This window comes from Oryx dammah, unplaced genomic scaffold (assembly GCF_014754425.2).
Source record: "Oryx dammah isolate SB20612 unplaced genomic scaffold, SCBI_Odam_1.1 HiC_scaffold_3, whole genome shotgun sequence".
Classification (NCBI taxonomy): Eukaryota; Metazoa; Chordata; class Mammalia; order Artiodactyla; family Bovidae; genus Oryx; species Oryx dammah.
The window spans coordinates 4,550,918-4,622,766 of NW_024070187.1; the positions used below are offsets into that span (position 1 = coordinate 4,550,918).

General features: G+C 41.7%; 1 protein-coding gene across 1 annotated transcript; it reads left to right on the forward strand.

Annotated features, from left to right (window-relative positions):
- The first annotated feature begins 16,962 nt into the window (after positions 1-16,962).
- NDNF (neuron derived neurotrophic factor) lies at positions 16,963-58,450 on the forward strand. Its single transcript, XM_040237376.1, has 4 exons — positions 16,963-17,301; positions 47,050-47,238; positions 54,600-54,724; positions 56,396-58,450. The coding sequence occupies exons 1-4, from the start codon at positions 17,288-17,290 to the stop codon at positions 57,787-57,789; spliced, it is 1,722 nt and encodes a 573-aa protein (XP_040093310.1). The 5' UTR covers positions 16,963-17,287; the 3' UTR covers positions 57,790-58,450.
- Positions 58,451-71,849: the final 13,399 nt, after the last annotated feature.

Sequence of the window (71,849 nt, forward strand, 5' to 3'; positions counted from 1 at the left end):
CCAACAGACAGATTTTCTATTAATATAATTTATGTTACAAACACCAGCCAATCCTTACAACATTCGCACATTCCATCTGCCTTGTTTTGCTTTCTTCCCATTCATGACTCCTAGCCTACTCCATATTTCAGCTCCTAGTAATTGCTCAGTGTTTATTTCACCCTTGCTCTCTCATGAATGAAGACATGTCTAACTCACCTGAAGATTAAGTTTGCTTGTTCCCTTAAACCCTTATGGCATTGGCTCAGGCCTCTTTTATGATACTTAGATTCATCACTTTTGTACTTTGCACAGTCCTGGTCTCCTCTCTGCCCCGTCATCCACTCCTCTTCACATCCCACAATGCACACTTCTGTTTCTGAGATACCACCTTTCTCATTTACCTATGTGTCCATCGGACAAACTAGCCCAGTGCCTTTAAAAACTGAATGGGCTTTGGGAAAGATAAACTAAAAATAATTCCTTGCCTTATAATTTTTTAAATTAATGTGTTGGTTAGGTAACTTCTATGAATCTCAATTTCCCCATCTGCAAAATGGGGAGAATACCTATTTATAATCTTTTGGTTAAGATTGCATATAATACTTATATTATTAAGAGAGAAGGAAATGGCAACCCACTCCAGTATTCTTGCCTGGAGAATCCCATGGACAGAGGAGCCTGGTGGGCTGCCGTCTATGGGGTTGCACGGCTCGGATACAACTGAAGCGACTTAGCAGCAATAGCAGCATATAATACAATATGGGTCCTCAGCCCTGGACTAGTCGAGGAATATGTGAATTAATTCATATGGCATGGAACTTTGGTTCCATGAAGGTTGCTGAGGCTTCAATGAAAGTCTTTCCACCAGGTGTACAAACCTTACAGATATTGATACCTAGGCCAGCACTTGGCCTGTAAACTCTGTCTTGTTAAGGCCCACTGTCTTTCTACCTAATCTGTTTTGTAGTCCTGAGCACACATAAGGCAAGAATACTGGAGTGGGTAGCCATTCCCTTTTCCACAAGATCGCCCCAACTCAGGGATCAAATCTGGGTCTCCGGCATTACAGGCTAAGTCTTTATCATCTGAGCCACCCGCGAAGTCCACGTAAAAGGCAGTGCACCATAATGGAAAAAACTACTTGGAGCAAGAATACCTTGTTTTTAGCCTAAGCTTTAACTGTTTGTAAGATACTGAGAAAATCAGAAATGTATACCCTCAGGTTTTCAGGCATAAAATGAGAAGAACCCTGACATTTTGCCTCACAGGCTTTCAGTGAGAAGTATAGAGAATTTCAGAAGTGAGAGCTATTTGGAAACTGTAAAGGGAAATACAAATATGAATTAAACATTTAACTGGCTTCTTAAAACTTTTGGATAGTTATTATATAAACTTTGTACACCGTTTTAAAAATACAAATGGGTAGACAGTGAAAGGCAAGTCTTTCTTCTCCTCAGCCATGCAGCTCGCCACAGTGGGAACACAGGTGTTATCATTTTTGTTTATCTTTCCAATGTAGTCACATGCAATATATTATGAACTTTCTATTAAACTCTCTAACAGCCCCCGTACTTTCTTCCAGCTTAAGGTTCCACTTTACACTTTTAAAGCTGGCAGCGCCCAGAGCTGACACTTACGGTTGACCAACTTGCACTGCTGACTGTATTCACTATTAAGAGGTGCTTAGTCACCGAGAAAATGAGTCTAAGCCTGAAAAAGCCGTTGTTCTCAGCACACAGTCCCCTACAGGGAACAGAGGGAGCAGTGAAGTCCAAAGTTGCTCCATCTTCTGCTCAGAACCACAGTAACTAAAGGGTCGCTCTTTTCACACATCCCATCTGAAGCCCCAAGCCATTGAGAATCAATTGCTTTTCTTTTTTCTCCTACATGCCCTTGCTCAACTTGGATACATATGAAATGACTTATTTAGATTTCCCCTATATTTGCTTGAAATAGTTGTTTGTATACTTGAAACAATCTCAAGCTTTGACTGACTTCCATCCGCAAGATTACTGTGCAGATTAACTAAAAGTGTCATTGTTATCAAACTCTCCCATATTTTTAGGTGAAAAATCTGCTTATCTTATGTATGTGGCTTTAATACTGGAAAACTACTTTAATATTCAGTTCAGTTCAGTTCAGTCGCTCAGTCATGTCTGACTCTTTGCGATCCCATGAATCGCAGCACGCCAGGCCTCCCTGTCCATCACCAACTCCCGGAGTTCACTCAGACTCACATCCATCGAGTCAGTGATGCCATCCAGCCATCTCATCCTCTGTCATCCCCTTCTCCTCCTGCCCCCAATCTCTCCCAGCATCAGAGTCTTTTCCAATGAGTCAACTCTTCGCATGAGGTGGCCAAAGTACTGGAGTTTCAGCTTCAGCATCATTCCCTCCAAAAAAATCCCAGGACTGATCTTTAGAATGGACTGGTTGGATCTCCTTGCAGTCCAAGGCACTCTCAAGAGTCTTCTCCAACACCACAGTTCAAAAGCATCAATTCTTCAGTGCTCAGCCTTCTTCATAGTCCAACTCTCACATCCATACATGATCACAGGAAAAACCATAGCCTTGACTAGATGGACCTTTGTTGGCAAAGTAATGTCTCTGCTTTTCAATATGCTATCTAGGATGGTCATAACTTTTCTTCCAAGGAGTAAGCATCTTTCAATTTCATGGCTGCAGTCACCATCTGCAGTGATTTTGGAGCCCCCCAAAAATAAAGCCTGACACTGTTTCCACTGTTTCCCCATCTATTTCCCATGAAGTGATGGGACCAGATACCATGATCTTAGTTTTCTGAATGTTGAGCTTTAAGCCAATTTTTTCACTCTCCACTTTCACTTTCATCAAGAGGCTTTTTAGTTCCTCTTCACTTTCTGCCATAAGGGTGGTGTCATCTGCATATCTGAGGTTATTGATATTTCTCCCAGCAATCTTGATTCCAGCTTGTGCTTCTTCCAGCCCAGTGTTTCTCATGATGTACTCTGCATATAAGTTAAAGAAGCAGGGTGACAGTATACAGCCTTGACGTACTCCTTTTCCTGGAACCAGTTTGTTGTTCCATGTCCAGTTCTAACTGTTGCTTCCTGACCTGCATATAGGTTTCTCAAGAGGCGGGTCAAGTGGTCTGGTATTCCCATCTCTCTCAGAACTTTCCACAGTTTATTGTGATCTACACAGTCAAAGGCTTCTTTAATATTAAACTACTTCTAATGAGGGTTGTAAACCCTGAAACTTAAACATTGTGTTGTTTAAAGTCTTCTGGTAGGTATATCCTGAAATTTGAAGATCACACTTAAAATTATCAAGATTAAAATTTTAACTGATCGCTTGTGTTACTTTTCGGTCCCTTATTCAGTCAGGGTCCAATCAGAAGACAGAAACTGTCTACTCTTTAAATCAAGAGGACTTGCTATAACCATGAATCAGAGAACTGAAAGGGCAAGCCAGGAGCAAAAAGGGAACCTGGAGGTCTCCCAGAGGCAGCAACTGAGAAGGCAGAGGTTCCTGTTGAGCACAGAGGTGGCACTGTGAAAACCTGTGAGCCTGGGGTCAGAAGCATAAAGGACCCAGCTCAGCCCCCTGTGCAGGAGACGCACACTCGCGCTGCCGTGTTAGACCTTTGACCTGTGACCTGGACCTGTGAGGTCAGGACGCCGGTGTCGGTATCCCTGACCGGCTGTGTTGAGGCTGACTTTATAGGCTGGGAAACCGCGAAGGGGCATCAATTGCTGCTACTGCAAAATACCACCATGGGCAAGTGGTGAAGACGCGCTCCTGAAGCGGAAGCTGCAGCGGGAGTGAAACAGGGAGCGCTCAGGAAGGAGGTGCTCCTTCTCCCTCCTCCAGCCTTGCACTCTCGCCATCATCCGTGCAGAGCCAAGCCCGAAGCTGGTAGCAAACCCAACCTCGACACCACGAAGTGGGGAAGAGGGCGAGGTGGGCAATGGGACGGAGTGAAAAGAGCTTAGTATCAGTCATGCTGGGCTGGGCTGGGTTGCTCTGTCGTGTCCGACTCTTCGCGACCCCATGGACTGTAGCCCCATCAGGCTCCTCTGTCCATGAGATTCTCCAGGCAAGAGTACCGAAGTGGGCTGCCACGCTCTCCTCCAGAGGATCTTCCCGACCCAGGGGTTGGACCTGCGTCTCTTAGGGCTCCTGCATTGGCAGGCGTGTTCCTTTATCTATTCAAAGGGGAACCTCATACAAGTTAAGACTTCAAAAAGAGAATCATTCCCAAACCCTAGGAATGAGGTGACAAATGAAAAGTCCCTCATCATTTTAGGAAGACCTGTGAATTTTCTACGGCTTCTCAAACATTGGTTAGTAGAATTTATAAATTATTCTCTTCTATGTTTTTGAGATGACAAAAATCTATTAAACGGGTCTGATAAAACACCATAATATTACTCTTAGTTAAGTATTAATTAGGTGGAATGTAAATCCTCTCTCCATCTCCACTCTGAAGCAGACTATTCCTCTGCCCTAAATGAATATCTGTCTCTTGAGATACCCAAATTAGGTGTTTCACCCATTGAGGGATACCATACAAAAATAAGTCATTTTGTGTTTACTTTTGCTTAAATAAATTAAGTTGGCCTTTAATTTCGTTCTTCCCATTCATATTTTAAACTGATTCTCTAGTTCACTTGAACAAAGATAGTGTAAGAAACCAATAAGAGACCTGGAGGTGTGTGTGTGTTTCTGCGTATGTTGTATGATCTACAAGAATTGGCATCCCAAAATAAAAGTGAGAGTTGAATAAAACTGTGGCTATATTCTTCTCCTACCTGACTTAATTTGGTAAAACTTAGCCCCAAATATTGTAAAGCTTCAAAAGAACACAAAAATAACATTCCAAATTAATATCACTCTTTTGAATTATGTTGATGATTCTCTGTGGAGTTTTTAAGCCTGTGATTATGTGAGTTGAGGTAGATTAAAAAATGACCACAAATTCTTTACAGATTCTTCCATCAAGAAGTGGAGTCTACTTATTTGCCTCTTGACTCTGGGCTAGCCTGTGAGTGGCTTTGATCAAAAGAATGAGGCAGAAGTAGCACGGTGTGACCTCCATGACAGATCTCAAGTGGCTATTCTCTCTTCTCTGCCCCCTTTCTTTCAGGCCTTGGGGGCTCACTGCCCATTGCTCTCCTATATTTCCTGTCTTGTTAGGGTCGTTTAAGGAGATCCAGCCAGTTCATCCTAAAGGAAATCAGTCCTGAATATTCATTGGAAGGACTGATGCTGACGCTGAAGCTCCATTATTCTGGCCACCTGATGTGAAGAGCTGACTCATTTGAAAAGACCCTGATGCTGGGAAACATTGAAGGTGGGAGGAGGAGAAGGGGACGACAACAGAGGATGAGATGGTTGGATGGCATCACTGACTAGATGGATGTGAGTTTGAACAAGCTCTGGGAGTTGGTGATGGACAGGGAAGCCTGGCGTGCTGCAGTCCATGGGGTCGCAAAGAGTTGGACATGACTGAGTCACTGAACTGACCTGAATTAGGGTCTTTCAGGAGCTTCCCACTGCTGTAGATCAGACAAGAGTCCCTCTTTCCCCCTAGACTAGGACTACCTCACTTTTCAAGCACGCAAAGCAGGAATGGCATGAGATATTATTTTAAGTGGTTCCATCAGTTCAGTCGCTCAGTCGTGTCTGACGCTTTGCGACCCCATGAATCGCAGCACGCCAGGCCTCCCTGTCCATCACCATCTCCCAGAGTTCACTCAGACTCACGTCCATCGAGTCAGTGATGCCATCCAGCCATCTCATCCTCGGTCGTCCCCTTCTCCTCCTGCCCCCAATCCCTCCCAGCATCAGAGTCTTTTCCAATGAGTCAACTCTTGGCATGACATGGCCAAAGTACTGGAGCTTCAGCTTTAGCATCATTCCTTCCAAAGAACACCCAGGGTTGATCTCCTTCAGAATGGACTGGTTGGATCTCCTTGCAGTCCAAGGGACTCTCAAGAGTCTTCTCCAACACTACAGTTCAAAAGCATCAATTCTTCGGCACTCAATTATTTTATTTATTTTAATGTGTGTGAGAAAAAAAAATAGCATGTGAAACAGATATTACTGTTTAGGTTGTTAATGTTCTTTTTAAATAATCTATTTTGTAAAAACAAACAAACAAACAAACAAACACACAAAGGACTACAGTTTAAACAAATCCAGTAAGTAATAGTAAAGACTGTGTTGAAATATGGCAAACTTTTGAGAAATTCTGGTTAAGGCATATTGGCTCAAATTCCACTTGGTGTTAATACACAATCCAATTTACTTTCTCTCCTTTTACCAAAACAACTCCTTTAATTTCAGAGTCTTCCTGACTTCAGGTTTCCATCCTCCTTCCTTTCACTCAAATTGTCCATGAACATCAAGCAACTCTTGGAAGCTTTTTTCACTGGTAGTGAGATGGAAATTCTTGAAAGGTGTTTCCCAGTCTGCCTCCCAGTAAATGTTGTTATACCTTGTTATTTTCTCATTACATGAATATGACTTTGTGATGTTACCTCTGCACTGGGGGCTAATCATACACCATCCCGTATCTTTTGGGCTTCTCAACTCCTCTGACACACTTGCTGCTCTTTATTTCCTGCCTCATTCTTGTCTCAAATCCTCTGTCTGCATGCCCACTACTGACTATCCTTAACCCTAGTGATCTTACTACCTGTCTTTATTTTCCCATCGACCTTTAATTTCTTAACTACTATCTCTTCTTCTCTTCACTCTTTTCTCTCCTGTTTATCCCTATCTCCCATTGCCTTTACTCCTCATTTTTTTCCTTCCCTGACATGTGTTTCGCTAGACTTGCCTTGAAACACAGAGGAAGAAAAAGTGGGGAGTTTGGAAATATATAAAGATGAAGAGAATCAGACTTTTTAGCATGTCTAAAGTTTTGTTTGTTTGTTTTGCACTTGGATCCTGATTGATTTGTATCACCTATTCCCTTAAGAACACTGTCACTCAAAATACGTTACAAAAATTTGGTCTAGAATTGATCAGATGTAAGATTATCTTTAGTTCTTGAATGAGACTTTGTGTTCAACACAAATTACATATTCCTTATAGGTGGGTGTGAAATTCCCCATATAGATAAGGTCTTCAAAAAGTTCTTTCAAAATCAGAATGATTTTTCTATGTTTTGACAGATGTATGAATGAATTTTTTGGAGATTAGTGTTTCAGATGACCACTGAGTTTCCAACCAGTTTGAACTTTCGTGATGCTTGTCTCTTCAAATTGCAGAAAAATGTCCAACCCCTAAGTTTTCATTCCCTCCCTCTGAGAATTCCCTTAGATTTTGACTGAGAAGTTTAAGGTTTGAGGATTGGAAGTGATATGATACCAGTATGACTATCATATTAATAGAAACTTATGGGCTTGGAAATATAGATGGCTACTGATAAAATGCTTGGAAAGCAAAAGAGAAAAATTCAAGGTTGTAAAGTGGTAATATTTTATGCTGAGAATATGTCATATAAGGATTAATCTGAAGAAATGAAGTTGATTTAGACTAGATAATCTAAATTTACATGAGTGAAAATCAAATTTTTCTTTTATAACACCTAAAGTATTCAAAGTCATATCAGAATCTATCAGAATAAAAGTTGTTTTCCCAAAGTAATTTCAGTGGTTCATTTACAATTTATTATCTAGAAAAATGGCTTTACTCCTTTTAAATGACTCGAAATACCACAATTTTTTCCTTCAGTTGAACATATGAGAGCTGAGCAGTCATGCTCAGGACATGAGCACCAATGCCGTTTATCATTACCTTGCACATATAGATTTTGAATTTTGGGGGTAATGATTCATACTTGATTTAGCTTTATAATAGAATCTGATTTGGCACAATGCAGTAAATATTAATACATGTGTTTCCTAGATGTGGTATTTGAAAGTAGAAAGGTGACAAAATTTTCATTTGTTAAGTGGTCTAATCCAATAAAGAATTTAATATGTTTGAGTCTGTTAATGCACAGCAAGAAACCTAACAGAATTTTGACATAGTGCTATTCTATTCAAGAGAAGTTTTATTTTTTCAAAGGCAAGTTTTTTAATAAGCCACACTACTTTGTTTTTTAGTTGCCAAGTCATGTCAAGAAATAGTTAAAATGGGTGTTGATGTGGCTGGACTTGGTTTATTCTTAAATTCTTCAGTTCATTCTCCACATTTGTGAGGGAAATACCTTGAATCCATCCCAAAAGGGGTGTCATAACCAAAAGTACTGCCTGGGTTCTCGTTTTTTCTTGGCAAGAAATAGGACAAGCTCTGACAGTCTCAGCAGCCTCCTCTCTGAAACGGGCATCACGTTGAAACCTACTAAGGATGGCTCTCGGGGACTAGTAAGCAGTGACAATAACAGGCACACGGAGACCATCCCGTTAACAATGGGAATGCAACTGTCAAAAGGTTAAGGCAGGACGTCCTTTATTTTTAAGCAATAGAATTCTAGGGTTAACAAGTTCCTTGTAACGGAAGCTGGTTGAATCGAAGGTACATATTGTCATACGTGTGCCTTCTATGAGCTGCACAGGTGAAGGCTCTGAAAAATCATGTTAGCCTTCCTAGCCACGCTGTTTTTCAGGGGCAAGCCATTGTCAAGGACCATTAGGAAGGACCCATACTGTATCAACTGGATGGAGTGTAAATGGTTTTCAAGGAAGAGACTCAGGCAGCTAAATCAGGTTGGACCATGCTACTTCCCTCTGGTTTAATCTTCCAGACTTGAGACTGGAGAAGTCTGTGGCTAGAACTGATGAATTGGTACACTTTGTGAAAACAGAACTTGTGGTTAAATTTGCTCTTATAGAGTGTCAAGGAGCCACCAATTCAAATTCTGTGGTAAAATCTAATGGCAACCAACTCCAGCATTCTTGCCTCGAAAATCCCGCAGATGGAGGAGCCTAGTAGGCTACAGTCCACGGGGTCGCAAAGAGTCAGACACCACTGAGCGACTTCACTTCACTTCACTTCATTAACATAACAGAAACAAAAAGAGAAATGAATATGTGAAAATAGTTGTTTGAAAGGTTCCAAGTAATGTACCTGGACAGCCGGAGGAGCCGGTGAAAGAGCAGAGGCTTCAGGGTCAGACAGAGCGAGCTTCAGGTCACTTGTGTCCCTGAACTTCAGTGTCCTCATGTGTGAACTGTGGAAAATCATGTTTTTCGGTCTTTGTTTTAAGGAACAAACTAGGTTAAATTTATAAAGGGAAGAGTAGCATATATAGCACATTTTATAAACCTGAAATTGTTCATTTTGTTCATCCTAATAACCAGGTTCTGGATGATTCTACTCATTTCTTTTTTTTTTTTTTTTTCCACTTATAAATGGTTTTCTGACTAGGCCAGGGCAAATGTTTTGTGCATTTTAAGGCAAGATGAATGCAGGGACTAAGAAAGGGCAATTATATAGTGCCTATTTATGTATCCAGCACTTGATATATTCAAAACAGTGTAATTCTGACAATAACATTCCTCCCAGGAAAATTTTATGATTCCCATTTTACAGATGATAAAACAGAGCTTGAGAGAGATTAAATAACTTTTCAAGTCACACAGTCTCCAAGTTGTTAAGGGGCAATGTAGGGAACTGTGCACAAAACCTCTGATTCAGAAGCCTGTCTTCTTTCCACTCTGTCTGATGCCACTCGGCTTCACAACAGTTAAAACGTAACCTCTGCCACGGAGAGGGTGGGGCAGGGAAAGGATTGAAACTGAGCCAACTAACAGAAGAATGCCTGGCATTGGTTCAGTAGAGTGCCCAGGTATCATACTGCTTTATCCAAACTTCGAGATTTCTGTGATTGTGTCCACCAGTTCATTGGTTCCAGTCGTCAGTGTAGAAATGTCTACTACAGCACTCTACAGAGTTTAGTATATAAATTTGTTGCTGTTCAGTTGCTAAGTCATGTCTGATTCTTTTGCAGCCCCATGGACTGTAGCCTGCCAGGCTCCTCTGTCCATGGGATTTCCCAGGCAAGCATACTGGAGTGGCTAGCCATTTCCTTCTCCAGGGGATCTTCCCGACCCAGGGATCAAACTCACATCTCCTGCACTGGCAGGCAGATTCTTTACCATTTTACATTTGTGTTAAGTAGAAATATGTTGGACAAATAAATGCACGTGAGGTGGTGGCCAATCATTAGATAAGCCTTTGATGATCTTTCAATCTATTTTCATGATTAGGCCTGTTCCATAAGGCAGTGGTTCTCAGGAATCACTTAAAATCACTGAGGATCTTAGAATTATTGAGGATCCCGAGCAGTTTTTATGTGGGTTATTTCTGTCAGTATTCAATATATGAGGAATCAAAATGGAAAATTTTAAATATTTATTAGTTTCTTTTAAAACAACTATAAATAGCTTCTACATTAACGTAAATAACATTTTTCTGAAAATAGCTATACTTTCCAAAGAAAATAATTCAGTGAGAAAAATGGCATTATTTTACATTTTTGCAAGCCTCTTTACTGTTTGACTTAGTAGAAGAGAGCTGAATTCTCCTATCACTTCTATATTTAACCTGTTTCAATATAATGTTTGAATTAAATCTGGTTTCACACAGATATGTAGTTGGAAAATGAGGTAACAGCTTAATAACTTTTTCAAATAATTCTGTATATTTTTCCTTCAGTAATACACCAAAACTCAACAAGGGGTAGTCTCTTAAGCTTTATAACTGCAATATGAAATATGAAATCATACAAGCATATTATTCATATTATCATATTCAAATTCACTAGTCTATCTTGTGTTTTGAATAGATCTTTAACTCATGCCTGATTTTAGAACATCATGAATTATTGATCATTGGAAAATACTGGTTCACCGCATTACGTAGATCTTCCAAATGACAACACATTTCATGGTATAATATCAAAAAATCACATTAACTAGAAAGACCACAATCCTATGATCAAAATAGTTTATGTATTAGAAAGCTGTCAGGTTCATGGCGGCAGATACAAGTTTTCTAAATTCTATATTGTTTTACTTGAAAGCTCAAATTTTTCACTTAAAACTCACACTGCCAGTTGTTTACCCTGAAGTGACAAGCTCACATAATTAAAAAAAAAAAGTCTGCCAAATATCCAAGTGTGAATAACCATAGTTTGTCTGTGAGTTGTTCTCTCAAGAAAAAACATGTTTCATGGGGAAAAAAAATTTTTTTTAATTAAAAGAAAAACTGCTAATTTAGCTCACAACTCAATTACACGGGAGCTTTAATTCAGAACAAATCCTGTACTTTGGTACGTGGCAGGAAACGTTCATGTGGGCCTCCCACTTCGCTACTGTTTCGTCACTAAGTCATGTCCAGCTCTTTGAGACTCTATGGACTGCAACTTCTCTGCCCTCCACTGTTTCCTAGACTTTGCTCAACCTCATGTCCATTGAGTCCTTGATGATACCCAACCATCTCATCCTGGGTCACCTCCTTCTCCTTTTGCCTTTAATCTTTCCTACGATTAGGGTTTTTCCCAATGATTCGGCTATTTGTATCAGGAGGCCAAAGTATTGGAACTTCAGCATCAGTCCTTCCGATGAATATTCAGGTTTGACTTCCTTTAGGATTGATTTCCTTGATCTCCTTGCAATCCAAGGAACTCTCAAGAATCTTCTCCAGCACCACAATTCAAAAGCATCAATTCTTCGGCACTCAGCCTTCTTTCTGGTCCAACTACTGGAAAAACCGTAACTTTGACTATCTGTAACTTTGCTGACTTTGTCAGCAAAGCGATGCCTCTGCTTTTTAATATGCTGTCTAGGTGTGTCATAGCTTTCCTTCCAAGAAGCAAGCATCTTTTAATTTCATGGCTGCAGTCACAATCTGCAGTGATTTTGGAGCCCAAGAAAAGAAAATCTGCCACTACTTCCACTTTTTCCCCTTCTGTTTGCCATGAAGTGGATGCCATGATCTTAGTTTTTTGAATGCTGAGTTTTAAGCCAGCTTTTCCACTCCCTTCTTTCACCCTCATCAAGAACCTCTTTAGTTCCTCTTAACTTTCTGCCATTAGAGTGGTTGGTATCATCTGCATATCTGAGGTTACTGATATTTCTCCCTGACAATCTTGATTCCAGCTTGTGAGTCATCTAGGTTGGCATTTGGCATGATGTACTCTGCATACAAGTTAAAGAAGCAGGGTGACAATATACAGCCTTGACGAACTCCTTTCCCAATTTGGAACCAGTCTGTTGTTCCATGTCTGGTTCTAACTGTTGCTTCTTGACCTGCATACAGATTTCTCAGGAGGCAGGTCAGGTGGTCTGGTATTCCCATCTCTTCAAGAATTTTCCAGAATTTTCTGTTGTGATCCACACAGTCAAAGGTTTTAGCATAGTCAATGAAGCAGAAGTAGATGTTTTTCTGGAATTCCCTTGCTTTTTCTATGATCCAAGGGATGTTGGCAATTTGATCTCCTGTTCCTCTGCCTTTTCTAAATCCAGCTTGCACATCAGGACACTGTCAACTCAAGTACTATTGAAGCTTAGCTTGAAGGATTTGAGCATTACCTTGCTAGACTGTGAAATGAGCTCACAGTAGTTTGAACATTCTTTGGCATTTCCCTTCTTGGGATTGGAATGAAAACTGACTTTTTCCAGTCCTGTGGCTACTGCTGAATTTTCCAAATTTGCTCACATATTGAGTGCAGCACTTTAACAGCATTATCTCTTAGGATTTTAAATAGCTCAGCTGGAATTCAGTCACCTCCACTAGCTTTGCTATATAGAATATTAAAAAGACAGGGTCAAGGGTTAAATTTAATAAAACGAATAATTTTCACTGCTTTATCGAAGACATTCTTAAGTGATACTGACATTTGGGACGATGAATTTGACAGTAGCTCCTAGGACATCTTAGTGTCACTGCCTTGATTCGTGCTAAGGTGCTAGCAGCTTTACTTACCATTGCTTTGGTACTATTAATGGAAATGGCAACACAGCAAAAAAAAACAAGAAAAAGGCAAATTACCATCTTAGAGTTAATATGATAATAGCTTTGGCCTTACATACCTAAGGGTCTGTAAGGGTCTCATGCCCCTACCTGGAGTCTATGGACCATACTTTGAGAACTGCTGCCTTAAGACATAGGCTTCGACAAGGACATCTCTTAAATAAGTCTTTAATTACACTTTTAAGTTCATAAAGTTTTGGACTTTTAATTTTTTTTTCCAACGACTGGATATTTATGAATTTCATAGTGTAAAAGTAAGTTGAAATCTAATCAAATATCTTTGAAATACCTGAAAACAGTCTACTACCTAATCCTCACAAAACATTTGTAAGTCAGCTATAATTTGTTCCATTTTTATATTTAAAAAAATAAACACTGAAGCTCAGTGAGATTAACCTTGTCCCACAGCAAATAATTACTAGGGTTTAGAATTAAATACTAGTCTGTCTGACTAAATAATGCATGTTCTAACTATCACACCCAAATGTCTCAAAACACACTGACGATATGTACATTTATAAACATAAACAAATACAATGCCATTGGATTTGCCAATAGCATATATTTAAGACAGCTATATTGATATATGCAAATCCTGATGTTCAAAATCAGAGATATTTGGGGAAACTTTCATAAAAAATATGTTTCACCAAGCTCTTACAGAACTTTCCCTAGAGACTCTGTCATTAACTGGCTGACTCAATGACAAGTCACTTCAATGTCTATGGACTCGGCTCCTTCGCAATGGCAGCTTTAAGCAGCATCTCAATGCCCTGTTTATCTGCCCTCCACCAGCACTGTGAGATCCACAGGACAGGTACTCTTGCCACCACCATACTGAGGCAGGCGCTGATCCTCAGAGAAACCGCAGACTTTCCCTCTCCACCTGCTTCTCCCTCAGCTTTGTGAAATTAAGAACAGGTGTCTCACACAAGGAAAACAAACAAAAGTACAACTTGGAAAATACTTTTCTCACCACCCATTTCTCGCCTTCCCTCCAGGGCCAAAGTACTCCAGCAGTGAGCTTCACCCTCTGTCCTCATAACTGCACCTTCTCTCCCCGCTGTTATCTGGGTCCGTGGCACACATACAACAGAAACGATTCCTTACATCCAGATCTCAGGCTTGCTGACGGGATCACAGTCCCCTTGCGGCCTGGTTGCGTTGGTCCCCCTGCCACCTTTCTCCCTCATCAAACATCCTTTGCTTCCTCAGCTTCATCAGCACTGCCCCTCCTTGGCCTCCTCTTCCCTCTGGGGTTTGCCATCCAGTTCTTCCAAAGGCCGCTCTCACCCCATCCAGCCCTAGAACATCAGTGTTCTTCCAGCTCCTTCCTCAGTCTTCCCTGCCTGACCGCGTTCCCCTGCTCTCTGGCTTCAAGAGACACCTGAACGCCGCTGACTCCTGATGGATGCATCCAGCTTGGACCCTCTGTGCTAGGAATGTTGTTTCTGGCTGCTTATATGGTGCTGCATCCAGACGTCCCCCAGGCCTCCGGAGCTCAACAAGTCTAAGACAACTCATCCCATCTCTCCTCAAACTGCTCCTTCTACACACTGTGTCTCTTGGCAAATACCTGCCCGTGTGACCCCGCCAGAAATCCGGGAGGCAGTCTAGACTCCTCCTCCTTTCCATGACGCTCCCGTGCAATCAATCACTAGGTCCTGCTATACTTCCCTAAACATCCCCTGAGCTGTCCTAACTTTCCCACTGGTGCTTCAACTGCCTTAGTTAAGGCCTAAGTTTTTCTCTGGAAATAGACCTCGTCACTGTTATCTACTTGTCTTCCACAGTGTTGCCAGTGGTAACTTTTCAAAACTGGGATTTGATGACATTTGAAAACCTTAAAATCCATCCTTGCTTAAAACCCTTAGTGGTTTCCCCAACCATGTATCACCTACGGAAAGTTCTGGCTCTTTGGGCCTTAAGAGTGTGGTGTGGCCTGGCCTTGCTTGCTTCAGCCACATCTAACTTTTTCCACTTTCCAGGACAAGCCATGTACTTGGACACTTTTCTGACTTTTTCACTTGCTTCTCTCAGTTTGTGGGCACTCTTTCCTCCCCCATCCTTGTTTGCCTGGGATTCTCTTCCTCATCCTTCAGAACTCTACACTAAAATCTCTACTAAGAGAAACTTTTAAAAGGGAGTCAGCTGCTTCTTTTCCCACGTTCCTACGGAAACAGGCACAAACAGACCTTATGGAACTAATCACATTTTCACTGATGCTTCTGTCCCTCCACCTGGCTGTGAACTTCTTAAAGGCCAGCATTCTGTCCTATCTTGAAATATCAGCACCAAGACATATATGGCACAGTAGGCACTTAGTCGTGGCTTCCCTTGTGACTCAGTGGTAAAGAATCTAGCTGTCAATGCAGGAGATGAAACAGACCAGGGTTTGATAACTGTGTCAGGAAGATCCCCTGGAGAAGGAAACAACACACTCCTGTATTCTTGCCTGGAGAATTCCATGGACAGAGGAGCCTGGCCGGCCCCAGTCCATGGGGTTGCAATAGTCAGACTTGACTTAGCAGTTAAACCATCACCAACAGGCACTTAATAAAGGTGTGTTACTGAGTTCTCCAGTGACCTGTTTGGGACCATATCTCATAAGTGCAGAAGTCATTCTTGCAGATCTTCTGAGCAGAGATCCACTTCCTCCATTGTCTCATCTGCTAAAAATATATGTACAATGATCTCAGCGTCCCTTTTAGCGTTTAAAAATTCTAAGGCTTTTATAAAGTGATTTTGTGAAGTAAATCCGTTTAACAAATCCACCTACTGCACTGTTCTCATCCTGGAGACACAAAACTTAAGGAGTTGCATTGGACTGCCCTCTCTGGTGACCAGGTATTTAAGAACAATATGATCTGGGTAAGGCTGATTTTCATCTTATCTTTGTTTTTCTGTGGCAATGAGAAGCGGGCAAGTATTTTTCATGGTTTCATTACTGACGCTATATCTTAACAAACTGTATGTTCTGAGAACTTAAAATCCAAGGGTCTAAAAACCAGGTTTGCTGAAAACTAGGCTCGCAGTTGCGCAAGTGAGATCACTAAATCACCCAGGTTTTTTGCACACCACCCCGCTCGCTTCCCCTATGTTTTCCTGTGCCCAGGCCAGGTTGCTAATTAGGTAACTTCTTATCATAATTGCCTAGTCAGCCTTAATGGCTTCACACACTGCTCTGTCTCTCACTGGTCCCGTAGGGCCGCTTTTCAATTGTTAAAACAGCTGCTGAGTTTCCAACCGGAGGAGGCTCGGAGTGCGCCGAGGGGGAAGCGCTCCCGGGCTGAAGACTGTGGTAGGCAGGCGGCCGCGGGGAAAGTGGGACATGCATGCACAGTTTGCACACTATGCTCTCCGCCTCCAGCCTCGATTTTAGCTCGTCTCCCCACCCCGCCCCCAAATCAACACGAGTTCCCCCTTATGTGCACCCGGGTCTCCCTGACAGTGGGATGCCCTTGGACGCTTCTCTCTGGGTTTCGCAGCTCTGACCGGGTCTCTGCAGGCCTCCTTCTGCTTCTCTGCTGCCGGCTGGGAGGTCAGGAGGGAAGTACGTCTCCCGCGATGCCGCCCGCGAGGGTCTCTGTTTGAGTAGCGCTCGGTCGCCGGGTGTGTGTGTGTGTGTGTGTGCGCGCGTGTGTGTGTGTGTGTGTGTGCGAGCGCGCGCGCGCGCGATGGCGCGCAGCGGGAGGGAGGGAGGAACTGAGCGGGAGACGGTGGGCAGAGGCGGGAGGGGGCGGGCGGGCAGCGGCGGGGCGGGCGGGGAGCGGCTCCGAGCTTCAGCAGTGACACTCGGCAGAGATCAGCACTCCCGGCTCAGCGGCGCGAGAGAGCGGAGCGAGCCCAGCCGCGCCCCCGCCGCCGCCGCCGCCGGGTGCGCCCGACCCTCCCCGCGCCGCGCTCCAGCCTGGCGCCGGCGTCCCGAGCGGCCGTCCGCCGAGCCCGCAGCCGCTCCCAGCTCCGCCGCAGCCTCCTCCGGCCGCCCGGCCCCCCGCACCACCCCCGGCCTTTTAAAAGGACCTCCCGCCGCTCGCGCGCTCTGCCCCGGGGTTTCCCCCGGCCCCGCGCTTCGCCCCGCTCTACTTCTCAGCAACTTCGGCGGCCGCACGCCGCCGGTTGTCGCCCGCCTTTGAAGTTTGCAGCGCCGGCCGCAAAGTTAGGACACTTCGGGCGATTTCATTTTTTCCCCGTCTTTTATCTGCCTCCTCCTCCAAGTCCTTGTGGTTCCTGAGTACCAGTGTTCAGCATCTTGGCCGGAGCAGCCGGGGACGTGGACTTGTTCGCACACCACACCTCGGGGAGGGATCTTTCCTCTTCCCCTCAGAAAAACATGCATTTTGTAAGGTAAGTAGCGAGGAGGGAAAAAAAAAAAAAAAGCCGACGTCCCGCCGCCTCGCCCCGCCACCCGAGACCTGGCGCAAGGAGCGCCCACCCCGGCGGGCTGGTCGGGGAGAGGGCGAGGCGCGTCTGCCGGGGCCCGCCGGGCGCTCGGTCCCCGCTGGGCGAGGGCGCCGGCTGCCGAGGAGCTGAGGGCAGCAGGGCGTGGAGCAGGTCGCCGCGGGTGCCCCAGGCGGGCTTCGCGCTGGGCGGCCCCGGAGGTGCAGGGAGAGCGTACTCAGGCCCGGGACGCGGGGCCGAGTGCCCGGGGTGCGGCGGCGGCGTCCTGGGAGCCGCGGAGCCTTTACCCCCCGACTTGGCCCGCCCGCCCCGGGTTCGTGCCCTCCGCCCGCGGCGGCAGGAAGCCTGCGGGACCCGGGGTCTCGCAAGGCGAGTCTCAGCGTGAAGCGAGAAGCGAGGGCTCTGGCTGGTGCGAGGGGCGGGCTCCTGGCGGACTGTCCCGGGGTCTCTGCCCGGCCTTGCCCCGGAGGACCTCCCACCGCTCCGGCTCCTCAGGCATCCTTGGCGGGTTAAGGCGAGCATCGTCAGAGAAACTTCCTCGAGCCGAGCGGGGTGGCCCGGTGACCCGACCCTACTTTTGCCGGGAAGGCAAAACTGCCACCGAGGGCGCGCTTCTTCCCGCCGCAGATGGAGCGCCCCTGTCCCGTCTGTGCGGCAGCCGGGGTTCGCCCGCCCTTCGGGCTGCAGTCAGGCCGGCCCCGACCCTTTGGAATCCGAACGAGCGGCTCCAGATCCCAGCTGTTCTCTTGGAGCGGGGGGCACTTCGCAAACTGCTCGTCTGGGGGTACGGTTTCGGTACACTCTGCTCCCTCGGTGCCCCCTTCTCACCGCACACCTCCTCCCGCGGAGGTCGAGGCGGGAGGACTCCGCGCAGCCCCCGCGCCCGCTGCGCGCGGGTCCCCGAGGCCCGCGGAGCTCAGCGCGGGCCCTCTGCGCTCGGCTCAGCTGGCCTTCGGGCGGGTCGCGGGTCCCCTCCCGGTCCCCTTCGGGGCGCTGCCCAGCTCCCGCTCCTGGGTACAAGTCGCTCCCAGAAACCGAGACCTTGAGCGGGAAATGAACCTGAGAAAACGTTTCTGGGTGTGTTTGTTAATTGGTGTAACACAATTCTTTTTAGCAACTTAGTTAGGTTGTAAATTTTTTTTTTTTACTTCTCATCTTTCGATCCCGCTAAATCGCGCAAAATACATGTGTATGTATTTTCGTTGCTGATCTCTCCGAACACACTAAGCTCTGTTAACCCCCCTCCACCCCTCCTCCTCCCGCCTCGCTTCCTGGACCTTTTTTTCTTTTCTGAAGGAGAGAATCTCCGTACCTCCTCCTCCTCTCCTCCCACCCGATCCCTGAGCGCCTGTGAGAACCAGGGGAGTCGTCAATGGAAATAAATAGGACCCCGCTCCATTCTCCGCCCCCTTCAAACAAGTAAAATCCTCCCCGGGCTCGCAGAAGTAGAGATAAAACATCCCTCCCGAGGGAGCGGTTGTCGGCATTTGATGGGATTGAATTGTTTTATTATCCTGAAAGACGTGACGGATGGATGCGAGAGCAAAGATGCGAGCAGACCAGAGTGTACTGAGGGCTATCGGTATTTATTACTCATTATTGTTTATTAAAAGTGATAATAAGGTCCGTAACCCTAGCTGAAGGTTGTGTTTATAGTTGGTTTTGATTCTATGTCAGTCTCTTATTACGGTGGTTTCAGAAAGTGAAAACACCAAAAGGATATTAATTCCTCACACTCATTCTGCATATGGAATTAATCAAATGTCAAAAAGAATCTGTCAGTTTACCAAAGTTTTAACCCATGAACTTTTATAAGGTTGCAGTCATATAAATGTCCTCATTTGCCTCAATTTGTCTTCTTAAAGTTCAAAAAACTTGGCAACATAATTAATTATGGTCCCAATTCCCATTTTCAATCTAAACCTATATTCAGGATTATATTAAAATATCCCATCATTTATCCTTTAAAAGTGACTCTGAAGAGTTTAAATTCTTGACGGGGTAGGGGTGGCTGTGGGGAGCTGGGAATGAGGGACCCAGAAATTTTGAGAAATACTATTTCATAGTTCTCTCAAAAGCCCTTCACTTCTTCCTTAAAAAAAGAAATGTTTTTTCCTTTGCGCAGTTCTTAACTTCAGTGAATGTACTTAATCTTTACCACACACTTGAAACATAACAGCTAGCAGCTTTGTCCGTATTATTGTTTTCCTTTTTTATGTCAGGACATTTATTCATTAAACCTGTATGTTGACGTCGAGGTCGCAGGCTCAGCGTGGCAATAGCACCGTTTTAGTTAGTAACTATCATAAAAAAGAAGCTAGAACTCTGTGATGGGCCTCAGTTGCTATGAATTACGTGTGGTTTAAATTACACATTTATTTCAGCAGAGATGAAACCATGAATACAGAACATCTTTTAATCACTTGCAGATACAGCTTTTATCTCTTTAAAATGCAACAAATTATATAATTGAAAAATACCTTTCTGTGAATGAGAGAAGCCCCCTTCCTCAGTTTATTTTTCCTGAGGTTACTGAACATTCAGGTAGTGAAGTATGAATGTTAAAGAGAAAAGAATAATAGCATGTAAGGGACTGCTACATTTGAGGTAGCCACAGTGGGTCAGATAACAATGGCAACTTTTTCAATTGGCTTCGTGAGCCTGGTGATTCAGATTTTCATTTTTTCACTTGGATTTACTGACCACACTGTGTGATAGTGGGGAAATGTGTTGTCAAGCTCCATGATTTGAAACGAAGGTGGGGAAAGATAGAAATAAACTGTATCTGTGTTATCTGCCTATGTTCATGTTTCTATTCAGTCTGTCTACACATTAGAATTTTTATTTTAAAGCCAATGGTGTTTTTTGTTGTCATTTCTAGGACAGAACTTATTTTTCATTTTGCTGATGGATGAGTAGATAGTAGAAATGAACAGTTATGTCTGAATTAACAGTATGAGTAGTATGAGTTCACATAAGTTGCCTTGATTTAAATTATTTTAATCCCTCTTCCTTAGTCTTCCCCATGATCAGCTGGTTGACTATAGTAACCAGGTAGTGTTCTCTGAAACTTATTTGCTCGCTGTCTTCTTGTCAGGTGTTGCTTTGGGGCCCAGTGCATTCATAGTAGCAGCCTGGTAATAGATGAAACTTGCCAACGTCAATAGCCTTTAGGTAGACACCACAAAGGGTGTGCTCTATGATCTTCTGTACTGGGTCAAAGGCAAGCATAACCTGCAAAGATCAGTCAGATTATTCATTTGACCTTGAAACAGTGTCTGATACCTCTAAATATTTGTTTTGGAACGATTATTCTGAAAAATGTAATTTATTCTCCCTCATTGGTTCACAATTACTTAATAGAAGCTTAAAAAGTTTTAGTTGGATAGTCAGTCACACCAAATCTGTGTTGAAACAGATTTTAAAATTCAAGTCCTCCAACATTTAAATACTCCACTTTAAAATACTTTGCAATTTAAATCCTGAATTAGGCTAAGTTCTGCTTTATTTTTCCTCTGTATTGCTCTATTTGAAAATACTTTGCAATTTAAATACTGAATTTGGGCTAAGTTCTGCATTATTTTTCCTCTGTATTGCAATGCAAAGCGATACCTAAGATGCATGCAGTGGTGCTTCCACACATTAATTTCTACCTAGGAAGAAAAGTAAATACTGCTGTTGTTGTCATTGTGGTTAAAGAAAAAAAAAGAATCTTATAATATGACATGGAAAAACAGAATTGCTAATATTTTATTGAGCCACACAGGGGTATATTGACCATACATTCAGTTTATGTTGCTTGGGAAACCAGCACCATGTTAGTGTGAAATCTGTGTTTATTTGGATGTGTGTCTGTGTGTATCTATTGGCTCTTCTGAGTTGCCACCTGAAAATGTGCTGTTCTGTGTCCCACCGATGCCCACGCCAGTGTCAGAAGCAGGTGGTTTCTTGGCTGCTTCCTTCCTAAACACACTTCTTAAACTCAAAGATGCTGAATCTACATCTGCCCCTCCATTTTGATATTTTTACCAAAAACTGCAAACCAATACATAGTCTTTTGAAATATTTGGAGCATATATATATCTGAAATATATAATATTAATTCACCCAAAATAAAAAGGCATTGCTTGTTTTACATTTTAAAAATAAGAGTAAGGCATTTGATCAGTACGGAATAAAAGCAAACTAGCAATATGTTTCTGCAGACTTTTCCCTTTGGGATGAAGAAACAGATTTGACCACAGAACAGCTGGATATTGGGTCCCATTACAATGTCAGTTTTTTAAAGAACTCACCAAGCTAGATTTGATTTAAACTTTGCTTTAAAGTCTGCAGACTTCAAGTTTATAAGTATAGAAACTTCCAGGATTACATGTTATTCCTTCAGTAAGTTCCAGATCCTTTGGAAACTGATTTATTTTAGTAAGTTGGTGAATAGATTTTGGCTTTCATTTGTTAATTTTTCCTTGTAGCAAATTTGGAAATGACACATATTTAATATTTCATATATTTCTCTGAAGTATTTATTTTCAGTTTCACTTATAAAAATTCTGAAATAACTCTTTTGAGAAAGAAAAATGTGGCAGAATGTATATAGTTAAATTATCAAACATCTCTTAAAATTATTCTTTTCAAAGAATTTGCTGCCTTTTGCATAGTTATAAGAAAAGAAAAGAAATTTTTAGAAATAATGGGGTTATATAAAGTTTGGAAGGAAGGTAACAAAAATATGATTATACAGGATTGAAAATCAACTCATTTGAGTAGAACTTGTAAGACACGCTCAGTCGTGTCTGACTCTTTGTGACCCCATGGACTGTAGCCCACCCCATGCTCCTGTGTCCATGGGATTCTCCAGGCAAGAATGCTGCAGGGTAACCATTTCCTTCTCCAGGGGATCTTCCCAACCCAGAGACTGAGCCCGGATCTCCGCTGCTTGCAGATTCTTTCTCCTCTGGGCCACTAGGGAAATCCAACATTTTCTCTTAGACACTGCCTCTGCAGTGTGGAGATCTCACATATAATAACCAAAGAACAAAAGTCAAGTTAGCAATATGTACTCGTGTCTGTTTTCTAGCTGAAATGATTTCAACCAATAGTCTAAATGGTTTCAGCCAATACTAAAGGAACTGGTAACTGTTTTAAGTTTTTGTCTGTTAGTCTTTCTTCTCCCTAACATGAAATCGAGGTCAAAGCCCTCTTCTTCCATCTGCACACTCAAACAGCAATGTATTCCATAATCAAAAGAGATAGCCAAAACACATGGGTATTATTCAAATGGGTGTTTTACTAACAAAAGATTTCATAGCTACCTCTTTCTCTCTGTGGCAACATCCATATATATATATAGATCTAGACAAAATATGAAAGTTTATCATTTTCTAAAATAAGTAGTAAAAACTGAATCCATAATTAGAAAGATTTGTGAGGCATGATACCTTCTTTTGGAAATCACCATGATTATTTTTAAAGTTATAGACACTATGAACAAGTGTTTGTATGCAAAGATAGATAATATCATATCTCAACAGTTGACAAAATGACAAATGCTGTGGTACTTACATGGAAATATTATGTTTAAAAGGGGAAAATCTGATGTAAAAGAGCTCGATTTATTTAGGGTTAATTTCTCCAAAGTAGGTGCCTCTTGGAGTAGATAGATGTTTACAACTTATGGCATATCACAATGAAAAGTAAACCCTAGCAATGCCTGTGAACCTAGGAGATGGCTTTCATTATTTTCTTTTGCCCAAGTCATACGAACTCTAAGCCCATAGGCATCACCAGGTGTTACATTATGCATTTTATTCCAGCAATACAATGTGTTTCTGCCTAAATTATCGGTCATACCAAACACATACCCGTGAACATCAATGTATTTGATCCTTCTTAGTTATCTTGTTTAAAATACATTTAAAGGTAAATAATAAATACTAGTATATATATCATGATTTAAATCTAAATGTGGTTCATAGGTCGATAGTACTCAGTAAATGTTGTAATTTCACATTCAATTATAACATTCACTAAAATTCCCTGATATTATCAAAAGCTTCAAATCAGGTTGATTTAGAAGTAACTAGATCCTGTAACTGAAGAGATATTTGTAGCCAGCAGGGGCGACAGAGATCAGAAACGGCAGTGCTGGCCAGAACACCAGGCAAACTGAGAAAGACACAGCGGCCACTTGACTCTGGGCCTCTCCAAGTCTCAGCTGGAGAGCATCTTGGTTCTAGCACTGATCCTTCAAAGTTTGCTAAAATCACTATGAAAATGCATTACTTTCTGTGGAAAAATAAAATTGCCTGTTTAACGGGAGATACAAATTTAACACTGTAACAATTGCAGTAGCAGAATTAACTGTGCTAGTAGATAAACTAACAGACAGGTCCGCCAAGACATGTCCTGAGACATATTGGGGACCCTGCCTCAACGAGGTCTCTCATGGTACTAAACACCACCTGAAAAAATTTGATTGTTCATTTTTAAAGTAATTTTGTTTTTCACTGGCCTCTATAAATATGAAAATATCCCTGGGATGGGAAACAGGGTAAGCAGCAGTTGGCTAATACCTTCCAAAGATGTTCAGTTCAGTCGCTCAGTCGTGTCCGACTCTTTGCGACCCCATGAACCGCAGCACACCAGGCCTCCCTGTCCATCACCAACTCCTGGAGTTCACTCAGACTCACGTCCATCGAGTCGGTGATGCCATCCAGCCATCTCATCCTCGGTCATCCCCTTCTCCTCCTGCCCCCAATCCGTCCCAGCATCACAGTCTTTTCCAATGAGTCTTCGCATAAGGTGGCCAAAGTACTGGAGTTTCAGCTTTAGCATCATTCCTTCCAAAGAAATCCCAGGGCAAATGTTAATAGCTAGATAAAACAGATTGGAATGCGGCTAGTTTAAGACAATTTGAGAGAGGGTGTGTCTTGGGCTCTCTCACCTCTTCTTTAGATAGCCTACCTTTAGTACACACCTCTTCTATGTTCTCTTCCTCTGGTGATCGATGCTCAGTTTCTTATACTCTAGTGTAAGTTACACCCAGGGCCAGCTTCTTAGGCTGCATTTAGAAGACCCCAGTGCTCAGCTGAATGCTCTGCCATTGCTGAAATTCTGTTGTTGCAATCTTGAAATTCTTTATTTATGAATAAGAGATCTTATATTGGGTCCCACAAACTGTGTAACTCACTTTCATCCTACTTTGGTAGGAATTTAAGACAGAATCTTGATGTCAAGGAATTGGAAAGGACATTTTATAATGTTTTTACAAGGTTAGATCCAGTGAATATTTGATTTAAAAACACATCAATATTTGATTTTAAAATATTTTAACTAAAAGATATAGGAAACTCTTCTAAACAACTGAGGCAGACGATTCCCATTACCTCTAAAATTATACTGACTAGTTAGTTATCCAGTTTCTAATAGTGTCAGCCTTGTAGAGCGGCATTCCCTAAAGGTGTTCTTTTCTCCTTTTTTACAGAAACACAATGTCTCATTATGATGAAAGAAGAAAATCGAAGATGTTTTATTTGTATTTACTTTTATGTATAAAGAAGGAAAATAGTTTTGTTAATATTATTTAATATATCTATTGAAAAAGACAGTGTAACTCACCATATCATAAGGTCATTGAACAATTAAAAAATGGCCAAGGTGATAGCTTCTATGAAGTAAAAATAATGTGAAGTGAAAATGACATTCTAATCAGCCTTTACAAGAAGTAAGCTCTGCTCACAAATTAACTAGAAAAAAATTAAAATGTACAATTGAATCCACTATAATTAATTATGATATTTATCTCAGTATGGAATAGATAGTTATTTTATGAAAATGAAATATATATATATATATATATTTTTTTTTAAATCACAACTCTAGGAGATTTGGAGACAACACATTACAGAGCCAGAGATACTGAAAGAAGGTGAACAGGTAGCTGAAAAAGCCTCAGTTACATTAGTCATCATAATCTTCAAAAGTATTCTTAATTATTTCTGCAAACGTCTCATAATTCCTGTTATCAATAATTAGATATTGTACTCCATTATTTTCTGAATATTTCAGTATTTTAAGAGTTAAAAAATCTCATCTTCATGCTCATAAGAACATATGTTACATTCTGAAATTTTTAAAAATGTTATTGTTTTACAGTGTAGTCAGTTATTAATGTGTTAAAGTTGTTTCTGTGCTTTGGATTTCACAATGTGAATGGAAAAGATTCTATTTATTAATATTATCATAGCCCTTAACTGTTTGTAAGATATTTCCACATCTATCATTTTCCTTAATCTTCACAGGAACCCAGTGAGGAAGTTATTATATCCTCCTACTGAGAAATCTGAGACTCAAGTTTCAGACAAACTGAGATAAACTTATCTGAACTTACAAACTTTTAACATAAAGTGATAACTCTTTGGTTTCAGAAGTAAAATTGATAAAAATATCTAAATTTTTAAAAATTTAGATTAATTGCCAAATTAATTTGCAAGGATACAATCTGCTTAGTTTTTTAAAATAATTTAATGATTAAAAAATACCATTATTATTGTATAAGCCCACAAGACCTCAATCATAGGCTGCCTATGTGCTACGTTTCTTTGTTTATTTGTTTTATTTGTTTCTTTGTTTATTTGATATTTGTTTTGATAGTTTAACTTATTAGGAAATTTTTTAGGGGAAAATGATTACATTTTCCACTTTAAAATCTGTGTTTAAGGTCATGCTAAACAACTTTTCTTTGAGAGTAAACACATTCAATTTAAAATAACACAAAGCTTAAGCAAGGATAAGTAGATAAATAACGCCCCACACCTGTTCTTTGAGAAGGCTAAAGGCTTTTTTTTTTTTCAATAAGGAGAATTTTTGAAAGTGAAATGGGGTAAAGATTGCTGACTATATATAAGGTCTGGTGTAAACCTCTCCTGTCTCCCCACATCCCCAAACACTGCACAGATTCTACCCCAATCACAAAAGGCAAACTAGTTCATCACTTTGCATTATTAAGTCTACATATAGCTAAGAGTACTGGCACCCCACTCTAGTACTCTTGCCTGGAAAATCCCACGCACGGAAGAGCGTGGTAGGCTACAGTCCATGGGGTTGTGAAGAGTTGGACACGACTGAGCAACTTCACTTTCACTTTTCTCTTTTATAGCTATGGAATCAATTGTAGGCAAATCTCTTTCCCTTTCTTTAGCCCTCCTCTTTATTAGTTACACTGACCAGCCATGCAAACCTAAGTGTTAAAATGCCCCAAGATACACTGTTTGTTGTGTCTGATGTATATATGTGTGTGTAACAGACAAAGATTTAACATACTTTAGAAACAAGTTGTCTGGAAAAAGAAACAATAGAACGTTTTCCTCACAAAGTGGAGTCTAATGAGAAAATTAAAAATTAAAGAACGAGTTATAAGTGTATTAGAGACATATACCCTCTAATTTTGAAACATATTCCAACTATATATGGTAGGTTCAGTACTGAAAAATCTGTAAGCTGCAAAGTCCGTTTTAACATCAGTATTCAGTGAGGTCAGTGGCTCAGTTGTGTCCGACTCTTTGCAACTCCATGGACTGCAGCATGCAAGGCCTCCCTGTCCATCACCAACTCCCGGAGTTTACCCAAACTCATGTCCATTGAGTTGGTGATGCCCTCCAACCATCTCATCCTCTGTCATCCCCTCCTCCTCCTGCCCTCCGTCTTTCCCAGCATCAGAGTCTTTTCAAACGAGTCAGCTCTTCGCATCAAGTGGCCAAAATATTGGAGTTTCAGCCTCACCATCAGTCCTTTCAATGAACACGCAGGACTGATCTCCTTTAGGATGGACTGGTTGGATCTCCTTGCAGTCCAAGGGACTCTCAAGAGTCTTCTTCAACACCACAGTTCAAAAGCATCAATTCTTCGGCACTCAGCTTGCTTCACAATCCAACTCTCACATACATACATGACCACTGAAAAAACATAGCTTTGACTATATGGACCTTTGTTGATAAAGTAATGTCTCTGCTTTTAAATATGCTGTCTATGTTGGTCATAGCTTTTCTTCCAAGGAGCAAGCCTCTTTTAATTTCACGGCTGCAGTCACCATCTGCAGTGATTTTGGAGCCCCAAAAAAATAAAATCAGCCACTGTTTCCACTGTTTCCCCATCTATATGCCATGAAGGGATGGGACCAGATGCCATTATCTTCGTTTTCTGAATGTTGAGCTTTAACCCAACATTTTTACTCTGCTCTTTTACTTTCATCAAGAGGCTCTTTAGTTCTTCTTCACTTTCTGCCGTAAGGATGCTGTCATCTGCATATCTGAGGTTGTTGATATTTCTCCTGGCAACACTGATTTGGGGTTCAGTGGTAAAGAATTTGCCTGTGAATGCAGAAGATGCAGGAGACGCTGGTTTGATCCCTGGGTCGGGAAGATCCCTTGGAGAAGGGAGTGGCAGCCCATTCCAGTATTCCTGCCTGGAAAATTCCATGGACAGAGTAGCTTGGTGGGTTATAGTCCATGGGGTCACAAAGACTCAGACACAACTGAATGACTCAGCATGCAAAAAAAATAGTAATTCTATACTACAATTATTTTATTATTTCACTAATAATGTGACATTTTTGAGAGGTAAGATTTGAAGTTAGTTCAGTTTTAAGGTTTTTTTAAAATAATGATTTCCAAGAAAGTTGGATGGAATTGCACATTTCAGTGGAATAATGAGAGCCATTATAGACATGTATATCACATATTCCAAATATCCTAAACACTTAAAGCCCTTTAAAACACAATGAGGAATAAGTAAACTCAAATAATGAAAATATTTATACACACACACCCGTATTAATGCTTCAGCCACCAAATTCAGTCTTATAATTGAAAAAACTCTATGTTTAAAGTTTATTCACACTTACAAAAGCAAGGACCACAAAGAGGCAGTTTGGAAACATCTCTTCGTCTTGGCAGGTTTTATCTTGTAATGAACACCCTTGACCCCCAAGACTCACCAGCTGCAGCTTTTCCTTAATGATTCCCTTAAAAAGATTTTAATAAGACTGAAAGCCACACCTAACTATATGTCTTACTTTTGAGGTGGGGAGGAAGGAATGAAACAATTGTGGGTGTGAATTCCCACACTGGGTCAGTATTCTGTAGTCAGTCATCTTTCTAATGGTTCTAGGGGTATGTGTTTATATTATTTCATCATAATTTGCTACAAGCTCTTCATTAAAAGTGTGAGGCCTGTCTGCATCGTCTGCCTTTTGAGTGTCCTGTTCTTCGATCATCTCTTAACCCAGAAATAATAATGCAGAACATCCCGGGAACTGAGCCTAATCCTCAGCTCTCTCATCTCAACACGTGCCTCTTAAAGCCTTTGCTGGATCTAGTGCCCCAAAAGCCTGCGTACACTCACCTTTGAATCAGTTACAGCCCACCTTTTCTTATTAAACAATATTGATGTCTTCAGATAAGGCATATCTAGGGTAACAAAAGGAATAGTAACCGTTTCCTACTGTCTGTGTGATTATTGTTAAAATCTTAACATCTCACACTTTCCTTTGTGTTTCTAGTCAGTCTCTTATTAAATAGGAACCTAATATTTTACCTGATTGATTAGGTAAATAAAGGTAGAATAATCTGATGCTGAAACTCCTCATATCTCTGTTGTAAGAGCAAGTCAAAACGTGTCTTTTGCTGTTGAATAAAATTTTACAACTAGTTGGACAGCTGGCTTATAGTATTTGTTAATGAATAGAACTTTCTTTACTTTTAAAAGAGCACGCATGTCTACCATTTTTAATCTTATTATAATCCTGGGAATAATTGTCTTCATTTTGTAGATGAGGGAACTGAAACTCAAAGAGATTAAGTAAGAGGCTTGCACTTTTGCTCAAAGTACAAAAGCCAATAACTGTTCAGTCAGAACTTTTCCAACTCTGATCCTCTTCCTCTAAGTCCAGTGATTATTTTCTATTTTAGGAACTTTGTTAACAGTCCCCAAATGTGAATGAATAAATGAATACATACATAAAAATTGCACGACAGGGGAGAATGGAAGAGAGTAGAAAAACAAACCAAAACTTAAATTCAAGTGTTCGTAGAAACATATAATCCTGAACTGATAGAGGCAAGAGACAGGAGAATGAATGAGACAGAGAAAGACATGGGTCTCTAAACCACTAGACTGTCAGCAGCCAGGCGCTGATTCGATCTCTGGGTCAGGAACATCCCCCAGAGCAGGAAATGGCAACCCACGCCGGTATTCCTGCCTGGATAATTCCACGGACAGTGGGGCCTGGCGGGCTACCATCCATGGGGTCTCAAAGAGTCGGACAGGACCGGGCACACACATGCAGTGTCCTTGAAGAACGTGGTCTCATCTCTCCACAGGCTTGGCTCTGAGTGTACAGTTTGTTTTGGGCCTTGGATTTGAAGGCCAAAGAGTTTAAATACTTTTACTTCATTTTACCAGAACAAGATACTCGTGTGCCCCCTTTCTTCTGGAAATGAGACTAATCTAGTGTTTAACCATGGTCACTGTTTAAGGTCGCTGGTATATCTGTCTCACCCACCTATCACTGGATTATAGTATCGTGAGGACAGTTTTTGTACATTACTGTTGTGATTTTGTCCTTAGCTTCAGCATGGAAGCCAAATCCTCTTTGGTAGCAAGCAGGCTTTAGAGCTGTCATACCAAAACAACTGTTGGCGGGGAGGAAGGAGTAAAGCTTCAGGATCATCAGATATTGGGGAAGAGAAAATTGTCAAAGGCATTCATAACTTGTGTCCTATTTAGCTTTTATTATCATTTGTGAAACAGCTTCCGTAAAGCAGCAACAACTGTCCGTGTTGTTGTCATTTGTCCATGACACAGCCGTGAAGCGTCACCCACCTCTGCTCGGAGTGGGTTCTGTGCCGCTGCCGTAGAGGGGGCGCGTGGCCGTGCCACTCTGGGGGTCTCAAGAAGACACACAGAGAGAATGCAAAATGGTTTGCAGTAGGAGTATGTGCGCAGAAAAGTGCACACCTTGATTTCTCTGCGGTTGCAGACGCTGGAGTGAAGAGTGCGCGGAGGTTTGCCCCCAGAGAGGGGGCGACGGTGCCCCAGCCACAGGGGCGGCAGGCCCTCCTGGCACTGGGAGGGTGTAGAAGTGAGTCTGCAGGAGCAGAGGGCCTGTGACCCAAAGGGCCTCGCGGGCGTGGCCTTCAGACTCTGCTTCACAGGAAGCATATGACTTTTTTTTTTCAGCAGAAGAATGAAATTGATTTCATTTATCAAGGGGACTGAGCAGTGCTGTGTAGAAGGACTGAGGAGAGATCCAGGGGACACGGGTGTGAGAGCAGGCAGGGGAGGGTCAGTAAGTGGACGATGAGGCGCTGGCCACTTGGGTAGAGAAGAGAGAGCGCCTTTAAGAGGAGATGTAGCAGGGGAGGGGCAGGATGTGCTGGGTCATGCAACGTGGGGATCAAAACCTCAGGGAACGTTGAGCTTCCTGGTTCAGCAGCTGGCAGGACGAGTGCTGCTGAAGTAATACCAGCACTGATTTCAAGGTAGCCCTTCAGCAGTCTCGCCGGGTTTGTTGTCTGAAATGGCACGGTGTCTTCAGTACCTTTCAGACAGCAAACTTGGAAACCAAGGTTCAGAGTGGTTCCACATATTTAATCTGCCCACAGTAGCGATGATATAGAAGGGTTCCCAGTAACAGAGCCCAGATTCAAGCTGGCCACTCCACACCTTGAGGGTTAGATGCCTGGGAAAGGAAGGAAAATGGGTCTGGAGCTAGCAGTCAGCCTGGAGGAAGCAGCCAGCAACCATCCCCAGCAGCCTTGCACGGTCCAGAACGTTTAGGGATCTTTCTAATGGGAGACATTTCAAATTACCTTCTGACTCTTAGTAACCCCATGGACCGCAGCATGCAAGGCCTCCCTGTCCATCACCAACTCCCGGAGTTTACTCAAACTCATGTGCATTGAGTCGGTGATGCAGTCCAGCCATCTCATCCTCTGCCGTCCCCTTCTGCTCCTGCCCTCAATCTTTCCCAGCATCAGGGTCTTTTCAAACGAGTCAGCTCTTCACCTCAGGTGGCCAAAGTATTGGAGTTTCAGCTTCAGCATCAGTCCTTCATCAGTCCAATGGACACCCAGGACTGATCTCCTTTAGGATGGACTGGTTGGATCTCCTTGCAGTCCACAGGACTCTCAAGAGTCTTCTCCAACACCACAGTTCAAAAGCATCAATTCTTCAGCACTCAGCTTTCTTTATAGTCCAACTCTCATATCCATACATGACTACTAGAGAAACCATAGTTGACGAGATGGACCTTTGTTGACAAAGTAATGTCTCTGCTTTTGAATATGCTATCTAGGTTGGTCATAACTTTCCTTCCAAGGAGTAAGCATCTTTTAATTTCACGGCTGCAGCCACCATCTGCAGTGATTTTGGAGCCCCCCAAAATTAGGTCTGCCACTGTTTCCATTGTATCTCCATTTATTTGCCATGAAGTGATGGGACCAGATGCCATGATCATAGTTTTCTGAATGTTGAGCTTTAAGCCAACTTTTTCACTCTCCTCTTTCACTTTCATCAAGAGGCTCTTTAGTTCTTCACTTTCTGCCATAAGGGTGGTGTCATCTGATATCTGAGGTTATTTACCTTACTTTCATCTATAAGCTTCTTGAAAGCAATAAAATTAAGCAAATATTTATTTAGTGCCTATTTGTGCAAGAACTAAAAAAGTCTACATTGAGGATATAAAGAGTAAAAAAGTAATTTCTGTGTAAGGGGCACTTTCTTGGGTAAACTCATGTTATATAAGCCTCATGAAGAGTTTTTTTAGGGACAAGGAAAAAAAAAATAGCTATAATTCAAGTGAGATAAGAAAGTACAGAAGAACCAAGGTCTCTGGTTTTTACAGGAGAACTGTGGTTCTGCTTTATCCGCCTTCAGAGTCCCCAAGGAACTCACAATAGGCACTTAATAAACACCAGCTCACTTACTGACAGTGTACAGAGAGAGCTCAGATAACAAGCCATCTAAGTAAACACCACAGGGCTGCAATCCTGTTAGGAATCTCCCTAGGGAAAGTCAGGCAGCATCCTTTCTCTGTCGGAACACCTCCTTCTTTTAAAAGTGCTCCGTTCAGTTTCATGGCTTTATCAGATAAGTAATTCACCACGTTCCATCCTCCTTCCCTGTCATGCCCTGCCAGCCCCTGGACTAGCTGGGCTAGCCACAGGGCTTCTAATCTTTCTTTCATCTAATAATGGACCTTGAAAAACTGTGGTGTCGCCCTTCCTCGCACCGCCCCCACCTCGGGATTAACGTTGGTCAGCCGTTCCCCTCCTGATGTGATTGTCACTGTAGTCCCTGAGGCTTGCCCGTGTGGGCGCAAGCCTTTGGGTGGCTGAGGGTTTTACTGTTTGCAACCTCATGGACTGTGGCCCACCAGGCTCCTCTGTCCATGGAATTTTCTGTGGCAAGAATACTGGAATGAATTGCCATGCCCTTCTCCAGGGGATCTTCCCAATTCAGGGATCAAACCCCAGTGTCCTGAACTGCAGACAGATTCTTTAACACTGAGCCACAGGGTCGCCCAGTTCATGCAGGCAAATTCCCGAATGTGAAGCCCGGGAGATGAAGCAGGTCCTTCCCCTCTGTCTTCCTCAGTTTCCTCATCTGTAAAGGTCCCTTCTAGGCCCAATATTTGGTGGTTCTCAGGGCTTAGTCTCTCCATCAGGTCCCTGTTGAAACAGCGCTTTCTCAGAGAGGTCTTCCCGGCCACTCAGCCAGCTCTGTCCCCTCCAGCCTTCCCCTCTCTGTGGCTTCCCCTCCTGCCTCTTCACCACTCATTTGCATCACAGTGCTCCTGCTCTTAGGAATTTTTATGTGGAGCCTCTCTTAAATCCAACAAAGTGTAAGCTTTGCAAGCATGAGAACCTCATGCAAGCATCTTGTTCACTGCTATATTTCCAGACCCCAGGGAGTGCCTAGCACAGAGTAAGTACCCAATAACTGTTTGTTGAATCAGCCAGTGAGCTCTGCAATCCCACCACGCTTGCTCTCCTAGAAAGGTTTCTGTTGTCACTGCTTTGTGGATGAATATCACTTTTTATTATATCACTAGAAGCTTGGGTATAAAAGATTTCTTTGATCATAACTGATGGAAGATGCAACCCATGTGTTCAGCAGACAGAGCTGGCAGAATTGCCAAAGCAAGTTTTAAAACCAGGTTTGTCCTAAAACAGGAATATCTCTGAACTCAGATCATTGAAGTACCTGGTTTTGTTAGTATGATGAGTAGAACTAAAAAAACCTTTTAGATTTTGAAGTTCTTTTGAGAAGGTAGTATGTGTGCTCTGGGATAGATGGGAAGGACAGAATGTTTCAAGGTTGTTGCTGATGCATGAGTCAAGAGATGGATGAATTTTTAGAATCCTGCTACAGTATTTTGCTTTCATCTTTTGGTTTTTATCCTTGCTTTCACTAACACAAAAAACCAGTAACAAGTGGCTTCCTTTGTGATCTAGTGGTTAAGAATCTGCTTGTCAATGCAGGGGACGTGGGTTCGATTCCTGGTTGGGGAAGATCCCACACCTGGTAGAGCAAGTAAGCCTGCAGACCGCAGCTACTGAGCCTGCTCGCCCTAGAGCCTGGGTTCTGCAGCAAGGGAAACAAACCCCAAGAGAAGCCCGTGCTCCACAGCAAGAGTGGCCCCCACTCGCCACACAGAAGAAAGCCCGGGGAGCAACGGAGACCCAGCAGGGACCAAACAAACAGTGATGGTCTCAGTTCAGAAGATGTAATCCTTATTAAATTTGGTCCATCGATCAATCAGTAGTTAGTGACTGCTTATTATGTGTATTACAGGATGTCTGAAAAGACGGCTCATTTTCCTCCCTCAGACTGGCACACTTCAGAGCTTGGCATCTGTCCCACTGACCCACTGGGTCACATCGTTGCTTTCTCCACTGCCTCTTCCTGCCTGTCAGCGAGCGCACAGCCTGCCTCTCTTGCCCACACCTGTGGAGTCCACCTCATCTTATCCCTCTGTCTTGGAATTCCTCTACTCTTCCTGTACTGTTCGCCAGAAAAGGGCCTGGGAGCATCCGCTAGGTGACACTTGGCAGATGTGGGTTCATTAGAAAGTTCTAAGTTTTATTTTGTCTATGCATTTGGACACAGCTTATGAAGAGGTCTGGTCATATATGCCAAATTGCAGTGTTTTCTTGTCTGATATGCTTCATAACTTCTATATCTGTCTTCCTTGGTTTCCTGCTCACTTACTAAAAACAGCCCCTTACCAGAACTTTTGACAAAGTAGTTGGCCTCAAATATCATGTGTCCTTTCTTGCATTCGAAATGTAAGTTCAAAGAAACAACTACTGGTGTGTGGGTGTGGGTGAGTGTGTCTATGTGTGTGTGCGTGCATCTGTGCATGTGCGTGTGTGTGTGTTGCCTCTCCCCAGTGTGTGTGAGCATGTGTACGTGCACGTGTGCACGTGTGTGCACACGCACGCATGTGCACGTGTGTTGCCTCTCCCGTGTGTGTGTGCGTGTGTGCATGTGTGTGTGTTGCCTCTCCCCAGTGTGTGTGAGCGTGTGTGTACGTGCACGCGTGCATGTGTGTACACGTGTGTGTACACACACGTGTGTGCACGTGTGTGTTGCCTCTCTGCAGTGTGTGTGTGCACGCACATGTGTGCACATGTGTATGTGCGTGCGTGTGTCTTGCTTCTCCCCAGAATGTCTTACCACCTTTTCCCAACCTGACAACTGAAATCAACCCACACATCCAGCTGCTTCCCACCCTGGCCTCTGTATCTTTATGTTTCTCCTTTTTCTAATACTTTATCCAGTATAAAAATTAGCTCTTAAAAACTGCATCTAAGATGGCCAACACCTCAAAAATTATTTGATGCCAGCTTGAAATTCTGCGTGACTAATCTCCTTTCTCTCGGATTTCTTTCATCTCTCCATTACTTATGTTTTGTCCTTTTCTTGTATCTAGGTTCCTATAATCAAGGTGTTACCTTTGATCCCTCCTCCCTACCTCCAGCTCACCTGCGCATTCTGCTGACCCTGCCTATTAAACATATCCTGAATCTCCCCACTCCTTTCCACCTCTGCCGTGAGGTTTAAGCCATTAGCATGTCTACCGGGAACAACTGTAGTAGCTTTCCCTTCATCGGTTCTTTTTGCTCTTACAGAGATGAGTTTGCTTTTTGCTTTAACGATGATCCCTTCCTCCAAATGTCTATTACATTTTCTGTGTAATAGACACAGTTTTTCCTAAAGCCGTGAACCAGATCACGGTTCCCGGCCTACTGAAAGGCTCTCCACCACACTCGGGATAGAATCCTAACCTATTCGTATGGTTTGCAAGGCTGTGTGTGGTGTTCCCTTTGCCTTCATCTTTCCCCATCACTCACCCTGTTCTGCACGGATATCTTTTCCTCTCGGCGGTTCCCCATGGCTGTGCCGCCTTAGGGCCTTTGCACCTGCCGTTTCTGAGCCAGGAATGCTCTTTCCCCTGACATTTGTTTTACTGGCTTCCTTTCCTTTATATCTCAGAGTAAATGCCATTTCCTCCAAGAAATCTTCTCTAAATATACTATCTAGAGGACTTCCCTGGTGGTCTAGTGGTTAAGACTCTGTGCTCCCAATGCAGGGAGCACAGGTTTGATCACTCTTCAGAGCAGATTTCACATACCACATGGTGCGGCCCGAAAAATAATAAAATATGTAAATAAATGTACATCTAGAGTAGGCATCACCACACTGTCTTTCCCACAGTCCTCTTAATTCTCTCCGTGACAGTGAAAACCAGCCAATAGTGTTTTCTTATTTATGCATCTGTATAATGCTGTCACCTACACTAGAACACAGATTCACAAGGTCACCCCTGCCCCAGAAGAGTGCCAGGCATGCAGCAAGGACTCATTGCATATATGTTAAGGAACAAGACAGTGAATGAGTGATATGGACATGTCTGGTGTCTGGGTATGTAACTTTTGTCTTTATAAGTAGATTATATATTCCTAGGATATTTCTTTTGAATCCTCATATTATTAACCTGGTGACTCAGACAGTAAAGAATCTGCCTGCAATGCACAAGACCTGAGTTCGATCCCTGGATCAGGAAGATCCCTTGGAGAATGGAGTGACTACCCACTCCAGTGTTCTGGCCTGAGAAATCCCATGGACAGAGAAGCATGGCGGGCTACAGGCCGTGGGGTCCCCAAGAATTGGACATGGCTGGGCTCCTAACAGTTTTGACTCTCACATTACCCACTTTGGTTTGGAAGATGGAGTCAGAATTTAGAAAATTCTTGTTCTCTTGAGTTTTAGCTCTTTTGACCGTATCTTGTTTTTGGTGTCCTAAGAATCTATGGAGTATCTTCCCGAAAAGTTCCTTTCCTGGAGCTTTTACAGCAATTTATTTTATAGGCTGAAGTAAGTGTAAAAATATCAAATTTGTAGCTGATATACTATAGTCCCAACCTGCAGTAAGTCCACAACAACCCACCTCTAGTGTGTTAATGATCATCTCCAGGAAAGGAGAATTGGGTTGGCTTGCCAGTAGACTTTCACACTGATATTCTCTGCTATTACTGGGGTTGTGGAAGCCCTTTCTGAAGGTTAACCTACAGCAGTAACCATTCAGTTCATGAAGTGGATGGCCAGGTTTCCATAAAAGCAGGCTGGTTTTCCTTCACTCTGTCCGTAGCCTGTTCTTTCTTGTCTGAAAATTAGATAGAGAGGAACCCAAGTTGCAGTGTGTCCTGGGGGAGCCTCACTCCTGCCCTGTGCTGCCGGCTTCTGTAAGAGATAGGATTGACTCACTCTAGATGGACCCAGAGCCGCAGGGTACCTTGAGAGCAAGCCATCATCATGGATAGTTCTCCCGCCCACAGCGGATGTGTCTTAACTCTCAGTCTGCGGTTTTCCTCCTGAACCATGCTTCCAGGTCAGGGGACAGAGATTTTGTGTGGAAAAGAGAATAGTGATTTTTGAAACTGTCTTGTAGCCTGTCTTGAAGAAATACTTGTCCTTGCCTCTGGGGTCTTTCTCCATGGTCTCAGGCACATGAGATGACCTTTTAAGGACCCTCTTCAGAACTCATCCCGGGAATTTCAGTAATGGCTAAGAAACATAGGTTGTAAACTACGGGACTTTATCGTCTTTTAGCTAAGTTTTCACACCCTTTAGAAAGGAGCATTTTGCTTTTACAGATCTTTGCCATTCGTTCCATACTGATCTCTCTTTGCCTCTGCATAAGAATATTTTCTTCCTCACTTCTTGCTAGACTGCAAATACCTCAAGAAGAGAGGAAGTCTTGTACAAGTGGCATATCATTCAGCGTCCAGCACCTGCAGGGGCTCAGCTGACATTTGTTTAACTCTTCCTGATGCAGTCCTCCTTCGAATCAACTCCCTGCCCTCCCTACCTCCATCTCCCTTTCCTGAGTCTAGTTCATTCTTCTCCTCTTACTTCCACTGAGTCCTATTCTCTCCTCACCAGTTCTTAGGGATTTTTCACTCCAGCTCTAATTAGCATTTGTTTATAATCTCAGCCACCCTCTCCCTCTTGGTAGGTGTTCACGTACTCTTATGCATAATTAACATCAACTCAACTCAGTGCTAAACGGTGGACCAGTATGGGTAGTCAAGGTCAGTACACTTTCAGGGTATTTTTGGCGTGTTTCAACGGCAGGCACTCTGCCGATCATGACAGTTCATATCCCATCTTCAAGGCTGATGTGTGATGCTGCTAGGTGCTGTTGGCACATTGCCATGTTCCATCAGCTGAATTTCTGTCGAGGATGGCGTGTCCCCTTTATGAACAACTTTGGGGAACATTGCACAAGAAGTCATTTCCATTTTGTTGCAGATCAACAGGAAATAAGGCTTAGCTGCCAAACTAAAGTAAGAAAAGCAACCGAGCATATTATTCCTCCCTTAGGAGCTTTCATTATTCCAGGAATCATTAGCTTCTAAGATAGTGAAAATGAGCCCAGCTATTACAGTTGTAACTACAGAGGAAATTCTGATTGGACGAGGATATTTAGAATCTTGTTTCAGTTTTACTTTGCATTATCTTCTAAATTGCTTTTGAATTTATCATACCTTTGAATCACCTATCAGATGCATTGTAGGAGATTTACTCCTTCCTTTGGTAAAATGAATCTGGCTTCTTAAATCAAAGACTCCTGTCTCTCTGTAGTACATTTATTTTGGCCATTTCTATTGTTCATTATTCTGTTGGCATTAATGCTGCTGGAATACAAGGTTACTTCGTTTAAAACCTGATCCTCTTTCAAGCTATTCTTATTATGTAGGCTTGGCTATCTTTTAAAATTAAAGTGCCCCAGCCTTGGCCCTGCTATGAACTGCATACCATGAAGATCAGAGGGGAGGGGATGACAGAATGGAAACTTTATTCAGATCTTTGGCATGTTTTAATTTTACATTGCTTTTTCATACTAATTTAATTTCCTTCCAGAATGAAAGTTGGCAATCATTTAGAGAAGTGGTAGAGGAGGTTGGACTCATTGCCATTGAAATGCCTGTGAAGGTCCTTAATCCATAGATTATTGATATAATGAACTCTTAAAACCCTTAATAATCATTCCACTCTGTAATGACAGCCCACATTTAGAGAGCTTTAGCCTATGAATTCTGTGCCCAAGGCTGGCTCTGCGCTATAGAGCCATAGGAGTTGGAAATATTGCAGCTGCATTTGAGGTTATCAGGGAACAGGAGCTTACCCAGCCAGGGCAGAGGACCACTCAATGCTGACCGGGAGCCCTGGACTCCTACTTGCTGCTTTCACCCTTACCAAATATGAAAACATGCCAAACCACAATATCCCGTTTCCCTGCAATTTTCAACCATAGCAGAGGCTATCTACATTTATAGGGACAACCAATTAATTTCAGTTAATATTCTCATTGTTTACAAAAGGCAGGAGAACAAAACAGCTTCTGGAAATCAGTGGTTGTTTTTTTTTTTTTTTTTTCCTTTTTTTTCTGCCTTGAGGGAGTCTGTAGATCCAGGATGGGCATTTTACTTTGTCAAAGTGCAAAGACAGAGCACCCCCGGCAACCTCCCCGGCCCCACCACAATCCACCCCTCCTTGCTCACAGAGCAGATCCTGGCAGACATGGGGGGCCATTCCCCTGACCAAAGCTACATTTTTTTCTTTACAGCTAGATCAGATGCTTCAGATTTATTATCAGATGTGGCATGGATGATTCAAACAAAAACAAATGCCCTCGAGTATAAAAATAGAAGTTAAAAGACTAAATGTTTGCACTTAAAAAGGAAAAGAAAAGAACAGAAATCTCTGCGGCAGACCTTTCCTTAAAATTATCCTCACTAAATTATAATCATGCACTTTCCAGTCTCTGTAATTAAACAATAGATTTTATTTATTCCAGATGCGTTTGTCTCAAGTAAATTCAGAATGCCCATCCTTCTTTTTGGTCATTGTGAATTTATTTCATGTTTGTGGCAGACACATGGTTGGGCACACTGGATAGTTTTTAAGTGAATCTTAATGACTCGATGAATTTTCTGATTGTGTACTACATGTGGCCTATTTATCCTGATGAATCTGATCTTTTTAAGTTTTATACCATGTAATGTCTATAAGAGCTTGATGACATTTTTTACAACTATGTTCACATGTTTACGGGAATTTGCAGGACCTTGGGTGGTGGGAAGGTGATGGAGGAACTTGATTTTATCATGTTTCTCCTAGGCAGGTAGAGCTGTCGCTGCTGTTCTGAGGAATCCACAAAAATGGGAAAGGTCACGATCCCTTAATTTGTATGACATCTTCTATTCAGAAAGCCTTGGAAAGTTCCATGAAAACCTGAAAGAATGTTTTATTTACCAGACTTGAAAATGTATTACATTAGTAAGATAATGTAACTAAACAGCAGTCTATAAATATTAAATGCAAGCTTTTTAGTGGTTTGAAATATCTCTCTACTCCTAAGACAAGATTCTCAATTAGGATTTGTGGTTAAATTCATTTAATACATATTTCAAAGAAGTAAAAATAATTAACCAGACTTATCTACTTATTATCCTTGTTTACACCATTTCTAATAGTACCTTTTCATTTTCACTAAGTGAATCAGTGGGTTAACCAAGTTTACTATGTAATTGGAGATAAATTTTGCAAAATGACAGTGGAGAAGCTGCTACCGACTCCCTGGGGAACATATTATTTGCTTTTAGGCCTATTGTGGGTTTTTTGTAGTGACCAGGGTCATCCTGGGTTTTTAGTTAGTACATTGATAAATTGTTCAAGGTCCCTTTAATTTTTTTTCTTGCTTACCATATGACCATTTTACAGTTCTCAAGGTGTGTGAAAAAAGGATATGCCAGGTCAATTTGACTATTTCTTTTAACTATACTGAAAGCCCCATAGAATAAAAAGTTCAAGTTAATGCCAAAAATAAAGTCTTAGAATTCTTTCTGTGTCTTCAGTTATCCGTCAGCTGCTCCACTCCCTACCTCTTTTAGAATAATACAAATGCTTCCCATCTCTTCACTGGCATTTTCTTTAAAACTAATCCTCAGTTCATCTTCTGTGGTCCACTCTCCACTTGCCCTCTCTAGGGCTGGCAACAGAGAGCCCTGCAGAGAAGGTGGGAGAGCAAGTGGGTGAAGCAGCTCCAGTCATCACATCCTCAGACATTTAAAGCAGTCCCTCTCCATCCTCCTAGAGCAGTAGTGCTCACTCACGTTCCAGAGAGGGGGCAGCAAATATAGAAGTAAAATGTTGTGTATAAAAGGTGCTTCTTTTAGAACCTCTCCTCATTTACTCTAACATCAACTTTGACAGTAAAGAACCCATGTGTCAATGCAGGAGAGGGAGAGCTAAGAGACGCAGCTCGATCCCTGGGTCAGGAAGATCCCCTGGAGGAGGGAATGACAGCCCACTCCAGCATTCTTACCTGGAGAATCCCAGGTAAGAGGAGCCTGGCGGGCTGTGGTCCATAGGATCGCAGAGTTGGACATGACTGAAGTGACTTAGCGTGTGCACGGGGTGCACACACACACAGACACACACCCCCCCCACAGCATCAACTAATGGGATTCATATAATGTGTCTGAATTATTTTCCTTAACTCTGTGTGTATATGTATCCTATAAACTAATAACATTTAAAGTTATTTATTTTTCAGTGTCCAAACCTCTCTCTACCTTTCTATGTATTTCTAAGTATAGAATACATGATACATCTCATTGAACAATTATATTTCAAAAATAATTTCTTCTTTGACTCTAGGATGCATTGGGACTTCAAAGGATAAAACTGTTTCTCATCACCAATATCTAAATTACAGTAATCTAGGTTAGAGATTGAGGTATATAAAATCATTAGGTCAGCCTCAGCCTAGGTAAGATAGGAAGGTGTGTGCCAAATATGGAGAAAGCCTCTGACCGAACAAACAATCTCGGAGTTTTGGATTAACATCCATGTACCTGACTTACCAGATCTTTACAACTGAAACAGCTGAAGTCGATCTTCTCAGTTTAATAGGATGATACCACTTAGTTTTTCTGGGCTGAGAATCATTGTGCAACCAAGTTGATCACTCTGTCCAGCAAAATAAAAACATTTGCAACCATCTTAGCAACGTTCTACTTCTGTTGGAACTAGACCTTTGATTGTAGAAACTCAGCAAGATTTCTTGATGTGCAGACACATTTCCTGGATCACCCACCATATTACCCATTGCAGAAGTAATAATTCTGAAAGAGAAATTCTGAGAAACATTATTTACATTAAACTTTAAACCTAGATGAGCTCTAGGTACCTCGAAGGAACAAAAAGAAATGAAAGAAATAGTTATGCCATTAGAGGGCACTTTTGTAATCTCAGAAGAAAAGTCTGTTATAGACTGGCTTCAGTTCAGTTCAGTTTAGTCGCTCAGTTGTGTCCGACTCTTTGCAACCCCAAGAATCGCAGCACGCCAGGCCTCCCTGTCCATCACCAACTCCCGGAGTTCACTCAGACTCATGTCCATCGAGTCCGTGATGCCGTCCAGCCATCTCATCCTCTGTCGTCCCCTTCTCCTCCTGCCCCCAATCCCTCCCAGCATCAGAGTCTTTTCCAATGAGTCAACTCTTCACATGAGGTGGCCAAAGTACTGGCTTACCCACGGCTTATTCTTAAGAATGTATTTTCCCTTACTTATTTAAAGTGACTAATTCTTAAGTTGAATATTTAAGAATTTTTTTTTGGTAGAGAAAAAAATTCTATAAAATTTAATCCTTTAAACAATGCTTGCATAAAGCTTTAAACTTGAATCAGTGAATATAAATTGTAAAAATATGCATAATATGTCTGCATGATAGTTTTTTGATTAACTATATTTAATGCTGCTTTTAAATACATTTTGTTAGAAAAATTCTGCCCATAACCTGATCAAATTGAACAAATTATTGGGTTTCCCTAATAACTGAATATGTTTTTTTTTTCCCCCAGCAGTAGACAAATGTTATTAGATAATATTCTGAAAACAATAAGCCTATAGATATAAATTCCAGTGTTTGGAGATTCATTCTAACTTTTTTCCAGTTTGGTTAAAGAGTGATCGACATACATCACTGTGTAAGTTTAAGCCATACAGCGTGATAGTTTGATTTACATACCTTGTGAAATGATAACCACAATAGGTTCAGTTAACACCCATCTTCTCCTGTAAATACAATAAAAATAAAAGGGAGCATACTAATTTTAAACACTTTTCTGAAAAGTGTCTGTTTTGCCCATAACTGATGTACCAATTAAAACGGTTAAAACTGTTTCAGAAACAGAAAATGTGGCCTGATAGAATTTAAGCTGTGGAAATATGATATTTGTATAAAGAAAGCAAAAGATAAAGTTTAGTCTATTCTCTGTTGGTGACTATCTAAATAAAAATGTCTACCTGAGCCAGTAAAGTCAACAAGCCAGTAAAGTAATAACAAGTAAACGCTTGGGGTCTAGCCCTGTAACGTGTTTGAGATTTTGCCCTCCTTGCAAGCTATCAAGTTAGCCTGCCATAGTTTCATGGATGCTAGATACCATGAGACCCCTGGGTCAGTGACAAAGGGCTTCATTACTTAGAGCGACAGCAGGAGCCACAGATCCACAGCTGTACCATTTTCTGCCACTCACCCCCTGACCCTCGAATCTCACAGGATGATGCAAAAGGGACCTGTGGCACCAGTACCTACAGTGGGGGTTATTACAAGAGAGCAGCCCTGAGCTTAGCGAACTCGGGTTTTCATAATGGGTAATGATCACGCCTGCTCTTGGCCCCAGAAGCGTTATCTTCAAGGCTATGAATTACACAAACATCCTTGCAAAGATGGTAATCTGGAACAAAAGCAGTCAGTTCTTCTGCTTCCCACCTATGCACAGACAAGTACAGAGTCCCATGGATAACTGTCTTTAACACGTCCTCTGCATAAGCCTATCATCTGCAGTTGTTCACTTTACCGAGCATTACATCATGAAGTAGCTGATGCTGAGGAAGGTATAATAATCATATTCATCACACTTTTAAAGTCACTCCTGAGACTTTACGTTCCTCATATCGTGTTGTAGTCACTATATGATCGTACTCGTCCAAGCCTCAATTTGATTATTTTTGAGGAAAGATAAATAATATTGCCTACACCATAGGGCTGTTGCTAACATTATATGAGATAATAGATATAAAGCACTTACAAGAGTGCCTGGCATGCATCACATACACAGCGAAATTTATTAATATTGTTCTTATTAACTTAAAATTCATCTCTTACAATTAGCTGATTTAATAAGAGAAAGTTCCTCCCATGGGCAGCTGAGGATGCTGGAAAAATTTCCACCAGTCATAACTAGCTAGCCCTCTAACCCTGGGGCTGACCTAAATATCCCAGATACCTTGGGGCACTGGGCAGTTTGTCCTGCTCAGTTGTGTGCAGTTGACAGCTTTCAGGGCAAATACAGGGCTAATGAGGGAAGGCTGCCCTTGAGTGGTTCTAGGGCAAGTACGCCTGAGTATCTCACTCACAAGTGCTTCCCTGGCATTTTGGCTCTCCATTCCTAATAAATATGGAAAGTCAAATTCTAACCATTTCTAAAGAGATGTCTCTTGTTATCTGGACTCCTCTGCTAAAGTTTCAGAAATGCCGCTGCAAAGTAAACTGAATAAGTTTTCTTTTGTTGAAATAATGAGTATTTCTTTACAGGGTGTGTGCTAAATCACTTTGTCGTGTTCAACTCTTTGTGATCTGTGGACTGTAGCCCACCAGGCTTCTCTGTCCCTGGGATTCTCCAGGCAAGAATACTGGGGTGGGGTGCCAGGCCCTCCTTCAGGGGATCTTGCTGACCCAGGGATCGAACCCATGTCTCATGTCTCCTGCACTGGCAGGCGGGTTGTTTATCAGGTTCTTTATCTTTGCCACCTGTTTCACAGGAGCAGCATATCAAATCCCATTTGGATTTTGCATTTCTGTTAGCTACAGGACAAAGGGCATCGGAAGGGGAGAGGCTAGGTGTCATGAATGGAGGTTCCATTCAGTTTTCTCTACCATGTCCCTACTTATTTGGAATAGGTTCACTGAGTTTTGATTTTGATCTGCCAAGCCATCTTTCATAGATACAACGTTGGTCTAAGTAAGTCACGGGAGCTCCCATTAACACCCCCAGCCAGACTTGGGCTCCCCTCTTTGACAGTCAGCTGGGTATCTGAGGGACAGATAATTTAATGAAACTTAAAGAGGGATGTTTTTATTCCTAAAGTGAAAGTGAGGTCACTCAGTTGTGTCCGACTCTTTGTGACCCATGGACTGTAGTTGACCAGGCTCCTCCATCCATGGGATTCTCCAGGCAAGAATACTGGAGTGGGTTGCCATTTCCTTCCCCAGTGGATCTTCCCGACCCAGGGATTAAACCCCAGTCTCCCACATTACAGGCAGACTCTTCACCGTCTGAGCCACCAGGGAATCTGCCAGCTATTTGGGAAGAGGATTTTAGTGCTCAGTCATTGTTCATTTTCAGATTTTAGAAAAACCTTCTATCCAAACCGTTCATAAAATTGAGGTCCAGAATGTGAAGTCAATTGCCTAAGATTACAGTTTTAATTAGGAGCTGAGACCAAAAAGCCAACTTTCTTAACATTCGGTCATTCAATGACATTGAATTTTCATTCAATCTCAATACAATTGAGAAATAAGGATGGGAAATAAGAACCTCTATTGCTTTCTTGAGAGAGATTATAGAGGATAAATGTTTGGGCTTTGCAGTCAGATTCTCCTGGGTTTATATCCTTTCTCTGCTTATGTTAAAGGAGGTTTGTTCTTATATGAGGCTAGTACATACTTCATAACGTTACTGTGAAGATTAAATGCAATAGTGCAGTTAATGGACTTAACACTGTGTTTTGCACATGCAGGTGGGTATGCTCAGTCATACCTGACCAACTCTTTGTGACCCTATGAACTGCAGCCTGTGAGGCTCCTCTGTCCATAGGATTTTCCAGGCAAGAATATTGGAGTGGTTTGCCATTTCCTTCTCTAGGGGATCTCCCCGCATCTTCTGCAGTGCCGGCGGATTCTTTACCTCTGAGCCACCAGGGATGCCTGCATATTTTGCACACAATAATTCTTAAATACTGCAGATATTTTGTATGGAAAGTTGCAGAGCAATGATAGATAACGACTTTTGAAAAAGCAAGTTACATGAACTTTCTGAGCAAGCAAGCTCACTGGGAAAAATTACTTCTCAAACTCTCATTTAAAAAAAAGAAAAGAAAAGTATATTCCCCTCAAAAAATATGTTCAGTTGTATGAATATATTTTTGGTAGCCCTCAAAGAAGGATAAAATTAAAGTGAAGTGATGGTTTAAGTAGAAGTGACCTCATAGCTATAGCAATGGCCTTTTAGAAACAAAACTGGCATTCAAATCATCTCAAATTATTGCAAATATTTGCATTTGACTCGCACTATTTAAAGTACTTCAATGTAAAAACAATATATTTCCCTAATGCTTGAATTCGCTGATGTATGTTGTCAAAGAGATAAGGGAAAACAACTCCGTTCAGAGGTTTTTTCTGAGGAAAACTGGCACCAAATCCTCAAAGGAAGCAAAGCCTTTCACAAGCACTTGACGTGAAAAGAAGCTTACCTGCCTGAAGCTTCCTGTTGGGAGAAGGGCACACGCAGAAGGTGGTGTCCTTGAAAACACCCCTCCAGCAAGGTGCCCTAGAGGGCGATCCATGACTGTTTATGTCTTTTAATGGAAAGTCAGTGATTAATGCCAAAATGTAAGACTGGGATGGTAAATACATAACTCTGCTGGAGATTAAGGCAGCTGACCTAACTATAGAACTTTCCAATGGTCTTTCTTGATTTAAAGTGGGAATCCAAGCCTGCTTTTTAATATGGTGAAGGTTTATATATATATATAAAAGGGTTCTTTTGTTTCAAAAGCTGTTTAGTAACTGAAATTCTGGTGAATCCATCATCAACTCAATGAAATACTTTGAAAAACAAACCAGCAAAGTTGCCCTCAAGCTCATGTGTATGTATCCAGAGTACATAATACAGTTTTTTTCTGTGGAAACCAAAATAGTGTTAACCATCAGAAAGTTTGCAAATTGCCCAATGTTTTGCCTGTAGAATTAACATAAGCAATTATTTTTGTTGCCCCAGGATGGTGCCTCTCCACTGGTGTATGCTGTGGCTGCTGTTACCACTCAGCTCAAGGACCCAGAAGTTGCCTACTCGAGATGAGGAGCTCTTTCAGATGCAAATTCGAGACAAGGCATTTTTTCATGATTCGTCAGTAATTCCAGATGGAGCTGAAATTAGCAGTTATCTCTTTAGAGACACACCTAAAAGGTATTCTCCCTGCCGTACTTCCTTTATCAATAAACTCAGAAAGGGTGTCTCTAAAAAAGAAAGTAAACTTTTAGACTTGCTTAGTTTAGATTATTTGCAATCAATCTCTGAATGAAAGTGAAAGTGTCAGTCGCTCAGTCGTGTCCGAGTCTGTGTGGCCCCATGGACTATAGCCCGCCAGGCTCCTCTGTCCATGGAATTCTCTAGGCAAGAATCCTGGAGTGCGTTGCTATTTCCTTCTCCAGGGAATCTTCCTGACCCAGGGATTGAACCTGGGTAACCTGCGTTGCAGGCAGATTCTTTACCATCTGAGCCACTGAATAGCATTGTGTATTTTTCTCTAAGTAAGAAAAAAAAAATGGTAGTGCCACTTCTAGTCACCATATAGCTCTTTGATTCTCACTGATTGTGATCTTTTGGGTGGAGAGAGTAGATTTTCTTTTCTTCTGGGTGGTAGGAAATTTCTAAGTATGACTCTGGAGGATAAATGAAATTATTTAATACATGTGATTCTTCAGGGGTTTGCATTGACTTATAAGGATATTTCTTTGATCAATAGGGTTTTGAAAGCATCAAACCAAAAAGTGATGAGCTCATTTATCTTCATGCCAACATCAACAAACTGAGTTCATATCATGCTTCTAAATACTTTGACCTTTAAAAATTACATATCAGTTCAGTTCAGTTCAGTTGCTCAGTCGTGTCCAACTCTTTGTGACCCCATGAATCGCAGCACACCAGGCCTCCCTGTCCATCACCATCTCCTGGAGTTCACTCAAACTCACATCCATCGAGTTGGTGATGCCATCTAGCCATCTCATCCTCTGTTATCCCCTTCTCCTCCTGCCCCCAAACCCTCCCAGCATCAGAGTCTTTACCAATGAGTCAATTCTTCGCATGAGGTGGCCAAAGTACTGGAGTTTCAGCTTTAGCATCATTCCTTCCAAAGAACACCCAGGGCTGACCTCCTTTAGAATGGACCGGTTGGATCTCCTTGCTGTCCAAGGGACTCTCAAGAGTCTTCTCCAACACCACAGTTCAAAAGCATCAGTTCTTCAGCACTCAGCTTTCTTCACGATCATACAAATATATATATATATATCATATAAACTACATATATTTAAAGTTACTTATTTTGCAGTGCCCAAACTCCTCTTTATCATATTTCAAAAACAACTTCTCCTTTTAACTTGGGGTGCCTTGGTATTCCAAAGGTTAATACTATATGTCATCATCAACAATTCATTTTCCAAAGATTGAGGTATAGCAAATCATTAGGGCATTTTTCTCTTGTCACTTCAGTTTTGATTGACACTAAGAATGGAAGGTGGTTCTCCCCTTCTACTGAGTGGCAAAGTCATGTTGCCATCTGGACAGTCTGAACGAGAGTAAATAATAAGTTTACTTGTGACTGATGTGACCTGTTGTTTGGGTATCATTTCAGTACCACCTGAATGAAAGTATTCATTTTAATGAAGGTAATAGATTAGGAACTGATTTGTCAGTAATACATAAAATAATTATGGCTCTTTCAAGGACATTCATAAGAATAAATAAAGGCACAAAATGCAAGGATAATTACACTGAAGAAACGACGTCTTGGTATTTACAGAGATTTAGTCTGTGTAAACAGGGAAGGGCAGGGAAGGCAGTTCTAATGATTCAAATTAGTCTTATTAAATATCAGCTGAATTCATGCCAAACCATTTTGCTTTTTATATCCTTTTGTCTCTTGAAATATTTGAGTGAATGCAAATTTTTCTTTAACGATTTCTTTGATTTTCCATATGGACTTGTACACTACTTTGCAGCATTCTTGAAAAGACAACATTCTTTATTATGTAATCATATCACTTAATCAAATAAATAGTTTACCCTTGATCTTCCAGTCTCTTACAAATTAAATAAGTTTTGGTTTTAAGAGCTGTCTTAAAATTACATTTTTTTCCTTTCAAGCAACATGTTTTTATTATAAGACGTTTCAGAACAACACATGCTCCTTTCCTCCCTATGTTTTCAGTTTGTTCATTCCTTTGGTCTTTTCTTCCTCACAAACAATGATTGGAGACTTTGATATCTACATTTGGATGTAATGTTAACTTACACTAGTTAAAGAGTTGAAGCCACAGTCATTTCTAGAGCTAAAATATGTGACAGGAGATACGCATAAGCATTGTTGATATTACAGCTAAAGATGAAATTCCAGATAAGGTTTGGCAGCAGAGAACAGCAAAAGAAAACAAATTCATTAATTATTCTTATGTTTATACATAAATTCCAGAGTCTAAATGGTTCATGGAGTGTTTATCCCTCACTCCAGCATTATACTTTGGAGCATATTTATCACATTTCGGTCTCTCTCCCTAGCCAGTGAATACCTGAAGTTTGTAAAGCATATCCTATCATCTCTGATTGCAGCTCCTTCCACAAGTGTGCTGAGCATGGTAGACAATACATGTTTGTCAAATTGCTAAAGTTTATTCAGATTATCTTTAATCCCTAAATGATAAGTGTTTCCATATGAAGATGTTGACTTAGAGGGACTCCCTGAAGTTTTATATGTATAATGATTACCTTGTGGAATGCAGGCATTGTTTTCTTTGTTATTGGTTGCTTATGGCCTGTATTCAAGTTACTAAGACACAGTTGCTTACTTTGGGAAACAAACTACTTTCTTGACTGAAATGAGAAGAGAAGATAATAAATGAACTTGCACATGGATTTCAGCACGGGTTAGCTCTGCTACCCACATAAAAATAAAAAACAAAAGCAGAAAATTTTGAATACCTTTTATATTACATGATGCTAAAGAAATTATTTTGTCTTACCTAATTCTCTGTAATGTAGATAGGTTCAGTTGTGTTTATGTGCTTAATATCACCTATGCAACCTGGCCAAAGGAACAAAACTCTACTGTCCAAATCTGACTGAATTGAAAATTAAACCATTTGGCACCCATCTTTATGGATGCTTAAGGTACATAAAATCCATACTGTGAACAAGTCAATAATCTAGTTATTTTGCCTGGATGACTGCCTATCTTTATTCTGAACAAGTCGTTTTTACTTTTATAGGGCCTTCACTTTATTTGTCCTTCTACAGCCCTAACTCCACCCTCCAATTCCTAATTCATCTTTGAATAGGGGTAGCGGGAGCATACATTTCCATCCAGATTTTGTATCTTCAGGTAGATTCTAAGCATAGGTATCCTCAGGCTAGAATAAGGTGGGTGTTATGATTCTCCTGTTCTATTTATTCATTTAGTAATTTACTCATTAAAAAGGTTTATCAAGACCTTCTGCATGCAGAAATCTGTGCTAAATGCTGGCAATAAAATGACATGGAAAATGAACCCTAAATGGGCCTTTGTGGGGGAAATGACATAAATCAAATAATAACATTACACAAATTAAACAGGTGCCCCAAGCGAAAAGTGTAGGACACTCAGAGTATGTGAAGAACCTGAGCCACACCAGTAAGAGAAAGTGAAGAAGTGACAGAGAGTAAGGGCATGTATATTAACTATATTTCAATTAAAATTATTTATTTTTCATATATATTAGTTAGGACTAAAGGGTGTGTTTCAGGCAGAGAAAACATCCCAATGGCTCAAAGATGGGATTGAGTCTGGAAAACAAAAGAAGCCCTATGTGGCCCAAGCACAGAAAGCAAAAGGGATAATGACATAGGAGTAACACTGGCAGAGGTCCCCCCACTGAGGAATTTCAGGCTCTCTGACCAGTTAAGCACTTTTTTCCAAAAGCAAACAGCTAAACCTATTTGTTAATTAATTCAACAAATATTTATGAAGAATTATTTTGTTCCCTAAGTTTTGAACCAAATACTCTGCCCTCTTGTAGTTTGCATTCTAGTCAGGAGAGGTGGAAAATTTAAAAAAAAAAAAAAAAGAAAGAAAGAAAGAAAGCATATGTAATACATCAGCTAGTGATATAAGTGCTTTGAAGAGAAATGAAGAGTAGAAGAACTTCACGAGTAGGAAGGGAATATCTTCCATAAAGAGTCAGAGTAGGTCTATGGTGAGATAGTGCTTGAGAAGGGAACTGAGGCAGTGACTGATCAAGTAAGGTCAACAGCTAGAGGATGAGCATCTCAGATGGTGGTTATTCAGTTGCTCAGTGGAGTCCTACTTTTTGCGACCCCATGGACTGCAGCACACCAGGCTTCCCTGTCCCTCACTATCTCCCAGAGTTTGCTCAAACCCATGTCCATCAGGTTGATGACGTCATCTAACCATCTCATTCTCTGTTGTCCCCATTGCCTCCTGCCCTCAATCTTTCCCATCATCATGGTCTTTTCCAATGAGTCGGTTCTTTGCATCAGGTGGCCAAAGTATTGGAGCTTCATCTCTAGCATTGGTCTGTCCAGTGAATATTCAGGGTTAGTTTCCTTTAGAATTAACTGCTTTGATCTCCTTTTAATCCAAGGGACTCTCAAGAGTCTCTTCCAACACCACAGTTCAAAAGCATCAATTCTTCAGCACTCAGACTTCTTTATGGACCAACTCACACATCTCAGGTGGAGGAACAGCAAGTAAGAGGCCCTGAGGCAATAGTGTGCCATAAATATTCCAAAGAGAGCAAGGAGCTGAGTAAAGAAGGGAAAGGATGGAGGAGACAAGTTTAGAGGTTTGGTTGGGGACCCAGATCACGGCAAGTTCTGCGGCTTTTACTCTGAATGAAACAAGTGCTTGGAGGGCTTGAGGCAAGTGTGTTCAGATTTAGGCTTACAAGGATGTCACCTTCTGGAAGGAGGTAAATAAACTGAGGAGCTCAAAGTAGAAATAAGACCATTCAGAAGGCTACTACAGTGCTCAAGAAAGAAAAAATGATGACTTGGATCTGATGTTAACAGAGAAAGTGGAACAAAGTGATGGAGTCGCTATGTTTTCAAGACGAAACCAAGAAATGTCTGCTGATTCAGTGTATGTGGAGTGGAAGAGAAAGAAAACATCAAGAATGACTCTAAAATGTTTGTCCTGAGCAACTGGAAGGTTAGGGTTGTCATTTACTGAGAAGAGACAGACTGTAAGAGAGGCTGATTGGGGGAGAGAATGAGAAGCTTGGATTAGACACCCTAAGTTTGAAATTTTCAGTATTATCTAAGGGAAAATGGCAAGAAGATTTGGTTTGGTCGCTAAGTTGTGTCCTATTCTTTGCAACCCCATGGACTATAGCCCATCAGGCTCCTCTGTCCATGGAATTCTCCAGGCAAAGATACTGGAGCAGGTTGCTATTTCCTTCTCCAGGGGATCTTCCTGACCCAGGGATAAAACTTACATATCCTGCATTGCAGACGGATTCTTTACCAGCTGAGCCACCAGGGAAACTCAGCAAGAAAATAGTTGTTTCTAAAACTTAGTTAAGAATTCAGGCTGCGGCTTCCCTGGGGGCTCAGTGGTAAAGAACCTGCCTGCCAATGCAGGAGACAGGTGTTCAATCCCTGCTCCAGGAAAATCCCACATGCCATGGAGCAGCTAAGCTCATGTGCCACAAGTACAGAGCCAGCGCTTCAGAGCCTGGGAGTTGCAACTGCTAAAGCCCGAGTGAGCTAAAGCTCAAGGCCATGCCCTGCAACAGGAGACTCAACCTCATTGAGAAGCCGGTGCTCCGCAACAGAGTGTGCTGCAACTACGCAAAGACCACGCATGACAACAAAGACCCAGAGCAGCCGTAAGTGCATTAATTCAATTATATGAGAAGAAAAGAATTCAGGTGACAATTTAAATTGGGGGACCATTAACATACAAGAGGTTAAAGCTGTGAGCCTGGGTGAGCTCACACAGGGCATGAGCATGCCAGAAAAGTGTTCTGGCACAGGTCCTTGGCTCACCTGGCAGGCTAGAGATCAGGGAGGGGAGAGGAGCCACAAAGGAGGCTGACAGAGCGGACAGACGTGGGGGTCAGGCGGGAGAAGGTATTGGGATGCATGTGGAGAGAAGCAAAGGCAAGGGATACTGAGGAGATACCATCTCTAGGAGGTGAAACCAGTGAGGAAAACCCCTGTTTCCTCCCTTGCAAGATTATGGGCTTTGAAAGATAAACGTAATCATCTAAATTATTCAGAGTAAGAAGATATAGCATTGTTATACATAGGCAATATTTATTCTCCCTAAAAAGTTTTTCTGAAGCCATCATTTAAAAAAATCTAAGAAGAATGTGTAGAACAGAATGCTTTAATCTTTCAAAATATTGTTTTAAAATCACTCAACTCTTATGACACGCTCAGTTGTGTCCAACTCTTTGTGACCCCATGGACTGGAGTCCCCAGGCTTCTCTTGTCCATGGGACTCTCCAGGCAAGAATAATGAAGTAGGTAGCCATTCCCCTAGCTAGAGAATCTTCCCAACCCAGAGATTATAACCTGAGTCTCCTGCACTGCAGGCAGATTCTTTACCGTCTGAGTCACCAGGGAAGTTCAACTTTGAAAATCACTAGGTTATTTACATTAACAGAAAATCTTAGTGATAGAGAAATGTGTCTTTCCACTGACTAACACAGTAATCTGTACCTTTTAAAAATGTTTCTCAAATGGTGATTAGATAGCTCTCTCCAAAAAGATAAGGAATAGTAAAGCTGTGAATAAAAGTCACTAATGTAAAAACCTGATGCAAAGAGCTGGCTTATTGGATAAGACCTTGATGCTGGGAAAGATTGAAAGAAAAAGACGGGGGCAGCAGTGAATGTTAGAAAGCATCACTGACTCAATGGACATGAATTTGAGCAAAGTCTAGGAGGTGGTAAAGGACAGGGGAGCCTGGCGTGCTACAGTCCATGGCATCACAAAGGGTCATACATGACTGATCGACTAAGCAACTGAACAACATCAACAATGTAAAAACATGAAGACAGTGTTATTTTGCCAGAGATCAACATGCATTCCAGAAGGACATAGCTGTAAAACTGATCTTTTGGAATACTTAGTGCCTTAGAGTGCCCTCCGTATCTTACAAATTTATCACTAAATTTATGGAAAATGCAGTACCTATAAGGTAATGTCCTTGGAAATTCCTTTGTTCTGACTTACATTGCACTGGCAGGGCCTGGGCTAAATAACACCCCCAAACTGGGTTAATTGTTTATTCTTAACCCAAGTAATATGCAATCAACACATTTCGGTTCAACATCTAATTATGTCATACCATGTTGATGGTAAATCTGGTTGCAGAACTTTGGGCTATGGACTTGCACAGTTAATGCTGAAAGTATCATGATTTGTGTCAGATAGCCAGTTTGATTTTCTGTTAAATGAACACAAATTAAACCAAGTCATTTTTCCAGTAATCTTGGTTGTTCAGTGTGAGGATAAGTTGTCACCGTCTGAAGTGGTCCACTCTCATACAGGTATTTCTTTGTGGTTGAAGAGGACAACACTCCATTGTCCGTCACAGTGACGCCCTGTGATGCACCCTTAGAGTGGAAGCTGAGCCTCCAGGAACTGCCAGAGGAGGCAAGCGGGGAAGGCTCTGGTGAGTACCCCGACAGACCTGGTCCCAGACCTCTGGATGGATGGATGGATGAAAGATATGAGACATATAGCCTTCTCTTCATGAGACAGAACTGCATGGATGCTTAGGAGAAGTTGGGCATTGAGGAAGGAGATGTGGGGAATGGGGATGACATCAGACAACTGTGATTTGGTAAAAAAAAAAAAAAAGATTGAGAGAGACAGGTGTGGGGACTGAAGGTACAGGGAAAGGCAAGAGGTTCGGATTAGCTTCCCTGGCTGTGGTTTGCAGTCCTGCCTGAACCTTGGAATCACCAGTGGGGCTTTAGATGCTGGATCCTGCCTCAGAGGTTGTGATTTAAATGCCTTGGTGTGTGATCTGGACATTGGTGTGTTAAAAGCCCCTATAGGTGATTCTAATATGCAACCAGGATGAGAGTATCTGATCTCTGGGGAGTAAAGAGTAGATAGGAAGAGAGAACAGAAGGGCATTTAGCACCCCTGGAAGTCCAGGATGAAAAGAAAGTCAGAAGGAGGCGTCGGTTAGGCATTTAAGGAAGATTCAGATGATGGAAAGCAAATAACGAGATACAAAGAAATGAGTAGAGTCTGTCTGAGGCCCTGGGTTGATGCTGCCCATGGCACCCCGCCTCACCTCCACCCCCCCCGCCCCACTTAAGGGGCAAAGGCATCCTAGCTTTAAGTAAGGCTTGAGATTGATGATGTGACAGGATGTTAGCAAGCTGGATATTTACAGTGATGGGGGAACTGTAATTAGGAAAATGTTGAAAGAGCATATGGGGAGTGATGAGACAGATAGAGGAAAGGAATAGTCATGTGACGTTTGTGTTCATCACATGGTTCAGGACTATGAAATTCTACGTACCTCACTCTCAACCTGTGCTCCGTTGGAAAAGATCTACTTCACTCTGGCTATGCAGTCATTTTCTGGGTCCTCTCATGTCTGTGCACACTGATATCTGTGTGATATCTGATAACAAAAATAAAGCAAAACATTTTAGTTTCAATGCTTTCCCTTCATTCCTCCTGGGCAAGTGTTCTACACATTGAAAATTATATCCTCTTACTGGTGGTTTATAATCTAACTCTAATGAGACTGTCCGATCCTACAAACAAAAACGAAATTAGTGAAATGGCTAGCCATCCAAGTGCAAACTGGTAGAATCTTTTTGGTAAGCAGCTTGACAGTAGGGATTAGTCTCTAAGAGATTTGCAGCCTCTGACCTAAAAATTCCGCTAATTGGAGTCTATTCTGAAGAAATCATTTAAAATCAGAAAGCCTTACATATATAAGAGCATTATTATAATGCTCAAAAGTTAACCAACTGTATTATTTCTAGTATATAATAATAAATGAGAAAAAAGGGAGGTTTCTCTAGGTACCTATATACATGATAATAAATGTTATAAAGTTACAGAGAAAAATGGAATAGTATCAATTGCATGAATCATGTAGAAGAAAACCTGATAGAAATCAAACTATTAATAAAGGACTGTCTCTGGATCATATATTAATGGAAAGTCTTTTTATCTTCTTGTATCTCCCAATTTTCTACAGGAACATGTATTCTTTTTATCATGGATAAAAACTAAATTGAATTGTTGTACAAACACCATTTAAGCTTGTGCACGTGTCCTGATGTGTAGCCTGTGCCTCATTTGTGTCTTATAGGCGATCCAGAGCCTCTAGACCAGCAGAAGCAGCAGGTCATTAACGAGGAAGGCACGGAGCTGTTCTCCTACAAAGGCAACGACGTGGAGTATTTCATATCTTCTAGTTCTCCATCTGGTTTATATCAGTTGGAGCTTCTTTCAACAGAGAAAGACACGCATTTCAAAGTCTATGCCACCACCACTCCAGAGTCTGACCAGCCCTACCCTGAACTGCCTTACGACCCGCGGGTTGACGTCACGTCCCTGGGACGCACCACGGTCACCTTGGCTTGGAAGCCGAGCCCCACCGCCTCGGTGCTGAAGCAGCCCATTCAGTACTGCGTGGTCGTCAGCAGAGAGCACAACTTCAAAAGCCTCTGCGCGGTGGAGGCCAAGCTGAGTGCGGACGACGCTTTCATGGTGGCCCCCAAACCCGGCCTGGACTTCAGCCCTTTCGACTTCGCCCACTTCGGGTTTGCTTCGGAGAACTCAGCGAAGGAGCGCGGCTTCCTGACGAAGCCTTCCCCCAAATTAGGGCGGCAGGCTCACGCGAGGCCCAGGGCGGACATTCAGAAGGTCTGCATAGGCAACAAGAACATCTTCACGGTCTCGGACCTGAAACCCGACACGCAGTACTACTTCGACGTCTTCGTGGCTAACAGCAACAGCAACATGAGCACGGCTTACCTGGGCACCTTTGCCAGGACCAAGGAGGAAGCCAAACAGAAGACGGTGGAGCTGAAGGACGGGAAAGTCACCGACGTGTTCGTCAAAAGGAAGGGGGCAAAGTTTCTAAGGTTTGCCCCCGTCCCGTCTCACCAGAAGGCCACCTTCTTCGTTCACTCTTGTCTGGACGCTGTCCAAATCCAAGTGAGAAGAGATGGGAAGCTCCTTTTGTCTCAGAATGTGGAAGGCATTCGGCAGTTTCAGCTGAGAGGAAAACCGAAAGCCAAATATCTCATCCGACTGAAGGGAAACAAGAAGGGCGCGTCTGTGCTGAAAATACTGGCTACCACCCGGCCCAGTAAGCAGTCGTTCCCCTCTCTTCCTGAAGACAGGCGCATCAAAGCCTTCGACAAGCTCCGCACCTGTTCTTCAGTCACGGTGGCTTGGCTGGGCACCCAGGAAAGGAACAAGTTTTGCATCTACAAAAAGGAAGTGGATGATAATTACAATGAAGACCAGAAGAAACGAGAGCAAAACCAATGCCTGGGCCCAGATACGAGGAAGAAATCAGAGAAGGTCCTCTGTAAATATTTCCACAGTCAGAACCTGCAAAAAGCAGTTACCACAGAAACAATTAAAGGTCTTCAGCCTGGAAAATCTTACCTGCTGGATGTTTATGTCACAGCACATGGAGGGCACTCGGTGAAGTATCAGAGTAAAGTGGTGAAAACCAGAAAGTTCTGTTAGTCACCTCGTATGGAGATGTATCACGTAGAACTTCAGGAGAGACAGTCACATTAAGCAGGAACTGACTACTGCTCCCCCAGCTAAGACAAGTTGTGACCTATACTTGTACTACGGAAGGAAGGGTATCAACGGCTGTATATTGGACTTTATGTAACTGATTGCTGGAGGAGACTTGTTCGAGTGTGCCCCAGTGGTACCACGTGTGTGGCTGATGTCCGCTGATATCAGAGAGGCCGTCTTTAAGAAACTGCCATCCCTTGCTTTGACCACTGCATGGACTGCTTCTAAATTATTTTATTACCTAAAAATTTAAAATATGCCATTCATTGCACACAGCCACAAATGAAAATCATTCCTCTCAATAGATGCTAGGATATATATATATATAAATATATATATATATAAATTATTTTATAAAGTCTTGTTTCAAATGTCAGTGTTTCTATGATTGTAAACTATTCAATTCTTTTCCTGTTAAGGTACAGATCTAAGTATATTGAGTGGACAGCTCTTTAGTCAGTTATATTGTTATTGTAAATTCTTATCTGTTGAGTAAAATGTTTAAATACTATATGTATCTCATGTACAAAGTTGACATACATTATATTCATGTATATAAAATTAAAGATATTAGATTATATACTGATCATTTTCCCAAGTAGCAATCTTGGTGTATTCAATTTCCATTCTGTCCCCAAAACTGCGCTTTTGTGTAATTTGGCACCAGATTTGACCTTTTTCTAACAGAAGGCATGCTGCATCTCTCTAAACTTACTGTGGCATTAGAGAGTTACTGTAACTTGTATTTTGATTTTGAATAGGAGCTAGCTGTTGAGACTTGAAAGCACACCAATGTACTTAAAAGGACAAGCCCCGAATACTGTAGCTCGAGAAGTATTCCTTAATCACCTGACATACATTACCTCTATTTAAAAAATAAGCTTAAGTACAAACATTGGGATATGACAAAATTTTCCAGCTGCTTGAATGTTAGCAAAATAACTGTTTTGATTTCTAGTGGAAGCGGCAGAGCGACCATCAATTAGGACTGTAATGAGAAAACTAGAAGCTACTGTTTTGTAACATCAGTGGTCTCATACTTTTAGCTTCGATTGTTCACGAATCTTTAGGAAGTAATTTAGATATAAGGTAAAATGTGGGCAAATCATAATAGAAACATTTGTCAAAAATTCTGTGCAAGGAGCAGTTTTAGATAGTTTCACTCTCCACAGGTTCTACGCGTGAGGTGTCATGAGAACTTTGAAGGAGTCACAGGACTCTGGGATTTAAGTCAACCAGGCTGTGTGACTTCAAGTAAACCTGTTACCTCCCATTATCCCTCTTTCCTATTTATAAAATTAGGTGTGGTAGCTTTGGATAAGATGATGTTATAGGATACCTTCTATAATATGACATTGTCTTTTGTAGAATTCTGTGATTCTAAATTACAAAATGTTTCTGTAACTACAAGTGGGGCAGGTGTAATTCCTTAGCCATAACCTTTCACCTACGTGCTGGACTACCTTTCCCATGGTGGGCATGCGTGACCAGCATTCCTGGGGAGTACAGAATCACTGTGGCTTGGAGAGTAGAAGTGGTGGTCTTTATGAAAAGACCTCCTTAGCAGAGAATATCCGCCCTAAAAATGTGTCCTCTAATTCGTGAGTGTTAAGGTATCAAAACAAAATGTACCATATTTGTATGAAACAGTTTGACACCTGAAATAACTTTTTGAAAAGGAAGAAAGAACACATCCCCAATGGCTACATAATTAACCAACTTGATAACTTTAACTTTAATTAACCAACTTTAATAACTTTAAAACTGACACTATCTCAGAGATGGTCTATCCTAGGTTATAAATTCAGTGCGTTTGGAAGGAGAATCAGCTTTCTCATATTATTCACAAATATGTTATTATAGAGCAATGTGCTAAATGGGACTACAGTGAATCAGAGTTATTGTAGCTTCTGAAGGTGATGGACTTAACTCTCAGATATTGCTAAAGGCCTGGGAACCAGGCCAAGTCAGTTTAAGCGAGCCTTTACTTTTCAGCCAACTGGAATGGTGGTTTCTATATAGTCTGGATATATCAGAAAATTCTTTCATGGTCCCAGTGAAATTTGGCCTTTTAAAAATTATAGGAAAATTAAATACACATTGTGAAACTTCTTTCACTCATAAAGGAAGAGAGAAACCTATTAAAAATAAAGCTCTCTTATTTCCTGATGTGTTTAGATTTTAGGAGCATTCAGGTGAACTGAGGACAAGAAAGGAAAATTTGTTCTTAATTAATAAAAGAACTAGAACATAGCTAATATGAAAGCACCATCTTTTCTCCATTAAGCTCCAGAATAGCTATATTGAGAAGAGGGCATTTAGAATCCGAAGGACAGCCATAGTATCATGGAGGAGAAGGGATCTTTGAGGATATTTCATTCTAGTTCAGTATCTTTATTTTTTAGGCTCAAAAATAAATTGAAGACCAGAGACATGAAAAGAAATTTCTCATAGTCAAAACAAGTAAGTAGTAGAATTGCTTCGACTCCAAAATGCTTACCAGAATATAAATCACCAATTCTTGGGGGGAAAAGTCATTTAAGGATAGTTTTCCAAAAGGAAATAAAAATTTTTTCATATTTATGATTTCAAAGCAATTCATTTTTACAGACCATTTCAAATTTCCTTAAGAATGTGTGTGTAACCTTAACTGACAACTTCAAACTCGTAAGAAAAAAATATACTGGTATTTATAGAGACAGAAAGTATTCTAACCTAGGTTTACATGTGCACACAAACAGAGGTTGTAACATCATTAGTCAATTGTTTTAACCTAAAACTATTTAGAATCTATTTTTAAAAAGTATATAGCCGGTGATTTTCCTAGTTAAAATACTTTATAATCAATGTTTAGATTAATTTTTAAAACATTTATCAAAGGATTACTGCTGGAAAGGACATATACATTGCTCATTTTAGTTACTAAGAATAAACTTGAAAAAGTTATGATTTTTATATCCTGAAAAGCCAAATGAAGAGTGACTTCAAATAAAAAATTACATAGAGGAACTTTAGAGTTTGAAACAGGTTTTAATGGTTCTAAATAGTTCATCTTCAATGAAAACACATACACACAAGTTTTGACTACAATTCAAGGAATCTGTTTGACCCGAAACAACTCTTAGAGATCATCTGGTTCAACTCTCATTTTGCAGATGAGGGTGCTGAGGTCCAGCCGAGACCAGACCCCAGGTCCCTGCACTCTCCGTTTAATGGTCACCCACTGCGTTGTAAGCACTTCTTCACAAGGCGTGCAACAGCTTACCCAGACTACGCGCTTTGCCTCTCTTCCCTGACTGGCTTCAGAGTAAAACTAGCATCTAACTTGAGGAGCAAGGCCTTTTGGAGCATCTCTATATACTTCCTTCCCCACTTAGAGTGCAGTCAAGGTAAAGTCAGCTGGGAAGTCGCTTTGGGTCCTCCCCCTAGGATCAAGCAAAGTGACAGAGGCCAGATTTCAGCTGTCCTTTGTTTGAAGTTGTCTGTGGGACCTGGGAGACAGCAGGGCACGCTCATCATTGTATTTCTCCCAGAGAGTTTTGGCCAGAAAAAATATGCAGTGGCTTGGGATTTGGGTATCTGTTATTGTTTTGAAGGTGGGGAATGGCAGAGATGAGAGCAGAGAGAGGAAATGGAGTGTGAAGGGAAGTATGTTGTCGTTTAGTTGCTAAGTCGTGTTTGACTTTTTTTGTCACTCATGGACTGGAGCCTGCCAGGCTCCTCTCTCCATGGAATTTTCCAGGCAACAGTACTGGAGTGGGTTGCCATGCCCTCCTCCAAAGGATCTTCCCAGCCCAGGGATCAACCCACATCTCCTGCGTCTCCTACATTAGCTGATGGATTCTTCACCAGTGAGCCACCAGTTAAGCCTTCCAGAAGAAAGTATAGTTTTTCTGTATTTTTCTTTCTCCAGCTGGCCTGAGATATCAAGGAAAGTGAGAGAGCTAACATAGCTTAATTTTATTAAGAATTTGGATTCTGTCCAACACAGAATTAGACATTAGAAAATTTGACTTAGATCACCATCCACTCTATTAAAATCGCATGGCACTATTTGCTAGGAATGATTGATCATATATCCGGGTAAGATGTCCTTCATTTCTATTTATCTGCATTCCTCTTCCTCTATCTTTGAGAACTAAGTTTAGTAATCAAAGTTTAGAGATGAAGTTACTTAGAATGACTTTTCATATCCACCCTGATACCTCTTTCAGATATTTTCTAATATTCTTTTAAAGTATAAAGGAAATTGAAGGCTATCAATCACCATCATGGGAAAATAGTTGGTTCCAAGAGTGAACAGTGCAAGGCCTTAGTTATGTTTCTATGTTGTCTTTATTGAAATACTAATGATGGTGTGGCATCAAGTGTTAGAGGGGAGGAGAGTCATACAAGGTGAGACACTTGAGTCCTTGGAAAGAATTCCTTCGAAAGCAGAAATGAGAATGAATGTAACACCTCATTCCATTGCCCTACAGGAGAGGATTTTGAGAAAAGTGTAAGGTTTTCTGGAAAATTTGAGAAACTTACAGGCTAGAAATTTTGAAGGAGAAACACATCAAGCAGCCTCCCAGGATGTGGACATGTCCCGAGACTTCAGAATTTGAAATAATTTTATAAATTGAGACTAAGGTGTAAAACAGAGAAGTCACAGCACATGAGTTCTTGTTATGCGTGATGAGATCCAGATAGAACAGTTTAAAAAAAAAAAGCCATCTTACAACTATTAATAAGAGAAGAGATGAATGCATTGTTTTGTTTTTGAGTCCAGTATTGTCAGAAACTGGTGAGCTTTAGGAAGCAAAATGTTTCCAGTCTCTCTATGTGTAAATACTGCCAAGATTAATAGCCAATCAAATGCCCATAATTTGGAAAGGAGCGAATGTTCATTTCTTGTTGATAGTTAGCCCTTGGTGTAATCTTCCTACATTGCTTAAATATGGCAGCACAGAATAACAAAAACAATTATTTTAAGATATACTTGACAAGACCCTTAAATGTGCATATTTAGTTATAATTCGGACAGGATTTTGCTTCTGAGAAAAATTATTTGTGATAAACAGAACCAAGTAAATTAATACATAGCAGGGTTAGAGGTTTGACTGTTCAGTCTTGCCTCTTCCTATAAAATGAACTTAGACCTATTAAAGAAAGTTAACATATGGCTGCTTTTACCATGCAGGCTGGAAAAGTTCCCCAATGCCAAAGCAACAAGCAGTTTTTGGAACCCGTTTGTTACCCTCAAAAGCCACAGCGATGTCTCATAGGCCTCTGCCTTTATTTGACCAATTTTGTGCCCTTCTGTAGATCCCTGTGACTCAAATAAGTGGATTGTGGCTGGACCATTAAGAGTTATAAGAACCGATATAGCCTTCTGTGTTAGCAATTTGCTAACAGCAACTGGTGTAGTCAAAAATACAGCCTATTTCCAGTGGCTGTGTTTCCATGTATCAGCAGCCACAAGTGGCCTTAGTGACAGTTAGGGTTTCCTGGTGCTTCTGAACAGAATAAGAATTTGACTTGGAAAAAAAAAAAAAAGAATTTGACTTGAGACTGGTAAAGAGGCGACTGAGACAACTGAAAGAGACAAATTAATATACATATTTTTTAAAAAACAAAATTCAACCAATTTTACTATGGTAATACATTATTTTAAAAACATGTTTTTAAAGAAATAACAGACCCTTTTAGCTATTTTTAATGGTAGTATTGAATATCTCCTTCCTGCTGAATAAAGCTTGCCATTCTTCCTTAAATGAAGAGGCCAAGAGCTAAATTACAGGTTGCCCAATTTTGCCTTTTTCCTGTCATGCACATGATCATGGGTTCTCTTGGCTTATCCATGGGTGATCTTCAGGTTTGGAAAAAGATGACAAAGATATGAAAGCAGAGGAAGATCCCAACACTTAAATTTAAATTACTTGCATTGTGTGCAAGTTCTGTTGACTAATGGAAGAGAGCTGGACTTCAAATACAGCTGTGTCTGTGCAAACTTGACCGCTGTGAATACCGAACTCTGGTTCCTCTGCCAATTCCATGGGCAAGAAATTCCAGAGGCCTGAGCTGAAATGTGCAGATAAATACTCAGTGCTGGGGTTCTTGGTGCCAAAGCACACAGAATACTTACGTCTGCTATGGAAATCTTGGAAGAACAGAACTTCTGTTTTTAATAACTCTGAGGATTTAGAACAGTTCTTAGACGACTTATTACCTTTCATAAAACTGACTCCTACTTTAAAAGTCTCTTGGTGGCTTACCTATATTAAAAAGAGGAAAAGAATACTTTTTGATTCCACTGAGTTTTCTCTTCTCTATTGAATTTAAACAAGCTAGTAAGAGAAAGGACAGCACTGGAAAGAGTGTAGAAATGGGACTTCAGATGTGTGGGGTTTTTTAACTTCTATGGTCTTAAGCTTTCTCATTTGTCAAACGAGAAAGGTGATGATCTCTAAGATTCCTTTTGGAAAAGCAGGGAAACTAACAACCTTTAAGCTCATACTGAGTGCCAGGCATGTGAAATAAAATTACTTAATCCCCATAACAACCCTGAGATGAAGAGATTATTGTATTCTCCTTGAACACACAAAGAACAAAGAAATTACATAATGTGCTCAAGGTCATGAAGTGAATAAAAACTGGATACACCTCTAGCTCCAAATGTATGCATCTTTCTATTTCCATCTGTGTGGTGTGAGCTCTAGCACTTATTAGTGAACTTATAGAATAAAATACAAGGAGGGGAAAATTCATAAACATGCGAAAAGCTAAAACGTATTCAAAGGCTAGCCTGGACATTTATCAACAAATTATCTTTGACGTGGATAAATATGAAGAGCTATAGACGGAAGAGAAATAACACACAAGGATCACTAGGTTCCTCTTCCTGTGTAGAATTTCTCCATTTAATGATGTCTTCTGCTGTATCACAACCTTTCTTGGTGTTTGTTTCTGTATCTCATTATGCAGAACTTGCTGTAATGCTTACATATGATAAAATGTGTCTGTAACTTGAGGCCAATAAACCCTTATTTTGTGTTTTAGCATATAAAATTGTCTGTGGTTGTTTGGGCTTTTGTTTTGTACATATTCTCTTTCTTTTGTTATAGGTTTTAAAAAAAATTTTAGTTGGAGGATAATTACTTTACAGTGTTGTATTGGTTTCTTCGGTACAACATCGAGAATTAGCTCTAAGTGTACACACATTTCATCCCTCTAGAGCCTCTCCCCTGCCCCCACCCCCATCTCACCCTTTTAGGTCACCTTAGAGCTCCAGGCTGAGCCCCTCGTGCTGCACAGCAACTTCCCCCTAGCTAGCTCTTCTTCAATTGCAATGTATGTATTTCAGTGCTCTGCTCATGGGAGATATTTACTGGGCCATTATTATGTGCCAGGCCCTGAGCTGAGTCATAATGTGGTAATCCACAGGGCAATCTTCTGAGGTCGATATTTTCCATGTTTTACTGATGAAGAAACCAGGTGTCAGAGACGTTAGGTAACTCCCCTGATATCACACAGCTGATAAGAAGCACAGCCCACTGTCAGATCCAGGGCTATAAATAATGCCAACGCGAGAAGGGGTGATTCTCACTTCCTGCCTTTGGGAGAGAACTCCGGATTGTGCTTTGCCAGGAATCTACCAGCACAAATTTACTTTTAAAGCTTGGTGGACTTGTGCTCATTCTACTAAGGACTTGCTTTACTGGCACGTTGAGTTATTTGCTGACAGTCTTCTGATTCACTTCTTTATGCCTTTGCTCCCATATAAATTTTCCTATGTACTTGGCATTTAAGAAGCTTGCACAGCCACCACCGTAGTCTCAGTTTGGAAGCTGGTGAACTCTGTGTCCTGCCTGGGGAAACAGCAGCTGATGAGAAGATTCCAGGATCACCTTTGGGGTCGGTGAGTTAGCTGATATGGCTTCTTTGGTTGAACTCTTTCCTAGACAGTGCCAGGAAGCAGTGAGGGCTCTGTTGCCCCTTTAGCCCCTCCCTCATTTAAAAAATATTTTTTTTCTAATTGCTAAGGTAGGGTTTGTTATAAAAAATAAAACACAACCTAAAAACTTTCTAAAACATAACTTGAAATTTCACTCTAATTCTACTCCCCAAAGAAAACTATTTTTAACAATTCTTAGTTTACATTGATTTACATTCTTTTTCCTTCCCTGTATATAAACTAATATTTATTATTACCATTCATTTTTATCAAATATGGAATCGTACTAAACAGTTTTGCAACTGGCTTTTTTCATTGAACTTGGTATTTGGGCCCACATTCTGTGTCAGCTTGAGCTCATTCTTGGTTGTGTGATTTTTTTTAAGTTTTAGTCATATTTTTATTTACTTGAACATACCAAAAATATTATCATTTTAAGTGAAATTAATTTTTACAATTGAAATGCTGTACATTTTTTATGTCATACCCAGCTTGGAAATTCTGCGTGTCTGTTACTCTTACAGCACACCTCAGGGCTTGCCACTTTTCAAGCGCGCAATAGCCATCTGCACCAATCTCCATCATATTTGCACAGAACCACACCTCTCCTGCTACACGCCTGTAGCGCACCTGCAACAACATCTACAGTTTCTCTGGCAAACCTTCCACATCATCTGCAAACACAGCACAGGTCAGGGGCCCGTCCTTATTGATCTCATTCTGTTTTTGAATTGGAGTATAGTTGCTTGACAATGCTGCATTAGTTTTTGTTGTACAACAAAGTGAACCAGGTCTACGCATACATGTACCCCCTTTCTCTTGGGCCTCCCTCCCTCCCGCTCCACCCCCACTCACCGATCAAAGTCGCCGCCGCAGAGCACCACGCTGAGCTCCCTCTGCTCTGCAGCAGCTTCCACTAGCTCTCTATTTTACATACCGTAGTATACATACCGGTGATTCCCTGGTGGCTCAGATGGTAAAGCATCTGCCTGGGTTCTATCCCTGGGTCAGAAAGATCCCCTAGAGAAGGACATGGCAACCCATTCCAGTACTCTTGCTGGAAAATTCCAGGGACAGAGGAGCCTGCTAGGCTACAGTCCACAGGAATGCAAAGAGTGAGACACGACTGAGCAGACTCACAGGCAGGGCGTCCCTGGCGGCTCAGCGGTAAAGAATCTGTTCGCAGCGAAGGAGATTCAGGTTCGATCCCTGGGCCAGGAAGATCCCCTGGGGTAGGAAATGGCAGCCCACTCCAACATTCTTGCCTGGGAAATCCCACGGACAGAGGAGCCTGCAGGGCTACAGCTCACGGGGTCGCAAGGAGTTGGACACGCCTTAGTGACGAAACCAACACTACCACACATACCAGCGCTCCTCTCCCGGCTCGCCCCCCCTCCCCTCCCGCCCCGGTGTCCACATGCCTACCCTTCACCTGCGTCTCCATTCCTGCCTGTGGGTGCCCCTGGAGTTTGTCATGCAGAGTGAAGCAAGCCAGAAAGAGAAGCAGAAATATCGTATATTAACGCTGTATGTAGAATCTAGAAAAATGATACTGATCTCGTTCTTCTTTGAACATTGGTTCTTCCCTAGACGTTCTCCTCAGATGTGTACAATGTGTATCAATTTGAAAACACAATGATGGTCTCTGTCAGTTACATATTCAGTTCAGTTCAGTCGCTCAGTTGTGTCTGACTCATCGCGACCCCATGAATTGCAGCACGCCAGGCCTCCCTGTCCATCACCAGCTCCCGGAGTTCACTCAGACTCATGTCCATCGAGTCAGTGATGCCATCCGGTCATCTCATCCTCTGTAGTCCCCTTCTCCTCCTGCCCCCAATCCCTCCCAGCATCAGAGTCTTTTCCAATGAGTCAACTCTTCGCATGAGGTGGCCAAAGTACAGGAGCTTCAGCTTTAGCATCATTCCTTCCAAAGAAATCCCAGGGCTGATCTCCTTCAGAATGGACTCCTTGCAGTCCAAGGGACTCTCAAGAGTCTTCTCCAACACCACAGTTCAAAAGCATCAATTCTTCAGCGCTCAGCCTTCTTCACAGTCCAACTCTCACATCCATACATGACTACTGGAAAAACCATAGCCTTGACTAGACTGACCTTAGTCGGCAAAGTAATGTCTCTGCTTTTGAATATGCTATCTAGTTTGGTCATAACTTTTCTTCCAAGGAGTAAGCGTCTTTTAATTTCATGGCTGCAGTCACCATCTGCAGTGATTTTGGAGCCCCCCAAAATAAAGTCTGACACTGTTTCCACTGTTTCCCCATCTATTTCCTATGTTACATATTAAACCATCCTCAAATTCAGGCCTGAATCATCACTGACATCTCCTGTGTTCATTATTGCATATAGGCATCCTCTCCCAAGTGACCAACTGTCTCTTTGACCTCTCATTAGGCTTATCTGAGCTGCCTAGTCCTGGATATTCTGTTTCCATCCCAGGAGGGCCTGCATCATCCAGTTTTAGCGAGAATCCTGATAGGTCAGTTTAGCAGGAATCCCTCATCCTAGAGTTGGAAGACTGGCCAAACTTCTCATCCTCTTAGTCAGTCAGTCACTCGGTCATGTCCAGCTCTTTGCGATCCCAAGGCCTGTAGCCTCTGTAGTCCGGCTCCTCTGTACATAGAATTCCCCAGACAAGAGTACTGGAGTGGGTTGCCATGCCCTTCTCCAGGGGATCTTCCTGGCCCAGGGATCAAACCCACGCCTCCTGCATTGTGGGCAGTTTCTTTACCGACTGAGCTACTAGGGAAGACTCTTATCCCTTACCACCCCCCAGATAACAACTTATCACCCCAGCCTGCTTTCAACAAGAATCTCAGTAGATGAGTTTAGCAGGAATCACCATGCACGTATGCTAAATTGCTTCAGTCGTGGCTGACTCTTTGCAACTCCACGGACTGTAGCCCACCAGGCTCCTGTGTCCATGGGGTTCTCCGGGCATGAATACTGGGCTGGGTTGCCACGCCCTCCTCCATGCCCTTCCTGACCCAGGGATGGAACCCGTGCCCTGTGTCTCCTGCATTGGCAGGTGGGTTCTTTACCACTAGCGCCACCTGGGAAACACAAGAATCACCACCCTCTCATCACAATTTTTCCTCCCCTGACTCCTCCTCCCACCCTGCTCTTTGACTTGTGTTTGTTGTATCCGGAGTTAAGCCCAATCTCTCTGTACTATACTACCCCATTGCAGAAGTCCCTACATCTACTGCAACAGTCCTGAAAACAGTCTACCGACTATTTGAACAAGTATCAGAATAAATGTTTGTAACACTCATAAGTACTTTCAGACCTTACCTTTTCTGTAGCCTTATCAGTGTCTCTGTGGGAGTGCTCACAATGTGGAATACTGCTTGAGGAGTTCACACATATGATACTGACAATCAGGTAACTATATTCGATTGTAATTTCAAAGGAAATGTTTCTAAAGCTCAGTTTAAGTGATTTTTATATTAACATTTATATCTAACACTCTTTGGGAGGATCTGTGTTTCTGCTCCATACCAATCAAATTGACATTAGCAAGGAAAGCTGAGATTCCATGTAGAAATTGTCCCTGAGTCTACGGGACATGGAGGTTGGTTTAAAAGCAGGTCATGCCTGCCTTCTCTTTTGTGATCACCCTCATAAACCTCCACCCTCCACCCACTTAAAACAATGAGAGCAAGGAACCAAGTCATTTCAAAGCAGTGCTTCAGTCTACATGTGTCTTGAATTGTAGTCAGTTTTGTGTGAGGGGTAAGAATAGTGAGGAAAATGTCTCTTATGTATTCACCCAGCGCTTGCAAACAATTCTGTCAGGAAGGAAAACAACAAACATCTTCAAGCCATCTGGAGACTCTCCTCCAGAGGCAGCTCTTTGGAGTGTTCAGGTAGGGGACTGAACTGCAGGCATCAGTGAGGGCAGAGACTGGGCCAGCAAGGGCAGGATCTGCATCCTCTCGGGATTAAATGTCACGACTCTCTTCTCTGTTGGGAGCTTGAGCAAATACCTTTAAAAATCCCATTTCATGCTCATTATAAATTGTGGTTAAATGAAGTAACTATAAGAAGTAAATTAAAACTACTCTCAAGGGATCCATAGAAGACTGAACTAAGAATTGGAGAGTATTTTTAAAGACTATATAATAAAAATGACTATTGAATCTGCATTTTGGGTAAGATAAAATATAAACTTATGCCAACATCTGGTTTCTTTTACAAGTCCTGATTTTTATATTTTTGCAAATAAAAACCTTTGTGTATCTATATAAATACACAGGATATAAAGTTATTTACAAAACCATATATGGAATATAAACCGAAAAAAATTGTCCTGATTTATGCTTTATTGTCCCAGAATGAGAATGTTTTTGCCTTTGTTTGGTTTTCTTATAATGATTTTCTTTGCTTCACAAATTAATCAGAGAGTTTTCCTTCTCTATATATCCTCAGAAACAATTTGTATACTATTAGGAGTTATTGGTTCCTTGATAAAAGACACTGAAGACACTGGTGAACTATCTGGTTCTGTTTTCCTTTGGAGCAATGTGATTATTTATTCTATTTACCTATAGTATTCATTCAGATTTTCTATTTTATCTTAAAGCAAAATTTAATTTGTATCTTCTTTAAAATTTGTCATTTTACTTCAATTTCTAAATGCACTGTTTCACATTTGTTCATAGTATTATGTTCTTTAAATATTTTATATCTTTATCATTTTGTGTCTTATTTCTTCCCAAGAGCTTGTCAATCGTTTTATTCCCCGCAACAGCAGTTTTGAATTTTATTATTCTTTTAAACTGTTTCTTTATGTTTTGTTAATTTCTGACGTTATCTCTATTGCTTTCTTCCTTCTGCTTTCTTTGCATTTAAATGCATGACTTGATCACCTAGCTTATTTATTTTTACTTTTTTCATTTTGTAACAGTACAGTTTAATGTATGCAAATTTTAAGAAATCATTTAGGAGGTCAGGGGATCCCAGAAGGGAATATAGATTTTGGCCAAAGGATCTAACTGTATTACAAATGTATATGAAACAACATCATGGAAGGGGCACGTTGCTAATGTAAGTAACTTTGCAAATGAATGGAGTTTGTAAAACTAAGAGCAAAAGAAATAAACACGAGCACCACAGTCCAGCTGGTAGAGTTGCTTCCCATGGGGGTAAGTATTAACAATTCTGATGCTGCTGTAAATAAATCCTAGAATCGGACAATAGGATAAATGTATTGCAGATGGGGAAGCAGAATTCTCACTGTTGGAATGGGAGTTTACTGATAAACAAGGAAAGGAGCCTGGGATGATCCATATGATGGTGATGAAATAGAGCTGGAGCGTAAACTCATATTTAGAAAACTATAGATATGGTTGGTCACATACAGAAAAATGTATCGATATGTGTATATATGTGGATTAGTACTGTTGTTCAGTTGTTCATTTGTGTCTGACACTTTGACACATGGATTGCAACATGCCAGGCTTCGCTGTCCTTCACTATCTCCCGTACTCAGACTCATGTCCATTGAGTCAGTGATGTCATCCAAACATCTTGTCCTCTGTCGTCCCCTTCTCCTTGTGCCTTCAGTCTTTCCCAGCATCTGGATCTTTTCCAATGAGTCAGCTCTTTGACTCAGGTGGCCAAAGTATTGCAGCTTCAACTTCAGCATCAGTCCAGTGCACACACACATATTTCTATACTCTGTCAGTGAGAGAGCATAGAAGAAATGTCACCTCTGTAGCAATCAGCACAACTCTCAGCCAGATCTTGGTTTCTGTCTTAGTTAAATGGAACAGGACTCTATGACCCTTGCTCCCCATGGTCTCAACCTGCTTTTTGTCTGTGGAAAAACGTAAACCAAAGCATAAGTTTAATCAGAGAAGTGAGAAGATGCAGAAACAAAGGAAAACAATCCAACAAGATTAATAATAATAGTTTAGTCGTTAAGCCTAGTCAGGGGACTTTAGTTCCTCTTTAAGGGCTATAGCGGAGAAGGCGATGGCACCCCACTCCAGTACTCTTGCCTGGAAAATCCCATGGATGGAGGAGCCTGGTGGGCTGCAGTCCATG

What these genes read in the sequence shown, in the direction of transcription:
- NDNF (XM_040237376.1), top strand. An exon ending in TTTAGAGACACACCTAAAAG is followed by an intron (nt 47,239 to 54,599) that starts GTATTCTCCCTG and finishes ACTCTCATACAG; the next exon opens with GTATTTCTTTGTGGTTGAAG. An exon ending in GGCAAGCGGGGAAGGCTCTG is followed by an intron (nt 54,725 to 56,395) that starts GTGAGTACCCCG and finishes TGTGTCTTATAG; the next exon opens with GCGATCCAGAGCCTCTAGAC.